Here is a 72,089-nt window from a genome sequence, read left to right on the forward strand (position 1 = left end):
CTGCTGCCTAGCCATTCAGTCCCTAGTCTGTAGCGGTGCATGGGATTCTTCCATCCTAAGTGCAGGACTCTGCACTTGTCCTTGTTGAACCTCATCAGACTTCTTTTGGCCCAATCCTTTAATTTGTCTAGGTCCCTCTGTATCCTATCCCTACACTCCAGCATATCTGCCACTCCTCCCCGTTTAGTGTCATCTGCAAACTTGCTGAGGGTGCAGTCCACGCCATTCTCCGGATCATTAATGAAGATATTGAACAAAACCGGCCCCAGGACTGACCCTTGATACCGGCTGCCAACTAGACATGGAGCCATTGATCACTACCCGTTGAGCCCAACAATCTAGCCAGCTTTCTATCCACCTTATAGTCCATTCATCCAGCCCATACTTCTTTAACTTGCTGGCAAGAATACTCTGGGAGACCGTGTCAAAAGCTTTGCTAAAGTCAAGAAATAACACATCCACTGCTTTCCCCTCATCCACAGAGCCAGTTATCTCGTCATAGAAGGCAATTAGATTAGTCAGGCATGACTTGCCCTTGGTGAATCCATGCTGACTGTTCCTGATCACTTTCCTCGCCTCTAAGTGCTTCAGAATTGATTCCTTGAGGACCTGCTCCATGATTTTTCCAGGGACTGAGGTGAGGCTGACTGGCCTGTAGTTCCCAGGATCCTCCTTCTTCCCTTTTTTAAAGATGGGCACTACATTAGCCTTTTTCCAGTCATCCAGGACCTCCCCCGATCACCATGAGTTTTCAGAGATAATGGCTAATGGCTCTGCAATCACATCCGCCAACTCCTTTAGCACTCTCAGATGCAGCGCATCTGGCCCCATGGACTTGTGCTCGTCCAGCTTTTCTAAATAGTCCTGAACCACTTCTTTCTCCACATAGGGCTGGTCACCTCCTCCCCATGCTGTGCTGCCAGTGCAGTAGTCTGGGAGCTGACCTTATTCGTGAAGACAGAGGCAAAAAAAGCATTGAGTACATTAGCTTTTTCCACACCCTCTGTTACAAGGTTGCCTCCCTCATTCAGTAAGGGGCCCACACTTTCCTTGACTTTCTTCTTGTTGCCAACATACCTGAAGAAACCCTTTTTGTTACTGTTCACATCTCTTGTTATCTGCAACTACAAGTGCGATTTGGCCTTCCTGATTTCACTCCTGCGTGCCTGAGCAATATTTTTATACTCCTCCCTGGTCATTTGTCCATCTTCCACTTCCTGTAAGCTTCTTTTTTGTGTTTAACGTGAGCAAGGATTTCACTGTTAAGCCAAGCTGGTCGCCTGCCATATTTACTATTCTTATTACATATCAACCAATGAAACTTAAACCTGACTTCTCAGTCAGGGTGAAGGTGGTTTTGTGATGAAAATCTGAGATGACAAGGAACAGGACTGAGACCATCCAATCATTTCAGAGAGACCATTCAACAGTCACCAGAAGGTATAGACCTCAACATGACTTAAACATTTCTGGCCTTAGTGCTTCCTATTCCACAGCGGTGTAAGGAAAGTGGAGAATAACCAGAAGATATGCACAAAAGCACCCCTACCCTTACCTCAGTCTTGCCACAATCCTCATGTATGACACCACAATAGGAACCCCACAAGGGAGCTGGGTTACATGATATGCCAGGGCCAACAGACCTGCACAGCTTGCCAAAATCCTGCTCATCCATAGTAAACCCATATAACTTGCACTGCTATAGAGCCTTCCACATGTGTGAGGTGGTTACATAATTTGCCCCTTAATGCACACATGTGAAACAAGACAATTTACCAGGAAAAAAAATAATGGAAAGAAAAGTTAATATATGTCACCAAGAAGTTGAAAGGTTGACTTGCAACATAAAAACTAGCCTAATTATGAATTTCTGAAAAAAGAGTATATAGACACAGGAGAAATCAGTTGAATTCAGAAGTCCAGAGCTAAATTTGCAATGTATTGGCTATGGAAGAACTACTCAGAAACCAGGGAGACGAATAAAATAATAATAATTATTATTATTTAGTAGGAGTAATACTGGCACTAATGCTGAAATATGGTGGTTGCCGTTAATAGGACATTTATGTGAATTTAGTACAACACAGCATCTGAGGTTCCACAATATTCTAAGAGTAGTACAACAATATGGTTTGCCAGATACACCTCTGAGGTAACTGTTCATGAATATTGGGGAAAAAATTCCAGAAGAGCCTCAGTGACACTGGACCCCAAGTTCCTTTGAAAGTCTTAGCCAATAACTTTTCACTTAGAAACACAGTAGACAAAATAAATGAATAAATAACAAAAAGGTTTGTATACAAATGATAGAAATGACATTTATCTCTTCCTTACTTCTGAGGCATGGTGGATTTGGGCTTGTGTATTCTGTTACAACAGAATTTTACAGGTTACTTTCATGGGTCAAATGGTTTGCTTCAACACCTTCCCAATACTTCAGTATTAAGGCATAAGTATAAATGGTGCTGATGACTAGTAGATACCAACAAACCATTTGACCCATTAAAGTAGACTGCAAAATGCTGTTGATATAAAATACAAAACCCCAAGCCCATCTTTGCCTGAGAAGGAAGGGAAAGACAAATGTCATTGCTATCATTTTTTACTCAAAAGGTGCTCAAAACTATAGCTACGGAGAGATAGATGACATTGATTTATTGAGTGGCTTAGTAGGATGAGCTGTAAACTACCAAAGGCAAAAAGAAATAGGATTCTGGAATAATTAATTATTAGTATATAGTTCTATAGATTGCCTCCAGATTCTCAACTCTAGTAATACCAATAAGAAAGACACTCAGCTGTTCAACTGGGATAGAAGAGAATTTTCATTTGGACATTAACAATGACTTGGCAGTGGTTGTGGCTTGCAAGATGTCGGTTTCTTTGGAGAAGGAGAGGCAGGAGAATGATAATATTGAGCCCTGAAGAAACTGCTCATGTGTCAAGGATCAGTGTGACCAAGGAAAAAGTTTCATGTTGGATTGCAGTTTTCTTGCCAGAAAGGTGCAAAGAAAAGAACTGCCTTTCTGGGAATCTGGACCAAATTAATCTTTGGTGTAACTCTGTTCAAAACAGTGGATTTATATCAGAGACTAATTTTACTCACTGTGTCTGCTTAGAGACAGCATATCTCTTTGTAAAGGTTTCATTGCAAAGTTCATCAAAACAGGGCATTAAGAAGCGCCAGCATGTCAATCAGTGGCATAGCTTCTAAAATCTTAAGGGTGTTGGAGCTAAATTAGTATCTGACACCCTTATTTTGAAACCTGTAACTGTCTTCAAATGGCCCTTTCCTCATCTAGTTGTCAGTTACAGCATATCACACTGAATAAACTAGTTCATGAACTCATTGGTTACTTGAGCGAATGTTTAGAAGGAAAATAATTGTACAGGTATTTTTAAGTGAAATCATTACAAGGGAAGAAGAAGAAGAAAAAAGTTAACTGAACACAGCTGACAATGTTTATCTGCTGATGGTATTATGTGGAATAAACTCATACCATCTTGCAAATGAACCAGTTTTATCTTCTTGTGTTTGGAAAATAATGATGTATTTTCTTTCTGTTTTCAACAAAAATGGAATATAATAGAATGGATCTTATGTCCTTACTTGTACACCTACTTCCTGGATTTCAGCTCAGTGCAAAAGCTATATGGCACATGTGCCTGGCTTCATGAAGTCGGATATAGGTCCACTGCCAGGTAAGGCAAGTGAAGAATAAAGTCTGAATAAATTCAAAGAGAAGGCTGATGGAAAAGAAATTTTGTATGAGGCAGATTATTTAATTATTTAGATTCCAGATGTGAATTTTGTAAGTGAAGGATTCTGGTCTGTAGATTCTCTACCTTTTCCTCATTCTGGAGGTCCATGTTAATAGGAACACACAACATCATATGCTTTATATTATGAAAGTCCATAATGCTGATCCTACACTAGGATCTTCCAGGATTTATATCATTTATTTGCACCACTCCTGAGTACTGACCAGCTGATTTACATAGTAGCACTACCTCATGAGAATATAAGCCCTATAGTGACAACCTGCAAGGGCAGAAATACAAGAGGCAGTGGAGGGAAATATCAGACCTTAGAATGGAGTGGGTTAGGTTTTCCCACATGCAAATCTAGCATTCTACTCATCAACAACAAAAAAAGACAAATTATTTTGGACTATTCAGTACTGTGCCTGCTTTGATAAATTCTTGGTACCTCATCATTGACCCTGAAGGTGGAATTCCTCCATACAATTGGAATCCACAGATTACCCAGTTTGCAGCCACAAAAAAAGATAAAAGAAACTGGACACAAATTAATAACATGTAGACTTATTCACAGAAACAAGCACATGGCTTTTGCCAGCATATAGTACTTTCTTTGCTCACTAAAGTTAAAAAAGGAATAGTCATTGAACGACCCCATAATGGAAGTAAGGAAGGCAAGAACTATAACAAAAAGCCACAAATGTCCTGCATAGTTATCTGGCTTCAGTCAAAAGGAAATATCTCAAGTAAGAAAAGATTGCCTTAAGTTATCACAATTCACCACATAAAAGGGTTTAAATTTACAGAGTGCAATCAGCTACCAGCTGTGTTTGTCTTTCATAACCATGTCGTTGAACTATTATTCATCTGATTGGCTTTCCGCCTAACTTGTGCATATATTGCTTATTCTGTAGTGAAATTCTAGCTTGTGGGTGATCATACCCAGTTAATTAGTTATAGTTGCTCACATTATATAGGTTCTACTTTTTAGAACAATGTGTAGAAGCCTCTATCTATGCCTATCTCTAAAGCTATGTCTTTAACTTAGTGGGGTGGGGGGAGAGAAAACCTTTTGTAGTGGTAAGCCCATTTTTTCATGCTTTGTGTGTATAAAAAGATCTTCTATACTTTCCACAGTATGCATCCGATGAAGTGAGCTGTAGCTCACGAAAGCTTATGCTCAAATAAATTGGTTAGTCTCTAAGGTGCCACAAGTACTCCTTTTCTTTTAACTTCACACTGATCTTCATTTTCTATTTTCACATGCACTATCAAAGCAAAATATATGACCGTTCTTACTCCAAGATTATTGACTCTCTAACCCTTTGTATTTGGTTTTAGTTGACTTAATGATCACAGACAATTAAGCAATTTTTTTATTGTTCACTATATTGCCTCCAATTTATACTTTTCAGGTACTAAGATTTTTCAGAAAGTAGATTCATAGATATTAAGGCTAGGAGGGATTATTATGATCATCTAGTCTATCCTCCTGGATAATATTGGCCATAGAATTTCTCTTGGTTCTGAGCCATGAAGGATTAATAAATAGCTCTAAATAAAAAAAGACGATTGGAACCTGTGATTTTTTGGTGCTAACATACAGTATGATTACCAAACTATGAATCACTACAGCCTATGATCAAGCCAGACCTGACAAAGGAGCACAGAACCATGTAGAATTTCTATGGTTTGGTTTTAGAGTAGGCAGCCACTGCATGGATCGCTGGTGATCTTAAACAGAACATTTAGTTTCTGTCTTTTGAAAAATCTTGAAGAAAATCTTGAGACCAACTGGTCCTCTTGGAAATAGTTGTAGCCAACAGATTATCCATGAACAAAAACTTCAGCTACAAGCAACCTGATGACAATTATTTTTAAACACCTTTTAATTGTTTTTCTATAAACTGACAGTTATAAAAAATGATTGATCTGCCCCCCAATAATCAATACTAGGCAATTTATCTGTGTTTTTCCATCCTGATTAAATTAAAGGGCACTGAAAAGATTAGGGAATATTTTTCCAAGTAATGACACTGATGCTGAGAACTTGTATATGCAGTGCACAATGCTTGTGGTTTTATACCCCGCCTGGATGAAGATGGTCTATGGAGGTCAAGCCAAGTCTTTAAAATGTCAGATGAGATCAGTGCTTTTATTACTGCTAAGAAGCCTGATGTGGTGGACAAGGAGTATAGTTACCTTACTGAATTTGAGAGAGACTGAAAATTTAGCTGCAAGGGAACAGGGTATTGTTTTTGTTTTCCATTGTTGCCATTGTGATCAGCTGTTCATAGCTTATTTTTCTGTTTCCAAGAGACTGCTAAAGTTACAGCCATATACTGAATGTTCTTGAATAGATCTGAATGTTTTGTTTTACTCTGTATCACCTGCTCAGACTAGCCATTATATAAATGCACGGTAAGGGATATGGGGTAACTTAAATACTAGCAGAAGGTTCCTTTATTTTAAGAATTATGATTTGGTTTAATCTGTACTAGATGAAGCAGAGTTTGGGTTTCATGTGGTTAGGCAGCTTACCTGTTCTGGCAACTCATTGAGTTCTGAGCCACTGGTGAGCCTGTGACTCAGGGCCTGCTCCATCGTTCTCCGAAGACTATGCAAGTATTTTTATTGATTTTTGACATGATTTGGATCAACCCCTCAGAGAAGGGATATTTTTCTTGTGAGAATCAATGAGCTAGATCTTCTTAGGAGCATTGCTGTTTAATTTGATTCATAATGTAGTTTTTTTAATGGTTTTTCCCCCCCTGCTCTGGAATCGTTGGTATCTGATAAAAGCTCTTGAATAAAGCCAGAATGATGCTAATTTGATTTTATTTCTCCTCATGTAATCCACACACCTTCTGGGTGTGGTACTCTGTCCCATCTAGTGGCACCGAGACCACTTAAAGAGAAAGAGTTAAATACATCTGCTCTACAGCCTTAGCTAAGAGGCAGTTGGCTTTTAGCTCAGGCTGTAGAGGTTCATGCACTAAGCTCCAGAGATCCCCTGTTCGATCCTGCCCGCTGACGACCAGGGTCTGTTGGTGTTACACCCACACATACCTTGCACACTGAATTCTCTCACTGTCCTAAGGGTAATATTAGCACTCCATTTCAATATGATTGAGAGGAAAACAGAACAATGAAGATTCTGGGCTGGGTGAAAAACTCCACTGAAATCACAGTGCAACGGGTGAAATGCTTCTTGTTGCTAATGCAGGACAGGGTATAGGCTGTTTCTCCTTCCAGATATTCAGCACATTCCAATGTTTTAACAAGGGAGTTCCCCAAATGCTATTTCCCCCCACTAATCTATCTCTCCCTTGCAGAGAGGAGCGCTGAAGGACGGGGCAATCTATTGATTTGTTTTTTCACTTGAAGAGAAAGGTCTTCTGATAACCATACCTGAGGAGGAAGGTAACAAAAGCAGGAAAACATGTTCGTCTGCAGTTTGCCACGATGATTTATACTTTTTTCTTGAGTGAGAAGTAGTATTCATAGCACAGCATTCAGCTAGTGTAATCTGAAATGGGGTTTGGGGATACTTACTATTATAGGGAATCCAGAGATATCCTCTGCCATTTGGTACAATCTTGTTCATTCCAGAATTGTAGTCCCCCTATAGAGTGTCTTTTGGGAGCCGATAGCCTGGTCACTTGGAACCTGCAGGGCACTGGATGTAATTAGAGTAAGAGTGAGTTAGGTATCTGATTGGGTTTGAAAGGTTAGTGGGGATCACTTGCACTTGTAGGGAGTCTGGTGAGCTAATGAGATAATTAGCTAACCAGCTGGCTAGCTCAGAGAAGAAAGCAAGCATTATAAAAGGCTGCGCCAGGGACACTGATGCTGAGAACTTGTATATGCAGTGCATAATGCCTGTGGTTTTATACCCTGCCTGGATGAAGATGGTCTATGGAGGTCATGCCAAGAAAGGGTGCCCTTTCTACCTGGAATGTAAATCAAGAAGTAATCATGAAGACACTTTGTGGAGGTAACCTGGTGGGGTGTGTGTGCTGTTTAATTGCCAGCAAAGGCTTCAAGGGCTGGAGGTGGAAACCCACTTGCAATCCCTAAAACAGGAGATTATGCGCCTAACTCCTTTTGTGCATCCAGCCCCCTGTTTGCAGTGACTCTGTCTTTGTCAGTGTTCCTGTAGTACAGCAGAGGGCCTTAGTTAGGGAACATTATACCCTACTTGTGCTTGATTTTCAAGTTATTTATGGAGAAAGTTGTGTAATGTCCCCTCTAGGTAAATAACATGCAATCAGTACTTATCACGATGGGTTACTTGTTGTGTAATGGAAGACTCTTCCAATATGTGGTCAGAGGCTCCACAAGGGAACAGAGTAAATGAAAAAGCAGGCAGCAAAAGTATGATTATGGAAACAATGCCAATTTGTAAATGAAAAGCTTGGAATTATTTTTTTCCAAGTCTGGTGCCCATGGGCATTTCTAAGTAGATTTGGGCAAGCCGGCCGATAAAGCGACAACACAGCCAAGCCAAGGGGCTGGCTATTCTCCATGAGACAAAAATAGAAGCCAAGCCATTGGAGCTGACTGAACAAATATGAAAAAAGGAAAATGTATACAGATAGATATAAAGCTCATGTGACCACAAGGAAGCCATGCCAAAGGATCATCTTCATTCACAGACACAAAGCCAAGCCAAAGGCAGGTACTCAACTAGAGGAAGAATGTTTTTTTCAGGCCAAGTTTGGACTTAACTTTTGTAAAGCTATTTAATTAAAATAAAGTAACAGGAACTGCAGAATCAACTTAAAATTAAGTCCCTTGACTAGATGCAGGGCAAATCAGCTCTTTATGGGAGTAAACAGAAAGATCTTACAGAGCATTGTATTAACCCACACACTATCTGGAAAGATGAGGATGTTAGAGAGACAGCATGAATGAAAGATGAGCCTTTGAAAGACCTGATAATTAAAAGAGACTATCTCAAACACAAACAGAAGATTATGACACTAGAAGAAACAACACTTCTACATGGACTCAATTACCAACCAAAGTTCTTGTATTTAAGTCATAAAATACAGAGGAAGAAAAAAAGGGTGAGTTATAAGCAGAACTGTTTTCTAAGCAGACTATTGTTCATAGATTTCCATAATGCAATAGCGGCTGGTTAGCCATGTCCTTTAAAAATTGTCATGGGGTAAATCAGAAACTAGAACTAAAATGCAGCCACTCTCTGAGACACACTTTGCTCTGTTTGGAAGTGGGCTGCTGTTTTAAAGAGTTCTGCTTACATTTACTCTGCAAAACCTACAGTGCAATTTAATTAGCATGTGATTGAAAAGTGTTGACGTCTTATGTTCTGCACGGCCAAATGAATTTCCTCATGCTGGGGAATATGCAAATTCCTTGAAGAATTGTTTATTCTACCAGAGAGACTTTTAAGTAATTTTGATTACAAGAATTAAAGTAGACAGCTAAGACAGTTATTTTGAGGATTTAACATAGTTTTGAGACCAAGAGTGTAAATAACTTTTTCAAGGACCTGAAGCAGCCTGTGAAAACAGCTGTACAGATTTATTTTTTTCACTTTATAGAACAGTTGAATTTAATTGCAGCTTCTGTCCCTTCTCATCCCTGGCAGCAGAAAATAAGATCAATAAGTATAAAAAACTTCCATTCCCCAGCACTGAATATCAACTTTAAAAAAATAATACAAGACTTTGGGCCTGATCGTCCTGTGCTTTACAAAAGTATAAAACCACTTATAGATTACAAGACTTGGAAGGATTATTCTGTTCATCTAGTCTGACCTTCTGTATAACATGGGCCATTGAGCTTCCTTTGCAGTGTTGTTGCAGCCAGGTTGGTTCCAGGATATGAGAGAGACAAGGTAGGTAAGGTAATATATATTGTTAGAACAACTTCTGTTGGTGGAAGGTACAAGCTGTTGAGCTACACAGAGCTGAGAAAAAGATCTGTGTGGCTTGAAAGCTTGTATCTTCCACCAACAGAAGTTGCTCCTGTAAAAGATATTACCTCACCTACCTTGTCTCTCTAATGAAAAATGGTTGCTGCTTTGATTGGTTTGTCTTGGGGAAAAAAAAAAGACAGTTACGTGTATTTTTAAACCATTTTCTTATTGGGACTGCTTCACATTTTGAATGAAGGCTCATTCACTTTTTTATCTGAACCGTATTGCCCCTTCCAAATCAACTTATATTTTATTTTAACTGGAGATGGGGTCCAGGTGAAAAATTCTGATTTGGATCAAGATTTTGAATTCGACAAAGTTTAGGGTTTTGGTTCAGACCATGAAGAAAAAGTCTGGGTTAGGATTAAGACCAGCATCCAAAAATTAGTTGCATTTGGATCCAGGATTTGGGGTCAAATGTACCTCCGTCAAATATGATTATTTAAAAATTTACATTTTTAGGAAAGGTGTTTTATGCTGATTAAGAAGGGACTTGGAGATGTTTTTCATAATGATTCCAAAGTGATTTAATTCTACCATCATTGCTACTGATGGACTGAAGCTTTGATTTAAGAAAAATAGGGTCAGGGTAATACCCTGTGCAACTCCAACTACATCAGGGATGAAATTGGCCCAGTGGTGTCTGAGCAGACCCAGTGAAACCTTCCAGTCAGTTACCAAAGGGGAGGGCAGGAGAGAGAGAGAGAGAGAGAGAGAACAGATGTTGCCTCATTATTCACTGGGAACTTGTTTATTTTTCCTAACATCAAACAATTATGGAGACTTCAGCTGTTGTTAAGGTGGCTTTAATTTAATTGACTATATAATTACATGGGAATGTTACTTTGGAGCAGGATTACTCTTTGAAAAATTAAGAAAATCTACATGGTGGCGGATGCATGTTTCACTTTCTATTACAGTAGCACATCTATATAAATGAGTAAAATTGCTTTGGAAACAATTGTAATACACCTGCATGTGTTTTCATGGATGTGACTGTGAGAGCAATACTGGCTACTTCTGCCCTCTGGGAATCCCACATATGCTATTGGATATAGTCATAAGCAGCCTGGAAGATCCTACCAGCCTGGAAGATACTCCTGTACTCCCTGTATGTCCTCACTGCAGTTGGAGCTAGTGTGCTAAAAATAGCTGTGTGGACATTGTGTGCTCACCTTACCCCCCTACGTTTGACAGCCTGAGCCACAACATCCACATGACTAATTGTACCATGCTGGCTTGAGCCTCGCTAGTATCAGTCTGTCTATCTTGGCCAGGAGGCTGGCTCCCAGCTGCAGTGTAGACGTGTCTAATAACTGATGCCCCATACACTGCCTCTGCACTTGTCTGTACTGGGGCCCTGATTCTCATTTACATTAAGGCCACTTTACACCACACTAGCAGTGTAACCATGCATTAATGTGGGTCCATATTACACCCATTTTAACATCTTTCTGTAAAGTGGCCTTAGTGTACGTGAGAATCAGGTGCTAAGTGTTAGACTGACAGAGGGACACTCCACCCACACTTACACCCCCTAACCTTAGATGTCTTACCCCATGCCAACACAGGGCAGTATTGCAGAGGTTTTCTCCTAAGTATTGGTGTCAGTAGACAGAGCCCCGTGGACAGATGGGGGGAACCTAATGTTCCCTAGGTCGTGGGTGGGTTGTCCTCATGCTCCCTACACACAATTTCGCACGGGGTCACCCTTCTCAAAAGAGAGGAGAAAACAAAGGGAGGAAATAATTATTTCAAGTGGGATTTAAACCTACCACTTTCCATGGGGATTGTCTGCTACTAGTTCACACTCACTGCTGGGCACCACCTAAGCATCTTGGGTGCCTAACCGATCTGATTTGCACCCACAGCATATGCATGAAATACCAGGAGAGAAGCAAAGAAGGAGGCTGTTGTGCTACCGTTCATGAAGACACTTTAGTAACATCACTGTTATTTTCAGGCTTCAAGACACTTATGCAGAAGAAAAAGCTACTGTATATGTATGTGATTAAACTCTTCTTTTGGATGTACTGGTTGACCTCAACTTTGCACAAGAGGGAACAAAATTTAAGCATGCCCCTGGGCAAAATTTCACCACTACTGAAATGAAGTCACAGTTATTTTTACTATGAGCGGGAAAGATCAATACAATAGTGCCCAGCTAAGATCTGGGCTAAGAACAGAACTCCTAAGAGAAGTTCTGTAACTATAAACATATTGCACTGGCATGTCCAAATTACTTTAAAATGCTTAGTATGCAAGGTGAAATTACAGACTGTGTCCGGGGGGATGAACTTGGTCCCGATGAAGCCAGTGGGATTCTTGCCATTAACTTCAAAGGGAGCAGTAAAGTATCCAATTGTTATAACACATCTGAAGATAATTAGTTGTTGGGGAGCAATTGCTGTTAAACAATGTGTTTAATGAAGTATCTATAACTGTTACCTTGATTTAAAAAATTTACCTCATCACCCTGTGAAAGAGAAACAGATTATGGTGTTGCCATGGTTTTGTTGTATATCTTATAATATACTGTGCTGCAAATCTGTTTGTTTTTCTCTCTGTTTGTTTGAGTTCATTGATGTAGGAAGTGGGGTGAAGGAAGAATGATTCTTTAAAAATGGCTGAAGACTGAACGTTGAGCTTCATTTTCATCCAAGGCTTGCAACATTTCTTTACACTGTACGAAACACATGGAACAGTCCTTATTTTGGAATGAATTAATCATAGCTGGTTGCAACTATATAATGAATTTGCAGAGAATTGAGTGTTTAACTCAGTGAGTCACTTTTCGATCTATACTTGCCCAATTGCAATGAGTACATTTAAGCATGTTCTCAATTAGTCTATTTGTCAGTTTAGCTATAGGTAATCATAATAGAAGAAAAGATGAAAAATCATTGAACAAATAACTTAAATGAGCACATAGTAAAATAAAATGTAAGCAAGACAAATGTTGAAGATGAAAACTACTGAAAAAATACTGTGTAAGTATTCAAATCACTATACAGGAATTTCTCACACAGGAATAATTCTTGCAAATGTGATTTCTGGGATGAACATCTCACAGTAAATCCTGATCCTTAACTACTTGTTGAAATCCAGACCACACAAGTTGTACATTCATTTTTATGATTTGGGGATTTGGCTTATTGCTGCCACATGCTGCACAATAAATGCACCCTATACAATTTCTGTTCTACATACGCAAAGAAGAGATAGGGTGGAGGGGAGAGAAATCAGTGGTGGGCTGAGTATCCTGGGGTTTAAATATATGCACAAATTTGGGTGGGAAAAGCCAACCATTTTTAGTTATTATTTTGGCCCAACAATGCAATAGCCAAAAGTGACAGATTTATGCATGAGGATGGAGGAGACACATTCACTGACTGGGCACATCAGTCATACAATAGTTGGCAAACCAAATGTTGAAACAGGCATATCACTCTCAGATTCCAGCTATCCTACCTCTGTCTATGTTTCTGTCAGACCTCACAAGCAAATCAGGCCTGGGACTAGGTAAGGAGGTCCAAGGCAAACCAAAGACACAGGAAGTGGTGTTGATGAATCAGTTCATGCCTCTCTTTCTTCAGAGTTAGTGCAAAACCATATGGCCCTCATATGATGTCAGGGTGACACTCTAACGGCAGTTGTGCTGGTTCTGGGACGAGACATAAAACCAGACTCTTGACCCTTTGACTTCATTAAAGATCCCATAGTACTTTTCACAAATTTTGGGAGCATCTGCTCTGATGTCCTAGGTGAACTCTGGCTGAGGATTATGACTTTTTGACAGTCCTGCAACTAGAGCAGGGTGAGTCATTCATATTGAATAACTTATTGGACCATTTTTATCATTTTGCTTCTATTCAGAAATTGCCCAAGAACAGATCATGATATTATCAGATCTCTTCAAAATTCCAAACTTTTGGCTGAATAATATCATGAAGAGAGAAAGAGAGAGAAAGAAAAGGAAGAAAATAAACCCTTTTGTTCTGTAGTTTATTAGAGCACCTATTTCTATTACAGGGAGCCGCAACTGGGGCTGGGATTCTATGTGCACAAGCACATAATAAGAACAGTGCCTGCCCTGAGGAGCTTACAATTGATTGGCAGAAAACAAAGGGTGAGAGAAAGAAGGAATTATCATCCCCATTTTACAGATAGGGAACCAAGGAACAAAGAAATTAAGGGTCTTGAATTCAAAGTTAATGGGATTTTGACTACTGAAAATATTTAGTCTCTGTGTGCCTCAGTTCCCCATGTGTACAATGGAGTAATAGCACATCCCTACCTCACAGGGGAGTTGTGAGGATAAATACATCAAAGACTGAAGCACTGAGATACTGCAGTAAGAGGCCATATAAGAAACTAAGAAAGATAGCGTTGTCTCCAAGTGTCTTATTTGATGGAATTAACATTGTTCATCCCAAGAAACATTCCTAATCTTAAATAATTGCTCCTCTCTTAGGCACAAATGAGAGTGCTGTATGGAGTGCCATTCTCACAGGAGACAAACATAATTCTTCAAGGAAGCACACTGAGCAGCAATCTTGCTCTTCCCTCAACAAGGAGCAGAGAGTGGTTGATAACAGAGACCATATACTGGACAAGTAAAGACTATTATTGTTAATTATTTATGCCTCACCCAAAGTGTACTTGGGATAAAATCCTGGCCCTAATGAAACAATGGGAGTTTTCTGACTGAATTCAAGAAGGGCAAAATTTCACCCTCGGTGTGCTATAGTTAGTCAGTCAGAGGAATCAATTCTACTTTCAAATACCTGAATCTTTCATAGAACTTGCTAGCTCTTGTTTATTGTTTATTCAAAGTGATAAAATCTTGCACTTATATGTTGTCCAGTTAGTTGAAATGGCACAATGCTGACCTTCTATCTTCAAAATGGTCTCCCCACAAAACTGAGCAACTGAAAAGCCTCTTGCAACCTGATATGTTACTAACCTAGGCTTTTTCACTATGGATGGACAATTAAATTTGGAGAGCATATCTCACCCCAAGTCTCTGCCCAGAGGTCAAGCTAAACCCAAGCCAAACCTTTTTGGAGGGTTGGAAAATTTCTGTTGACTTTTGTATTTAACAAAATTAACAATAATAATATCCCCATACTGTACTTCTGCTTCTGGTTTCCAGCTGGAACTGAAAGTTGAAATGCCTAAATATCATAAGACTGTCTGTCCGCAAGCAAGAATGTTCAGAAATCTCATAAGAAAATAAGGGAATTTTCCAGCCTACTATTGCAGATACAAGAATTTGGAATAAACATCCAAATACCAGGATACTTACCCAGACTTCTAAGGACTGTTTTCTCATAGTTAGCCCTGCATAATTCCCTGCATAAATTTGCATGTGCTTAATTTAGGCACATAGATACACTGATATGTTCACTCAGATCAGAGTTTTGCATGGAAGCTTGTTGAGGGATTTCCTATGTAGCTATACATGTGCAAATACTTGATCTTTATGAATGTGCCATGTATTTGAATGCACAGGCCAGGCATGCACAAAGGTATGTGTGTGCCTAGGTTTGGAAATCTGGCCCTAAAGAATTTCACCCATTGCTACTTTTTACCATTAATTATTTCCTTACTAGAGAACAAACAGTTTAATTGATTAATGTTCAATCAAATTTACAACAAATTTATCACATATCCCCTTCGCACATGTTTTTTCCCTTCCCCTCACCATTTGGCTTTACAAGCTCTATAGCCAGGGTGATCTTTAATGAAGATGCTTCAGCCTCCACTTTAATCTTAACTATGTTAAACCCCAGGAAAACTAAATAACAAAGAAGAAGAGTGTTGGATTCCAAGAGCATTAACACGAATGCTAAGAACTAAGTAAAGTAAGAAACAAGCTGAGCCCAATGAAAACAGCAATTACTTTAACCAATAATAAAAGTAAAACAGTGTGTGGGAGTGAATGGAAGCATTGCTGAAATCATAATTACCATCCAGGGAAATGGAAAAACAACAACAACAACTTAGGATGGTTTACCTCTAAGTAAATAGAATGCTTTTCCTTGGATATTTGGGTTTCTGCTGACATCTATGGTGTAATCTAAATGACCAAATAAGCAAGATCAACAATAAAAAAAGACCATTTACTTGAGTCAAACATATTTCAGGAACTGGTATTTAACAATGGGTTAATAAAAGATTCTGTGAACAGATGGGATCTTGTAAAACAGCAGTGGGTTATTCTAGTAGGAATAACTTGTTTGGAAAAACGGTTTAGCTGGTTTTGAAGGATATGATGTAAAAAATCTGCATAGCATCAGCAGTGCTTTCTGGTATATTCCAAATTCTAGCTTCAGTTACATACATGCAGCCCTAATTGAAGTTAATGGGTCAGATTGTGACCTCAGTTACACCAGTGTAAACCAAAGTAATGCCAGTGGACCCATACTCTTATTTTTGATTCATAGTGTTCCCAAATGCAAGTCTGAGAGCAGTTGATGTGATGACTGTTTCCAACTTCACTTTTGCTAGATGATTTCCCTCTTCTCTTCAATCCTCAACCACATATTCAAGTGGAGTCAACACTTACCCTTCATTTATTGGTACTGCACATTTGCCCCAGATTTGCCCTCTATGCCATTCTTTTTTACAACCACCTTTTTTGTGGGAATACATGGCATCCTCAGAGAGCTGATGCATTTCAAATAAGGATGGGAAGCAATCAGGATTAAAGTTCTTTATTCAAGTAAGCTCACCCAACTGCCTTCCATCTTGTTTTTCTCCTCCCTTATTCTGACCCCCTTCCTTAAGCTCCCTATACTGCTTTCAAGATGTAGTACATCTATTCTAGTGTCTTTATCTTCAAGAGGCTGGTGCTAATGATTCTCCATGGATTAGCTAGTTGGAAGTCAACATCCTGACGCCAAATAGGGGGCATAAGAAAACAATAAACAATGTAAGACATATCTTTTAGTAGGAAACATTTCCCCCTCCAATCTGTTTCAAGAGTCAGCATTTCTGATTAAAATAGCTGATAACAAGAAAAGGGAGATAGAGTAAAATCCAGAGATATGTGGGGATCTGAAAATGAGGAATGTTCCTTGCAAAGAGGAATGTGCAAGAGGTATTATATGGGACTGGACAGTAAAGCAAATGAAGCTCTTCCCTTGCAACTACTCAGAGATTAGCACAACTTCCATGGCAACCTCACCCTTATAAAATATCTTACATTATTATTATTAGTTATATTTCACTAGCACATAAATGTGCCAATCAGGATCAGGTGTCCAATGTGCCAGGTGCTGGCAGACCGTAGGAGACAGTCCCTGTTCTAATAATGGTTTGAAAAATTGCAGCATACAGGTTTGTTACTACAGTGTTTTTGGCAACTATTGTAGAATTCTGCATTTCCTTTTCTACACAAAGCCAGTAGCAAAACTTGGTCTGTAACATGCCAGGTTGTAATGTCACATATCTAGTGGAACCGTGTAGGGGGATGAAGCTGGTTCCTTTTCTCCCATTGGTCTTGCTTGCATCTACAGTATGTATCATTTAATCACAATAAACTTGATTCTCATCTCAGGTACATGCACATAAATCATGAGTAACCCTCCTGCAGTCAATGGAATTCCTGAATTCATGTGAATTAGGCCCAATATTTGAACCTTCTGGAATACTTGAGACAAAATCTCATTATAGAATGTTACATCTGATATAATGTATACAATGTCCAACCACTTCTTTTATTTAGAAATAACCATTTTTAAAGGGAAAAGCACGTTTTAAAGTTTGGATTGCCCTCCTTATTTTGTGTATTTATGGCATCATAAGATTGACTCAGCTACCTTCCATTACAGCTAAACTTCTGCATGCAAGGCATTGGAATCTCCTTCAGGCATACAAATCTGCCATTAACAGTAGCCCATGACACTTTCTTCCTAGTGATTTGAGTTTAAACTAAGACTGAAAAATCTAGAGAGAGCCCCCTTTTGGTTTAAATTCTCAAGCCTATATTGTGTTTCTGTCATCAGAATGATTCTAAGAGGGACTAATTAAAAGTCCAATGAATGTGTGAGGGTTAAACTCAGGCTCTGCTCATTAACAGTCATTCATCTAAGAATATTTTGAGACAATTCTTTTCTGTGATGGAAAGGAAAGGAATAAGACAAGACATTGGTTTAAGAACATATTTTATTCGACAAATACAGATTTCTGTTCTATTACTGGCTCTATGCTGATGACAATATCTAATTTAATGAGAAGATTCTGCCCTCTTTCCCTGTGTTTCTTCTTGCAAAATAACAAAACAAAAGAAAACAAAAAAATCACTAATGAACAACCCCTTCCCCCGAGAAATAAGGAAAATCAGAACCATTTTGTTAATTGTCTTTTTCCTGCTGTTTCCATGGTAATACTGGCTACTAGACTTCTCTGCAGAGTGACAGTCCAACAATTCACACACTACACCCTTTCAGGCACAATGAATGGCTGTGAAAGAGGCAGAACAGGCACTATTCAGGAAACATGTGATATCTACTCAATGCACTACCTTTCATCCACATTTTCCAAATTGCAGTTAATTTAATTCTAAACAAATGGCTAAGGGGTACAAATGAGGATTAGAAGGAAAAGAACATCTTGAGTTCTAATGGGGACGGTTTGTGTGAAGAACAATATAGCACTTTCTTCTGATGCCAAGACTGCTGGATTGAAAGATGCACTTTCCCTCTTCTTCTGAGGCCTTCATTTAGACTCTATATCAACAGTGAAAAAAACGTGGCAGAAAATTCTTTGGGTGTGCACAGTTTATATAGATTTTGTCTTTCCATTTGGAAACATATTTGATACATTAAGGAATAATTTTAATTTTCTTCAAACTAAGAATAAACCTCCTACATTTTTCAATCAGCAATTACTTACAAGATAACTTGCCTGGCTAGATCTCCTTTTTGGTCAGTTAGGAGTTTGTTCTCTGTCTCACAAGTTATTGTTTGCTCCTATAGAAATAGCAATGGGAAATACTATCTGGTCACCTTGAGTGGTTGAGAAATAACAACAGACCTCCTTGAGAACAGCAAAGCCGAGAAGGAAATTATTATTCTCATTAGATTCAATGACAGTAAGTCCTTTTGCTCATGTGACTGTTTTTATTTTGATAGATAAAGAACAGTGGCTTTACCCAAAACTGATCAAGAAAAGATCTTGAATGTTGTCATATTCAGTCAAAATCAGCTGACACATTTTAATAGATTTGGTAATTTTGTGGATGAAATCACAAGGGATAGTAGTGCATAAAATCTACAATGGATCACTTCATTTTCTATACTAAAGTGCACTATATACTAGGAAACCTGAACAAGTTTTAGAACATAAAAAAAAAAATGAAAAAAGGAATAGCAATTTAGCTTTAAGACTGTGTTTGTTTAGGCACTTTTAATTTCTTTTTTGACACCAAATGCAACTATGATTCTTTAGAAAGAATAATTCTTAGTTGTAACAACTTCATTGCACCTCTAGAATTTCCTGATCAATATAGTCAAAATAGCACTCCAGATATGAACAGAAGGCAGACTGTTAGTGTTCTGCTTTTAAAGTTCTTCTTAATTCTGTCTATATGAACATTTGAGCTGTAACCACTGCTGGCCACTTGTCAGCCATTTCTCCACAAGAAGCAACATGCATTCCATCAATGTAAATAAAGAACAATCCAGAGAGAGATGAACAAAGAGGTAAAAATTATTACAGAAGTGATCAAATTTTAGGAGGCCAAAAATGTCATACTCAACTAACTACAATAATAATGGTTTGATTTTCAGATGTGCTGATCACCTGTCATTCCCCAACACCCTGACTGCTTCCCCCAGTCAGAGCGCCCTGGACTTCACATGTGCTTTTTATGGTTATAGCAGCTTGTCCGTTTGCTGTACTCTGAAGGACTGGGGCCTATAGCTAACCATTTGTAAGTGACTAACTACAGATATAGAGTAGGTGCTTAATATAGCTACTCCTGACTATTTTTGTCATAGTCCTCTGTGTTTGTAAACTGATATTGGTGTGCTTTCTTACCAGGATGCTATGCATAAACAGAATTGATTCATAAGAATTGATTTGGAGGGCAACAAAAATGATTACGGGACTGGAACACATGACTTATGAGGAGAGGCTGAGGGAACTGGGCTTGTTTAGTCTGCGGAAGAGAAGAATGAGGGGGGATTTGATAGCTGCTTTCAACTACCTGAAAGGGGGTTCCAAAGAGGATGGATCTTGACTGTTATCAGTGGTAGCAGATGACAGAACAAGGAGTAATGGTCTCAAGTTGCAGTGGGGGAGGTTTAGGTTGGATATTAGGAAAAACTTTTTCACTAGGACGGTGGTGAAGCACTGGAATGCGTTACCTAGGGAGGTGGTGGAATCTCCTTCCTTAGAGGTTTTTAAGGTCAGGCTTGAGAAAGCCCTGGCTGGGATGATTTAGTTGGGGATTGGTCCTGCTTTGAGCAAGGGGTTGGACTAGATGACCTCCTGAGGTCCCTTCCAACCCTGATATTCTATGATTCTATTAAATCAATTACCAAAATAAATTAATAAATGACATGTAGACCTACCAGTATATCACATCATTGCTGACAACAAATGCCAACACAGTGCTAAAGTGTACTCTGAGCACTGCCTTATCACAGTGATCCAAACCCTTGTCACCTTTGAGGACAATTATTTGAGGACCACTCAGAAACTTCACATGGGGCATAATGGGTCAGCCTGCTTGTTCAGAGGTCCATTGCCTACTCCTCTGTTTTGTTGTCTATTTGGCTTCAGTTGATTAATGGGTGCAATTCAAGAGTTTTGCCCAAGTTCAGAAAAGCATCTTTATTCAGGGCAGCACTTAAACGTGTGCTTAGATGAAAGAACACCCGGAATATGGATGGGCCTAAGCATGTGCTTAATGGCTTTACTGAATCAGGATCTTAGGTATTAACATATTTAACTCAGCGTGGACAAGTATCTCCAGAGGGATTGGTGAAAAGGATAGCACTATTATTGCCATCAGAAGTCAATATTTGCCAAAGGATTACACACTTTTATCACAGTTATTTCCTATTCTCAGTACAGAGGAAACCACTGGAACGGCTGGCAAATGCTTACTTTTTAATGGTAATAACCCCACAGCCTTAAATAAATATGTCTCTAGAGTGCACTTCTATATCTTTTATACCATGGGTTTATTTAGGCTATGTCTATACTGCAAGTGCTACAGCTACACAGCTATAGCACAGCTGCTACACACGTGTAGTGTGGACACTTGCTATAGCAACAAAAAGATTTTTTTCCAAAGCAGTAGTAAATCCACCCCCCAAGAGGCAGTCACTAAGTTCACAGCAGAATTCTTCCATCAGTCTAGCAGTGTCTGTACCAAGGTTTAGGTTGGGCTTAATTATGACTCTCAAGGATGTGCATTTTTCACATCCCTATGCAACACAGCTAGGTTGACCTAAGGTTAGGTGTAGACCACACCTTGGATAGCAGGTCTGGGCAAATCCTTGAAAGTGTGTGTGTGTGTCATGGAGGGAGGAGAATGCTACAATTATTTCCCTCAGTCTAGATCTCCATCTATTTCCTCCTCTTGTATTTAGGTCCAAACAAATGCACAACCTAAAGGTAAAATTCAGACAAACTTGCTGAATTTCATCCATTAAAGCCAAAGAGAAGCCAGGAATGTGACACAGTTTCAAAGGAAAATGCTAAACTGGCCTCTGTTCTCTTGAAACTGGGTTAAGGCTTGTTCAAAAGTTAACCTTTCAGATGAGTTTAGGCTATCTAACTTTTCAACAAATTTTGAGTTTGTAACGAAATCTGAAAGCAGGCAAATATCATGAGTCTTTTGAGTATCATAAAAATATCACATATCATAAGAGGTTTGTGAACCTCTTATGCCTTTTTTACCTTAATGTTGAAATCACCCATATAAATTCACACATCGCATCAGCAATAAAACAAATAAGTGACAGAATTCGCCACACCTCCAATGAGGCATTGAGTTCTTTTTAGCTCTGATTTTTTTGGGATCATGCCCCAAAAAGATTCATCAGGCATCTTAATTGTTTGACAAGCAGCCTCAATATTTGCTTCCCATTTGCACTGTGGCTCCTTTACTCTTAACGGAATGACAGACAAACTTCACCCTCGACAAGTCATATCCACATTAATGTGCAGATCAGTAGTTAGGGATATTGTTACTGCAACCACCACGTCCACTAGAGACTGAACACGCCATTCACATGAGAGATAATCAGCTATTTCCACAGCTGGTCTAAATTGGCATAGCTCCATTTGTCTTCAGTGGAGCTATACTGATTTACACCAGCTGAGGATCTGACCCCCAGTATCCACTAGCTAAGGCGAGTTGAATCCAGTGGTTCTTTCCAAACTCCTATTCTACATTTCGTATATATGGGCCACTAGCCCATCCTGATGCAAAATTACTTGTACATTTCTGTCCCCATTATTAAACTGTCTCATCTCTTTTTACGAACCACTATTCTGAATCTTGCCATTGATAAATAGCTCTAATTTATTTCTAAATACAGAAGCATTTTGTGGAGTGACAATGATTCACATTGCTTATGCGTCATTTTATTATTGGCATTGAGATCATAAAGAAAGGGCAGTATTCATAAAGAAATTATGCTCATTTCTCTACCCTTTTTAGGCACAGATCTACAGATTTGGGATTTGCTTAATGCCAGATCTTCCATCATTCTCAGAAGTGTTTTTTTTTCCTGATTGACCTAAGCCTCATCCTGATTCTAATATAAAACAGCTGAAAAACTTTAGCGCTGAAGAAAAAAATATATAGAATAAGGCAAAAGACACTGTCGCTAGGCACATATTTTCTGCACGTAAAATGGATATATGGTTCCCCTGGCCTCTTGAAAGCCAGGCCAAGGTCTGACCTCAGTGCTTTTCTCTAAGAACAGATGCGTAGCTATGAGTTCACTTGTCATTTAAGAGACAGACCTTGATTTTTTTCCCTTCCTTCTCCCTAATGTGTCCCTTAAAAACAAAATGTGTCCATATGTTCTGGACAATGATGTTTCCTCTTATTTCATTTTATAATACTATTGAATGTGTGGGGTTGAATCCACAACAGGAACCTAGCACACTGTAAGATTTTGGAGTAATTGCAGAGGATTGCAGTTCACAGCTGGGGCATTACTTATGGACTGTTTCTAAAATTATTTGTCATATAGAAGCTCCCGGCCTGGGAGGGTCAGTTCAAGGCCCTCCACATCACATCACATCAAGTCTGAGGAAGGGCTAAGGGATATTTTTATTTTTGCAGGGGAGATGTCAGCTGACTGAACATTTGTGCAGGGGCATCTGCACATTCCCTTTGCAACACAAGACTATCCCCTGTGCCATCCTACATGGAAGGTCATGTTGCGGGTGGCTAGGAATTGATCAAGATGGGGCTGCTTTTAAGTAGATCCATTGTGCTCCACTTGACTTCATGCAGGTGGAATGAATTTCACTAGTAGTGCCCGAAGTGTGCTAGGTTCTTTATGTGCGAAACTTGAACAGACTTTTTTCCCCACTTTTCTCATGAACCTTCTGTGACTCTGAGTCAAACAAGCAGTGCTGCACCCATGGCAGGGCCCAATCCATCAATTTAGCACCCATGAAAGCTGTGTGAAATATTTGCAATTAAATCAGAAACCATATACACAAAGTCTTCTGGTTTCAGGTTTCCTTATACATTCAAAACTCCGGTGATGGTTATGAAGCTTTGCTAATATTCATGAACCTTTTGAGCCAAGTGGGATCAGTTTGAAGAAAACCTAGATTGATGTATGTAAAATTTATAGTTTTGACAAGAAAACAAGTGATATTCATTAGATCTGACTAATTTTCGTGTTACAAATTTGGGTTAGTTAGAACTTGGATCTCAAATTGACACTTGAAGTAAAGAGTGTGTCATAGAGAGAGTAAAAGTAGGAAAATGTTTGCATAAACCCTACAAAGTGAATCTGCTGAGTTTAGCATAGCTGTTGCATGAATTGAGAAAGGGAAATTGAAGCCGTAATAGTAAATGCAACTTCTGATGCAGATTTGTAAATGGTTAAAAACAAAAACCAAACCAAACCAAACCTTCCAACCTTGAAGGCAACGAGTAGATGTGATGGAGTAGAAGGGAGGATGTATTGGAAAGAAAAAGGCAACTGTCTTGAAGAGAGGCAAGGAAGCCTGGAGAAAAAACTATTCTAACAACACAATTTGTTAAACCCATGCAACTAGTGGGAAAGCAGTAAAGTGGATGCAAAGCTGAGCCAAAAATGATAGGTTGGTAAGTTTGTTTTTATATCACAGACCTCTTAATAAAACTTTCCATTAAAGTATTAGCCACACGTATGCCAGGGGCCAAATTTAACTTGGGAGAAATCAAAGAAGCTACATCAAGCATGAAACTGGCCCCATATATCATTGCAGAAAGAAGGAAACTCTTGTGGTTAAAGTACAGGTCGTGGCATAGATGTGTGAATGGCTATATGACCACATAAAATAGTCTGAGTCTGAGTTAGCACGGAAGTGATTAAATCTTGACTATAGAAAAGATGAGTTATAACATCTAACTCATTCCTCTGCCAATGCAGCATATACAGTAATCTTCAGAATGAGAAGGACATTACTATCTATCGGGAAGTCTTGTTTTATCTAATTTTGAACTTATTCTGAGGTAATGGGTTGACTTGAATTTATGGATAGATTTTACAAAATCGAAATCTTGTAACAATGGGTGAGTTGAAGAACTAGAGTGAGCAGTATCTATTGACAAATTCACTTAAAACCTCTTTGTGGCCCATTTGGCATCCTTTTGACTGAGGGAAGACTTGCACAATAAAGTTAGCACATCATCAGGCTGGGGCTCATTTGAACATGAGTAGCAAGGAGGAGAGCGCTCCACCAGAGCTGGGTAGAATTTTTTTTTCTAAATTTCAACAAGCAAGACAGAAAAATAGAGTGAATTTTGGGGCATTCCCCCCCCCACCCCCCGGAAATCTCAGCCAACTCCACCCTCAGTTTCTGAATATTTCTATCTGTTCCGATTTTTTTAAGCTATCCAATAATGGTGGTACCTGAGGAGCAGCTGGTTGATGGAATCACACCACCTGGTGATATCACAGCAGGTTACAGAGATCAATTAATGTTGACTCCATATGAGCAGACACCCATTGGTTTCAATGGAGCTCGCTGAGGGCACAGGGCTCCACCTGCCTGTCATCAATTACAGGATTTGGGCCTAATATATATAATGCATTATCCATTAGTCACAATAAAAAAATATCAGTTTTTAATGCACTAACTTTTTAGGAATTCCTTGTTCAATAAGCTGGATCTTTGCATCATGAACTACATAAAGAAGAATCTAAGCCAAAATGTTTGCTGCTGGATCCAACTTCTCCCATCATCCAAGGGTGTTACAGATTTACAGATGAGCATAAAGGAGTTTAGTATTTGGAGAGAAGTCTTGGAGGATACTGAGAACTGCAGACAAATGATTATCTGTGTCTGGTAAACTGTTTTTCTCTCTCTAACAAACTGCTTAGTAGAAGACTTCTGTTAAAGAATACTAGTGATGGACCTTAGCTATCAAGGTAGGGTTTCTAGATCAGAGGCTTACAATCAACCCATTACAGAGCTTGGGGTCATCTTCAGCATTCAGATTCAGATTTCAACCCTTAATTTTAAGGCACTTACAGATAGGATTTTGGTTCAGGCCAAAGTCTAATTTGCTGTGTAACATATACTATCTTCTTCACTGATCCACTTCAATAATAATACTTTTTTCTTTTATGTTTTGCATTAATTTAAGAGTCATCCAAAGGATTATTAGCACTAGCCTCTGCATACATACTATATGGGCTTTCTTACAGTGCTCTGCTAGGTCTGTACCACGATTCCTATTCTTGACTGTCTGATTTTGTGAGGAAAAGAAGTGGGGGCTAAAATGACAACTCTTCCTTTTCTGTCTATATAGTTTAAAGCTGTATCACCCGAGGCAAAAATATCTAACACACTAATCTACCATGCCACCAAGCTCCCACTTCCTGGCAAGTAGCTATTGTACAACATTCAATGAATGACTATTTATTCCAAGAATAATGTATTTTTATGGTATCAGACACTGGACAAATTGTGGCCTCTTAGCCCCATGCAGCTTCACTGAACTCCATAGGATGGTGTGGCTATCACCAAGAATAGAATCTGGCCTGGTGTGTTTTATCACATGTTTAGTTATTCTCTCACTGGAGAATATTCAGATTTTAAGTTACCCAGTAATTTTGTTTCCAGAGTCAGATGTAAGAGATTTCAGGCAGAGCGATATTATGCTTGGACTTGGAGAAATTCCCCTCAAGTGGACAGTGATAGAGTGACACCAAGTGGATGTAATGAGAGGTACTTCAGTTTAACACAGAAAGCAAGAAGTAACCAAAATATGCCCAAGCAAAGCTTTGAGTGTCTTCTCGAGTTGTTTTACCTCTAGCCTAATGTACTTTTACTGCTACTTACCAGGATTTTCCTTTACTGGTTCATTTGTTCAGGTAATACTATTAGGCCACTATTCACTAAATATCAACACACAACAGATTTAAATTCCTCAAACAAGTCGTTTTAGAACTTGGCTTGGTTAGCAAATCTTGTACATAGCTCACATGAAGAATGATCAAGTGTGCAAGGAAATTCGGTGTAAGAAAGTGCCATTTAATGGACAGGTAATAGGCAGATGGGAAATAGTCCTGTTTGTTTAAACCAGGATTAAATAAAGCATCAATAGTTTTTCCTAGATCCTCTAATTTTTTGTTTGTTTTTGTTATTTGTTTTATGTATTGTTGTAACATTTTGTGCTGCATTGTTAGCAAAAAATTGAACCTAGAAAGAGAATATATAGTCTCTATTTTTTCTTTAAAGGAGTCATTTCCCTCCAAGTTTCAAAAGAAGCAAATACAGAAGGGTGAATAGTGAGCTCAGTCTTCAGCTGTATATTCAGTGCAGCTAAGGCAGAAGGTTGCAGGGGGAAAGGGGAGAGAAGGTTGTGCTATATCACTTTTCCAGTTCCCTGATTCAGGACAGCTGGTGGGCCAAAGAGGCCCTGGTATAACTTACTGCAGTAACAGTGTTGCTCTCAGCTATGACACATGCAGCCAGTAGCTTCAACAACTGAGGATGGGGTGGTACAGTGTATATTCTGCTCCGCTCCCTCCCATCTCTGACACTCTGCCTGCACCGAGTCATGGGGTGGATGGTGTAGAGTTGGCTTTGTGCTCCCCTGAGGAGCTTTCTGTGAGAGCAGTGCAAAGCACCTGGGACCCAAGCCGGAGCCCAATTTGTTTAAAATTCTCCTGAAGCTACTTAGATTAAAATAGTGGCTTAAAATGTCCAGAAGCTGCTGTTGTATATTGGTGCTGGTTTATTTTCCTGGAGGCTATGGCTGTCCCCATTATTACTAAATAATGCAAGGATATTAATTGAGAAATCTAACACTTAGCTCTTACATAGCGTGTCATTGTTTTTCTGCAGTCAGCCTAGTTTTTGTTAGAAGAAAGAATTGCTGCTTGCACCATTCTTTACAGGTTAACACAGTAGCTTATGCACAGCTTGGTTCCTCAGTAGGATGTAGTTGCTGTAAATTTATTTTTGCAGATTTAAAGGAAAAAAAGCCAGTGAAAATAAATGTACTAAATTTCATCAGCTTTATTATATTTCATTCACAAATGACTTTAAACACTCCTCACCAGCTGATACATATCTCCACAACAAACATGCTACTTTTATGGATGCTGTCACAGTAATTCAGATGCCTGTAAAAATAGTCTGCATTGTGGACTGCAGACTTCTTTGATCACATAGATCCAAATGCCGGATCAAAGCCATATTTTGTACGTTCTTTGCTTGCTTACTAACACTCTCCCCAGAAGTAAGGCTGGTGGAGATAAAAGGTCCATCAAATCTATTTTTCAGTGAAAAATTGGATTTTTGGTTATATGTTTTTTGCAAAAAACTATCTGCACTCTGTAAAAAAAAAAAAAAAAAAAAAAAAGGACTTTTCACTGAAAATAAAAAAAGTTTTTAAAAAAATCAGTTTCCAAGTGAAACATTTTCAGACAAAAACCAAAAATGTTTTTTAATTTTGTTTGGCAAAAAGTCAATTTTTTCCATGGCACCTCTTTCCCTCCCACTTCTCCACTTTCTCACCATCTCTAGCCAGAAGCTTCAGTCCGGGGTGACTGCATTTAAGTGATGAACAAGGTGATTCATATATAGCAGGTAGTTTTGATATTCTAAGCCTGCTTCTGGGATGCATGGAAGGAAGGAATAGAAAACTTTGTCATCTTTTAACATCTTTTAAGTCCTGGGAGGCCCTCAGATACTACAGCAATAAGGGCCCATACAGAGGGTTGTTAACAGTCAAGATTTCATCTTCAATCCTATGATATTTAGTGTTTCTCTTAAAGCCTTGGCTACTGGAATCATCTTATTCTGTGAGAATCTCAGCCAGGGGTAGTCAATAGGTGGACGCTGTTTTTTTGTTATTTTTCTCTGGAGTCTGGACCTTGACTATACCTTGACCAAGAAATTTGGACACAGACAAAAAATAATTGGCTTCCCCTTCATTTAAAAAAATGAGACAAACCCTCAAGTTTCTAGCCTTCATGGTTATGAGAAAAGCTTGAAAATGTGACTGAAGTGCATTCTAATGGCTCAAAAACCAAAAGGCAAATAAAAAGTTCCCAAAAGTTATTTTAAAAAATAATCTAATGTTTTATAAGCTCATATCCTGATTTTATTGGGCCTGCCTCTTGTCTGATGCTTGGGGTTGGCAATACTACATATAAATAGTTGTACAGTGACAGAGAGTTCAATTTGTTAAACTAATAAAGGGCCATGGGATCATTCTGGATTCAAGACACTATATAAGTGTAAATTATCAACATGACCTGAAAGATAGTGACAACAAAACTCAAGGTTGCGTGTGGAAATTAGATTTCATTCCTGCTGATATTGCTAACTTTTTATTATTGTAGAAATAATAATACAAAAAAGAATGCAATGTTTTCCTTCCTAAAGTAACTAAACAGGACATTTATTTTTCTTAACTGTATTCTTTTTAATGAGAAATATTTGTACAAGACAACAACATTAAGGTAAGTCCAGCAGAAATATTTTGTATATGATTTTTTCCCCCTAGCTTGAAGGCAACGATGAATTTCAAGACTCTAACCAATGTTTCTGAGAGAGCTGTTTCTAGTTAGATAGACTGGATAACTTATTCTGGATTTTCTGCCTCCCCCTAGACAGTCAGTGGGACTAAAGCCCATCACCATTCCACTGTGTTGGGGCACATTGTTATCCAGCTCCATAGTAACATGCCAAGTACGTTAAACAATTTGACAAATCATTTCCGGCATGAGCAGCACAGAAAAAATGCCATTGTTTATTATTGTCTGCTCTGTATTCATAGCATTAAAACAAGAGAATCTTCAGACTGTGCAAAGGCAAAATGTAGTCACTCTGCGTGTCAGACATTTTATGTTTCTCCCAGCTCTCAAAGAAACCTGTACTGCTCACAGAAATATATGGAGAGCTCTAGGGTAGAACATACTTGTTATTTGTGGCATCTGTTACTTGTGACCATATTTGCTATGGTCAGCCAGCCATGCCTGTACTGAGATTGAAGCTCACTAAGTGATCCCAAAGACATAAATATACATTCTGCTTTTGTCACTTAGCCCAAATATTTAGGCAAAAACACTATACTACACGCTATGGCACTATAGGAAGCCACAAATGCTGCCCTATTAAAATACCTGGTACAGCAGCTGATGCAAGTTCTACTGCATTGCACTATATAGCTCCATCCTGGGGTGACCATAGCTATAGGACATCCAACTAAACCTCCAAACAGTGAACATTGTTTAAAAAGAAGTATCCAGGGAGGGTTGACAGAATTCCTGTCAAAGGGGCACAAGTTGGTCAAAGAAAATATTTTCAAAGAAAAGTCTTTTGTTTCCTGGTCCCTGAGCCCAGAACTATGCAGGGAAACATGATGTTTGCCATCCATTACCCTGATCACTTTGCTTGTAAGTTGCACCTCTCCCCTTCTCCCACACTTTGTAATGTCTGTTTTGACCATGAAGGCCTTTGAGGCAGGGACCAGGTCTTACTGTGTGTTTGTACAAATCTTAGCCCAATGGAGCCTCCTAGCCATTACTGTAAGACAAATAATCAATGGTGATAGTCACAGCAATTGACCTCTCAGGGCTGTGAGACACAAAACTTGAAGAGTTTTAATTTTCCCATTGGGGTGCAGAGGAATCTTTTATTATTCCTGTGTTTGCAGGTGAAATGTCGTATACTTTGCAATCAAAATCGAAGCGCATAAAATACACAATTATGGTGGGCTCCTCAATAGAAAATAAATTGAACTGTATTCACCACTGTCCAGAGCAATGAAAGCTAAGTCTTTAAAGGAAGGTCCACAAGCAGCATATAGCCCCTCAAGAACAAGGGGTGAAACTGTGTCAGCAAAAGGCCTTTTTTACCACTGAAGTCTTAGCAGATTCTTTACTGGCCCTGTGTGCAAGGGTGAGCTTCACTCTGTAGCTGATCCCCTGGACAGTTTTCGTCTTGACAGGAAAACTATTCTTGTATTCATGCTGACTGAGTGAAATGTCCCTGTTTTGAGCTGTAAGCACAATTAATTGTCAGGAAAGTAGTGTGTGTAAGGATAGCTTTAGAGATTTATAATGTTTGGAACACACATTTCCTCTAATAGCATGAGTCCTGGTTTACCGTTCATGGCCATATGAGGCAGAGAATCATAAAAATCATAAGGAAATATTTACTGGAAAAGCTGGGTGCCTAGTGAAAAAACACTGAGGTTAACAATCTTGCAACTTTAGTAACTCCTTAATCACATGAAGCATGTGCAAAGTGTGCAACTTCCAGCCAGAAAACATAAAAATGTTCACTTAAATTGCTCTGTGCAATTTTAACTAATAGGACCTGTATTCCAGATGGGCAAACCTCAAACGGTTCAGAGTTTGGATTCAGTTCCAATAAGCACACATGAACATTTGAGTGATTATCTCCTTTCGCGTCTGCGAAATTGTGCTGGAATTATGACAAAAACAAGCTCTCTTCTCCTGTGATACTTCAGCATTTCTAGATGTGGCTGAAACTTGCACATTTAAAGACATATTTTAGAAACAAAGCCAAACAAACAAACAAAAACAGATGGTAAAAAGGGAGAATCACATTTTTAAGCTTCAAATTAAATAAAGTGTTGTTATAGGCTTAGTATGCTTTCATGTCTAGGAAAATTAAATTATAAGCTAAGCTTTTAAAAAAAAAATGGCAGAAAAAACCCCCTATGTAACATGCACAATTTTAATTTTTGAGGGAAAACCCCCTAATTTGATGACAGAAATATTTCGGATTGTCCACATTTTTTCCATTACGTTGTCAATTTTTGTATTAACTAAGGGAATAAGTTAAATGAGTTGTCAAGGATGGCAGGCCCTTCAAAAAGAACCCCCCTTGACTGTTCTCTAACAGTGAAAGGCTATGCTTCAATACTGCAGGTGGCTATTGGATTCTTACTTCTTTCCTCCGATCTACCCATCCCTGCTAGTATTGTCTGCAATAACAACATTATAATGGAAGTGAGTTGATAGCTGCATACTTAAGGTTGCAATGTGAATTTTAATTTTTCTAAGAAATTACTATTTTAAGGAAAAAATTACCATTCTTTATATTGTTTATAAACAATATGGCACCATCAGGGAAACATTCAAATATAGTACTTACACTCCTGAGTGAAACTCTTTCTATATGAGACAAGCAGCCTAGTATTTGGCCAAATAACCTTGAAAATATCTCTTTACATTTTCATACGGACTATATTTCATTTGGTTCTTGGAAGTTAAAAGATAGGATCTAACAGTGGTCCCACTGAAGCCAGTAGGGTTGGGTGCAGGGTCACTGAACATCAGGCTTTTACTGATCACAAACCATTCTGCAGAAAGCTTAGTTGCATTGAGATTTGTTTAATGTGCAGAAACAGCCAAACATATTTAGATTTGTCAGGAGATATTGAACTTTATGTAACCCGTAAAATAACATTTACAACTGGGATACTACTGTTAAAGATTATAGTGATTCCTCACCAGATCCCCATCGTTAAGGTTTGAGATTTGATGGCATAAAGCTGTTCCAAACTGAAACTTGACATGCAAACTTCCAGGCTAAGAGCAGGGTTATTTTTTCTATAGTCTCCCCCCCCCCTTTGAAAAATAGAAAAGGATTTGTAAGGTAGACACATGATAGATGCAAACAAGCAGACTTACTGTGCTGGTTAGGGATTACTATTCTTATTTTATGTGTGACTTAATGACTCCAGGGAGAATGATTATCAGGAAGATACCAGCACTGAGGATAAATGTCTGTGTGCCAGATTCTGATGTTGGTTGTGCCTAGACAACTTCTAGTTAAATCAACAGGAGTTTCATGCTGTTAGACAAGGGAAGAATTTGGCCTTATCAAATTTGGTGGGAGTTCAGATCCAAAAAGCTGTAAAATCAGAGTAACTGTAACCAATGCGGCTAATTTTATGACAGTAATTTTCAGATTCCTGTTGGGAGAGAAGAGAGTTATTTTACTTTATAAGATTCAAGGCTCCAAGAGTTTTGTTTCCCTGCAATGGGCCCTGACTGGAAATGAAGTGGTTTGTCACCTTATTACAGTTTCCTTTGGGAACAGTTTAACGTACATAAAGAGAAATGGAAGATAAAGGAAAATGGGCTGGTGGCAATCAGAAACACTTAAGAACCATTAACCATGGACCTACTGATAATCAGGATTAGAGTCGTGATGCATGACTGAGCAAATTCATCAACCAGAATTACAAATATCAGAAGGGAGGCTTTTATAGCTTCCCATTTAAGGAACAGGGGAGGGCTGCCAGTGGCAGACAAAGACAGCAATAGAAAGTAAAATCAAGAGAAACAGTCTCTGGAAAAAAATAACTACCTATGAAAACATCAACACTCTTACTGCTATCACCACAATCTGCTATTAGAATACTTTATTATTTCTATTACCAAAGAGCCTAGAAGCCTGAATCGTGGACCAAGGCCCTGTTGTGCAAGGCATTGTACTAACAGAACAAAAAGATAACCTTGCCCCAAAGTGCTTACAACCTAAGTGTAAGACAAGAGACAACAGATGAATACAGGAAGGTGTGGGAGTGCAAGGAAACAGTGAGATGATGTTTTTCAGTGTGAGAGGTAGTGATCTCAGAGAGGGGTGATGTGATCAAAGCTATGGGCTAGGGAAATGTTCTTTGTAGCGGCATTCTGCCTGGGTACAATCAGGGCAAAACTGATTTGTTCAGGCCAGAGAGAAGGCTGTTGCAGTGAAATGATGACAGCCTGAATGAGAGTGGGGATGGATAGGAAAGGCCACATCTTCGAGATATCTTGCAGAATTTTTCTGCAGACTTTAGATACATCCTGAATGTGAGGACCTAGAGAGAGGGCCGAGTCAAAGATGACACCCAGGTTATGGGCCAGAGTTACAGGCAGGGTGGTGGTGTTTTCCACAGGGGTTAAGATAGTATGTGTGAGAGGAAGGACTAAGAGCCCTGTTTTAGCCATGTTGACCTTGAGCTAATGGTTAGATTTCCATTAGGAGACATCAGTGAGACAGGCTGAAATTTTAGTTTGGAGCACAGAGGTTTATCGGTGAGTTGTTAGCATAGAGCTGGTCGTTGAATATGTATCTGTGGATGAGATTACCCAGAGATAAGGTGTAGAGGGAGAAGAGAAGGGGACCAGGGACAGAGTCCTGTGGAATCCCCACAGAAAGTTGGAGGGGGGAAGAGGAGAATCCTGTGAAGGATATGCTGAAAGAGCAATTAGAAAGATAGAAAGAAAACAAGGAGAGGAAAATTCACAGAAGCTAAGGGAGGACAAGATTTTCAAGAAGAAGATGGTGCCTAAGACAGCTGACAGGTGAGGAGAATGGAGTTCTGGTTCTGAGCGTTGGCTAGGAAGAGGTCATTTGAGACTTTGGCCAGAGCAGTTTCACTGCAATACAAGGGGTAGAAGTTGCATTGGGGAGGATCTAGGATGGAACTGGAGGAGTAGAACTCCAGACAGTATGTTCTAGAAGCATAGAAATGAAAGGGTGATGTGGTGGCAAGTGGCATCAAGGGAGGCTGTGGTGAGAACCATTGGCTGAGAAGCAGATGGACAAGACTGCACAAAAGAGTAGAGTTTAAAAAATGCTGTGAAAGTATGGAGTGTGGACAGAGCCGTCCCATCCATAGGGCAGACCAGGGCAACTACCCTGGGCCCCGTGCTTTGGGGGGCCCCGTGCTTCACAAGGATGTGGGGAGGGGCCAGAGTGGCCCAGGAGGCTAGTGGGGGCCCTGGTGCCAGCAGCAGGGGTTGGGCCCAAACCCCCAACTCACTGGCCCAGGCGTTTATTTCTTTTTCTTGCTCGCAGCACCCTGAGTTCAGTGTCAGTCTCTGCATCGCTTCAGGCTCCTAGCACCCCCCAAACACTAGTACCAGGGCAGGCTGACCCAGCCTCTGCCCTTCCACCTCGGATGGAACTTTCCCTTTTGCGGCGGGACCCTCCACCAACACAGGGGGCCCCCTCACCCCTGGCACAGGTGAGCGCCAGCCAGTAGTCTCCATCATCCCTCACCCATTGCCCAGCACCGGTGTCCCCCCAGTGCCCCACCTCCCACTTCCCCTGACCTTTTTCCCCTCTCCCAGCACTGGGTGGGGTCCTCCAATGCCACCTCCAGGTCAGGACCAGTTCCCTGGTACTTGTAGTAGCTCCTTGCCACACAGCTTAAAATGGCTACTCTGCTTCTAAATAATGATATATGGGCAAAGTGGAAGGAGGGGGAACAAAAAACAAAACAACAACAACATATATTTAAACATAAAGGGTGGGGGCAGAGTAAAAATACAATACAGATACTCAGAATTGATGAGATGCAGGTAAATCGTTTTGCTCAGTTAGAATGTTTCAGGCATGCTATTCTATGGGACCATTAAGGATGGATGAACCTTACAAAAATTGTGTTCAGGTTAGATTTGTATATGTTTCCAAAGTCTGGAGTCCAGACAATCCAACATTCTGAGTTTTCAGAATTGGTCTATAAACTAGTCTCATGAGATTTCTGGCAGATCAACTCTGCCAAATCTAGGGATAGTGAAATACTGGAAACGAAAACATACTTTTCTAGATAGTATAAAACTGTTGTGACAAAGGGTTATGTAGCAGTGGGGAACTTGCTGGACCCCTTTGCAGTTTATTTTCAGGCTTTCTAGCTTTTGGAGCATTCATAAATTGTATAATTTTGGTAAAGAAAGTGCATAATTGTTTCCGGGTTTCAGACTGTCATTAAATCACACTTTAACCTTAACTCATTTATAATAAAGTTTCTGTTTAAAACTTCTCCAGTTTTTTAACAGGACCCAGAAGTTTAACATTATCAAAACAAAACTAATTTGGAGGCTCAATGACACGCCAACGTTCAAGGCCAATTGAGAGACATGATGAACCAACAAAATATTCAGAAGGGCAATGCCATAGAAATTGGTTGAAATACCGTGAGACAGGTGTAAGTCAGCTAGTGCAAGTCAGAATAGCTGCACTGAAGCAAATTAAATGACAATGATTTACCAACTGAAGATCTAGTCTTATAACTTTAAAATACCCCTTTGTATTTCTTCCAAACCTCAAAGGAAATACATCTCTACCCCGATATAACGTGGTCCTCGGGAGCCAAAAAATCTTACCGCATTATAGGTGAACCACGTTATATCAAACTTGCTTTGGCCTTGAGAATTTTCGTTATTAATAGTCACTTCCCGCCCCCTGACTGACCCCTCAGAACTCCTGACCCATCCAACCCTCCCCACTCCTTGTCCCCTGACAACCCCTCCAGAGACCCCTTGCCCCAACCACCCCTCCCAAGACCCCCCCCCGCTCCTTGTCCCCTGACCACCCCCCTCCAGAGACCTCCCCCGTCCCTAATCAACCCCAGGACCCAACCCCCTACCCAACCCCCCTTCTCCCCGTCCCCTGACGGCCCCACCCCCAGAACCTCCGAATCATCCAACCCCCCCTTGCTCCCTGTCCCCTGACCGCCCCCCGCGACCCTCTGCCCCTTATCCAACCCCTCGGCCCCAGCCCGTCACCCTTAACAAGCCGCTCAGAGCAGTGTGTCAGAGCCAGACACACTGATCTGCCAGAGCGTGCAGCTCCGCCCCCCAGAGCACTGCTTTACTGCGTTATATCCGAATTTGTGTTATATCGGGTTGCGTTATATCGGGGTAGAGGTGTATAAGTCATCCACCCGGAGGTGAAATGTGGCTTATAAACATTGAAATGGAGATTGGTTTGTTTTGGGGGACATTAGGCTGGGGAATTGTTAAAATTTGGAGTTGTATGGGGAAGGTAGCTTTGGTTCAGATCCACAAAAGTATTTAAGCACCTAAGTATGGGGTTAAGGCCTAAGTCTCATTTTTAGGCATTACTGTGTCCACAAACCCATTTTTGACTGCTAACCCTGTAGAGACCTGAAGAAGAGCTCTGTGTAGCTTGAAAGTTTGTCTCTTTCACCAACAGAAGTTGGTTCAGTAAAAGATGTTACCTCACCAACATGGCTACAAACACTACAATCTAATCCTGAAGGTACCTAAGCTTCTACCTCTGCACAGGTGCACTGCTGCCTCTCTCTCGGCTTCTGTATGGCTATCTCCTGCCTAAGCCACAGAGCAATCCATGCACTGGAGGGAAAATGAGTGCTCCTCTGGCTAACTCATGTGCAGCTCCTGATCTGGGAGGTGACCTCTGAGCGTTCCCAGAACCATACAAAACAGTCAGGGAGGAGGAGGCAGAAGAACAGCCAGCTCCCTTATAACTTTTAGCCCAGTAGTTAGGGTACTCACATGGGAACTGAGAAACCCGCAGTTCAACTTCCTCAGCACCCATGTCCCTACAAGAGCACTGGTCAGAGAGACTGACTTTCTGTGTTCCCAGGGGGTGCTTGACCCCCGCTCTGCCCTAGGCCCCACCCTCACTCCACCCCTTACTCCAAGCCCCCACCCTGCCTCTTCCTGTTCCTGCTCCTCCCCTTCCCCCCAGTGCCTCCTGCACACTGCTGAACAGCTGATCATGGTGGGTGGAAAGTTCTGGGAGGGAGGGGGAGGAGCTGATTGGCGAGGCTGCCAGCGGGCGGGAGGGCTGGGGGGAGGAGAGGTAGAAGCTGATCCGCGGGGCTGTCAATGGGTGCTGAGCACTCATTTTTGTTCCATGGGTACTTCAGCCCCAGAGCACCCACGGACATGGCACTCATGTTGCTGGTATAACTGTGGTTCTATAGATCCACAGCTTTGTGTCAAGCTTGACGTCATTATGTCCCCCCTAAAGGAGCTGAAACATGGGACAGCTGCTGCTATACCAGTTTTCTCCTCTTTCGAGCATCTTCCAGCACTATGTATGATGCTGCCTAAATGTATAACAGTTATCACATGCACATGGTGCCATCTGGATAGGTTAAAAATTGAGCTGATCATAATATAGAGCTGGATGCTTCTTGATGGCAATGGCCAGAGACTTAGTTTTATCAGGATTAATAACCAGACCAAAATGTGCTGCTTCTTGCCAGATCAGATCAGTCATCAGCTGCACAAATCTCCAAACTAAGCGAACAAGACAATGTCAGATGTATTTGAGATCTCAAAGCAGAATGGTGTTCAGCTGATGCTTACCCATCAACCAGTCAAGGCTGATACTGAAGAACTGTAGTGACAGCATGCAGCCTTGTTGAAGTCCCATGGAGACAGGAAACCAGGCAGTGTATCTGCCATTGACGGGAACACAGATTTCTGTTCCAATATAGAGCTCTTCTGTCAATGACATTATCTTCCCAGGCATGTCAGGTCACCTCTTCAGATTGCACAGATTTGCTGGCCGCACTGAATCAAAGACCTGACAAAAGCGTATTAAAAGTGTTGGGCACAATTTATTAAATTTAGCCATCCTTTTGAAAAGCTGTCTCAAGGTAAGGAGCTGGTGGACCATGGAATGACCAGGTCTAAAGCCACACTATTCCTACCTCTGGACTATGGAATATCCTGATGTACGTCTCCCTCAATCTCTCCCACCGAAGTTGTCCCATTTTAATAAAATAATTGAATAGTTAAATATTAATTGGACCAGAGAAAGAGTGAGAATCACTTTATAGTCTAGTGGTTACAGCACTCACATGAAAGGTAGTAGATTATTTGTTCAGATTACTTCTCCTTATTGGACAGAGGGGGGTCTTGAACACGATCTCCTATATCCAAGGTGAGTTTGCTAACCACTGGGCTAAAAGGAAGGTGGTCTTCTCCTCCGCCTCTCTGCCAGCTATTTTGTGTTGCTGGAGGCATTCTCAAAGGCTACATAGTGGATTGGGCCCCACACAGGAATTAGGTGAAGGAACATCTATCTTCCACCAGGTTATGGATCACAATCAAAATAGCCACCTCACTGTGACCTAGACTTAGGGTCTCTTCATGAGACGGGTCGGGTTTAGGACACATCCCTTCTGACAGCATCTCCCATTGTTAGGCAGCTCCCCACACAGAGTGCTGGACTTTATGGATCACAATCTGAAGGCACCTATATTTCCTGCTCAGCTGTAGTGGGATGGGAGCCTAGGCACCTAACTCAGGCTTTGTGGGTTGAAGTGTTGTTCCTGTGATGTTCTAGGCACCTAATTTCCTTTGTGGATCCAGGTCATCATCCTTAACTATGGATCCACTAACGATGTTCTATCATTCATAGCAGAGGTGCAAATACAATTTAGGAATTCTAGGTTCCCATCCGTTTGTTGGGTCCAACACAGAATGTAGCCCCATGACAGGCCTTCTTCTCCTGCAGGAAATTTTAACTTCCTGAATGAAGAAAAAAAAAAAAAGGCAAACCAAACCCTACAAACCACAATATTCCTCCTCGTTGAAATTTAACCTGAAAGGGACATTGCAATTCCCCCACATTTCATCTCAAAAATAAATTATCCTGAATGTGAGAAAAAATGGTGAGAATGCTCACATTCATTTTCACAGAAAATTTCCCATCGATGTCATCTAGTTCTGCTAAAAAGTTCTCATTTTTAATTCTATGTGACATCTGACAAATCTAAAGAATGGTTTGAAAATCAAGACCCCAGCACAGCCAGAGCTCATAAGAATCATCTGACCTTTCTCCTGCTCAAGACCTCTTGGTACCCTCTGTGAATTTCCCAAAGAATGGGACCAATTATATAAATTAACAGGTAATTTGACAAGCTAAACACCTACCTAATATATGAAACCTTTCAATTAGGAAAAAAATATAGTTTTACAATTCAATCATATTCCAAAAGCAAATACACAAATTGGATTCAGTTTTTACTTAATAAACTACCTCCTTTTTCCTCTCCCCTTCCTATCACCCACCAGAATTTTTTAAAAGAATTCTTCGTTATTCACAAATTAGGTGACGGCAATAAAGTGGTCAAAGTAATCTGAACTTTTATTAAAAAAAAAAAAAGAACAGAAAGAGAATCCCGTTTTTCTCACAAATCTACAGTGTGATATGTAAACAAATCAGATATCTAAACAAACCAGCAGCTATGCAAACCAGGTCCAGCACTCCCTCATATTTTGAGTTGCTTCCTTTTTTTTTAATCCAAGCTTAAATTAAAGACAATGACGTCGACCCAAAATCAAATTCATGTTGATGGTCTTACTGTATGCAGTCTATTGCATAGGCAGGACAATGAGGTTGGAGACAGAGGCTTGGGTACAGATTGCCTTTGTGATCTTGGGCAAATCACTTGGTTACTTTTTGTCTTGGTTGACATTTGCCATGTTGGGGAGTAATAATTCTTGTTTATATGATCTGTTAGGAAAAATGTTGATTTATTTTTAATTATTAATTATTATTTTCAGATGTGCTGGTAGAGACCAGCAAGTATCTAGATTAGACAGATTCAAAAACAGTAGTGTTTAATGCATGATGAAGATGAGACAGCCCTTCACGCACCCTCAGCCAGTCATTTGTTAGGAAGTTGAATTCACAGGTCTCTTCCACCATTTTCTCTGTCAAAAAATAAAACCATAGGACCAGATCGTCAGCTGGAGTTAATCTATGTAGCTCCATTGACTGCAGTTTACATCAATTTACACCAGCTGAAGATATGGCACATAAATGTTTAGTTTATGAAAAATCCTTTTATTTTATTTCAGGCTGTTTCATAAGACTTTCAAGTTTTGAGTTAGATCAGCCGTCCAAAGCCACTCAATACTCATTACCTCAAGTTTCACCTTCCAGTTCTACAAGGGTGGACTTTGAAATTTAAAAGTGTTAGCCAGGTACAAAACTATAAAATGTTTTGGTTTTATTTGTAAAGGAATGGTACCTCCCAACAAATGAACCATGTCTTGACATTAACATTTTTAGGTGTTTCAGTTGCTCTGACACATTTGCTAGCTTCAAATCTCCATGGCACAAACTTTGCCAAGCTTTAAAATATACTCAAACTGCTGTATAATTCTTTAAATCTATATGTGGTGCAAGTTGAAAAAAAGTCATATTTATTGCAAGAATAGATCAGAAGTAGCGACTTGCTTCCCATGCCTTAGTCATATGAAATTTCATCTCAGGTAATATTAAACTACCTGCTGCTAACTAAATGCAACAAACAGATATCTGCAATAGTTATAAGCATTAGAAAAATATAGCAATTGAATTTCCTGCTGTCTAGTGAATATATTGCAAGAGGCTTCAGGCTGCCCAGATGCAATCAGGATTAGTAAGCGTAACTAAAGGAAAGAATGTGGTCTACTGGGGAGAGGAATGGGTCTGAAAGTCAAGGCTCCTCCACCAACAATTAGGGCTAGATTCAGCCCTGGGTTATAAAACTTTCTATTAGAAGTACCTTAGAGCATAAGACCCTTGATGATGGGAAGTTGACCTAGCAGGGAGCTGTAGTGACATGAGGAATCCTATTTCACTACAGGATCTCCGCTCACCAGAACCTTCTGAAGAATGGGTGGCACTGGCCAGAGAGTGTGGCTAGGGAAGTTGGGGAATGTGCTGATTCAGTCTAGCCACCTTCTCCCAACCGACATGTATTATAGACCACAGCGCAACGTTGCCGTCCCTTAGAGGGACCCTGGAGAAAAAATGCTGGTTCAAACACAAGCTGCTCCCCATCGGGATGACTGCCTCATGGAACCCGCTGGCCCTTGATGGCTCAGGCAGTTCAATAATAGTTAACAGTGGCACAAGGTTTAATTAGCTAATGTTTATAAAGCACCTTGTGATCCTCAGTGAAAAAGGTGCAACTCTCAGTAAGTGCAACATGGTTTTATTGCTTTTTAAAGCACAGGTTGAGCCTCTCTTCCTCTTTCTGGTTCAGTGCATGTGCCACCAGTACCAAACCGCATGCTAAGAAAGCAAACTGTAATCTGACCAAGGCAACTTGGCCCTTCCCTCAGCTGGCCATGATGCTACAATGGACTATAAGAACCCAGTCAGACTGCGTAATCGAGATATAGGTTCTCGAGGCAAGTAATTGTTTCTGCCCGCCTTCTCTTTTGCCGGGGCCATGCTGCAATCTGAGACAAATAGTTGCACTGTGTCTGCTCACTGCATGAGACGAGGTGAGCTGGGGAATGGTGGCTGCCAGGATCCAGACTGATGGCGTGTTGAAACCCCAGAGCAAGATATGCTGGCAGCAAAGTGCTCCTCTATGGGTAATCCTACATAATATGCTTTCCAGATTTCTGGGCCATCATCCAGCTTTTCACTCCTATGTAAGCAAACAACACTCCCTCATGAGGAGGGAGAGGGGCCCTTGCACTTGCTGCTGATGGCTGCTTTCATAAATGTGTTTAACATATGTATGTTTAGGAAGCAGCCATAGGGAAGCAATCTGACTACCATCTTTTCACATACATTTTCCTCCTGCCTTGGTCAAGGGTTGGAGTGAAGCCAGCATGAAGACAACACGATATATCACTTTCAGGCATGACAGTCACCGCACCTATGCAGGCATATGGTCATACAGCATACTGTACCACAGAGAGTGCTCCTCCTATGTTAACCATGCTGTCGGGGGAAATCATCATCATGTTTCCATTTCTACGCTAGTGTCATTGTTGCAGAGCTACAGATAGCTTTAATATACTTATCTTGGATGTCTCTGGAGATTGGAATTTTCTGAGCCTTGTGAGTTGCTCAGCTATTGGAATTGTTCTGGCCACCGGAATGCTGACTTGGTCCCCATGATATCAATGACAAAACACCCCAGTCTCAGAAAGCCCAGATTATACTCATGCCTCTCTGGAAGACTGTGCATAAGAGAATATACTGCACTGACCGCTGCAATGTCATGATGAAAGTACCATGACTTTGGAGGAAGGAGATGGCTGTTACTCTGAGAAAGATATTCTCTTGGGAATTTTGACATCATTGGGGCCAGGATTTCAATCTGAGCTCTTGAGTTCCTTTTCTAGGATAAAGGCCATGTCCTTCCTCCAAAGTCATGGTAGTTTCAGGAATTTCATCATGCCATTGCAGTGGTCAGTGTTGTACATTCCCTTATGCACAGTCTTCCTGAGACCCAAGGATATAATGGGGTTTTTAAGCACCTGAAAAGAATGTTTGGCCTTGATCTTTAGACTGCAGGAGTCATTGAAAAGATCATTTTCCTCTAGACTTTGAATACAATCTTAGACTTGATCAATCAACATACAGCTAACAATTTTTTGGACAGGCAATTTCCTAGAATTTTTTTGCATTAACAAGGATGTACTAAAGTGGCAGACATCATTCATTTCTAATGTGTAACTTTATTAACACTGAATATTTCAGTCCCTCAGGCAAGCATCTCCACAATGGACAACTTGTCTCAGCTTGCTGGCTGCAGCTAGGCTCGTTTATCCTACTCCATTACCAACATTGATTGCATTTTGTTGGAAAACTGCCTCTAAGAAAAAGGTCACTGGAATATGTGAGTAGAAAGTAAAGACTCAAAACCAACTATAAAGTTGGAAACCTGACCTCCAGTCATCTCACATGGCCATCAAAACTCTTTTGAAGTAGTTTAGCCAGGAAATGGTGACAAGACTAAAACAGTGTTTTATTCATAGCAGTGACGGAGACATATTAACCATATGGGGAAAATAGAGAATTAAATAGGGGAATAAAATGTTGTGCTAACATTGTGTAAGAGGCTCATAAAGAGGCTACATGATGCAATAATAATACTGTATGTGCACAATAGCAGTGTTAAGAGTTGTAAAATGCATTGGGCCAGTTTACAGATCCGGGGGTCACATTTTTCTATTGTTTACAATGGTATAAGTCTTAAGCAAATTCAAATGGAATTACTCCAGATTTACACCAGCGTAGCGGAGCAGAATCCAGGCCAATATTGTATATTAGTGTTGTGGGACTATTACAGCAGAAATTGTAGGGACAGGTGAACTAAATAATTATGTTTCTGTCGGGCCCAAATTTTGTTTATATTGAGCCAGCCAAATACAGACCAATGTTTCTTGCCAATATTTGAGTACTTGGATCCCAGTGCCCATAGTCTGTGTTTGCCAGAAGCTGGGAATGGGTGACATGGGATGGATCACTTGATGATTACCTGTTCTATTCATTCCCTCTAGGGTGTCTGGCATTGGCCCCCGTTGGAGGGCAGGATACTGGACTAGATGGACCACTGGTCTGACCCAGTATGGCTGTTCTTATATACTTGCTTCTGTTATCAGCTCTAGGTCAGACAGATTTAGAAGAAAGCTGATAATATGTTCCTAGCTTTGCCTGGCAAGCCAGGTGTTCTCCTTCCTCCTAACCACATGTGATAAGGGCTAAGAAGATCCCTCCTCCTAGTATATTCCCACTCAGGCTTCAGTAACACAGGGGAGAAAACAAATTCTAGACAAATTCCTCCTACTCCCTTTAATTTGCCATCTCTTGGCCTCAGTGGATTTTCCCCATCTTTCTGAAGGTCTGTGAGTCAAATTGTGCCTAGCTTGTCCTCATTACCAGGTTTGGGACAGGAACTAAAGACTTTTCTTTGTCTCCTTTCTATAGATATCCGGTGAGAGATGACTAGCAATCCCTTTCCTTTCAAGTCTTCCAAGAAGATCTTACTCAGTGATTGATTGACCCCTGAAAAGGCCAGGGAAGGAAGATCTAGATGGCAGTGAAAACAGGAAAACCCATGAAAGGTGTCAAGTATCAGAGGGTAGCCATGTTAGTCTGTATCCACAAAAACAATGAGGAGTCCGGTGGCACCTTAAAGACTAACAGATTTATTTGGGCATAAGCTTTCATGGGTAAAAAAAAGCATATGCACGAAAGTTTATGCCCAAATAAATTTGTTAGCCCTCGTCTATGTTACAGGGTTAGGTCGAATTTAAAATGGATGCATCCACACAACCAACCCCGTTCTGTCGACTTAAAGGACTCCTAAAATCGACTTCTGTACTCCTCCGGCAAGGGGAGTAGTGCTAAAATCGACCTTGCTGGGTCAAATTTGGGGTAGTGCGGATGCAAATCGATGGTATTGGCCTCCGGGAGCTATCCCAGAGTGCTCCAATGTGACCACTCTGGACAGCACTTTGAACTCCGATGCACTAGCCAGGTACACAGGAAAAGGCCTGGGAACTTTTGAATTTCATTTCCTATTTGGTCAGCGTGGCGAGCTCAGCAGCACAGGTGACCATGCAGTCCCCCCAGAATTGCAAAGGAGCTCCAGCATGGAGCGAAAGGGAGACACTGGATCTGATCGCTGTATGGGGAGAAGCATCTGTGCAGGCAAAACTCTGAGCAAAAAGAAGAAATGTGAATATATTTGCCAAAATCTCACAGGGTATGATGGAGAGAGGCTACAACAGGGACACACAGCAGTGCCGTGTGAAAGTTAAGCAGCTCAGGCAAGCCTACCAAAAGACAAAGGAGGCAAACGGTCGCTCTGGGTCAGAGCCCCATACATGCCGCTTCTATGATCAGCTGCATGGCATTCTGGAGGGGACCCTACCACTACCCCACCACTTTCCGTGGACACCTGCAAGGGGGGAGTCTCACACAACACGGAGGAGGATTTTCTGGAGGAGGAAGAGGAGAATGTGCAGCAGACAAGTGGTGAATCTGTTCTCCCCAGCAGCTAGGATCTTTTCATTACCCTGGACCCAATACCCTCCGAAGTCAGGGTCCTCCACCCTGAAGCCAGAAAAGGCAGCTCTGGTGAGTGCACATTTGTAACTACAGTACAGGGTTTAAAAGCAATAGTGTTTAATGTTTGATTTGCCCTGAAGAATTGGGATGCATTCGTGGCCAGTACAGGTACTGGAAAAGTCTGTTCACATGTCTGGGGATGGAGCGGGAATCCTCCAGGGACATCTCCATGAAGCTCTCCTGGAGGTACTCTGAAAGCCTTTGCAGAAGGTTTCTGGGGAGGGCTGCCTTATTTCGTCCTCCACAGTAGGACACTTTACCATGCCAAGCCAGTAGCAAGTAGTCTGGAATCATTGCAGCACAAAGCATGGCAGCGAATGGCCCTGGGTTTTCGTCGCATTCAAGCAACATTCAGTCTATATCTTTCCGTGTTAGCCTCAGGAGAGTCATATCATTCATGGTCGCCTGGTTGAAATAGGGGAATTTTTGTAAGGGAACAGTAAAAGGACCCCGTTCATGCTGGGCTGTTTGCACTTGGCTAAAAGGGATCATCCTGGAGAATAGCCATGCGGCGGGGAGAGGGGAGAAGGGATCATCCCAGAGAATAGCCATGTGGTGGGGTGGGGGGAGGTGTGTGCTGCACATCCACCCAAAAACCGCAGCCCCTCCTTTTAAATGTGAAACCCAACCCATTGCTTGCTATGGGAAAGGATGGCACTGCAGTTTGAAACCGTTCCACATGTTATGCATAATAAGCCAACCCCACATACCCTGTGCCTTACCATGGCTGCCTGGAAACCGAATTCTGTTACCCAGCCATATATGATGTATCACCATACCAGCAGGCGCTCAATATAAAAGGCAAAATGCGACCTTGTACCTAAAGCACATGTGCTGTCTGCTGTGAATTGCTTGATTCCCTGTGAAAGAGTATCCCTTTTGTTCTCAGAAATGTATCATCTTAAATTTTACTGTCCCTTTTTATCTCCCCCCCCAGGTGCAAATGTTTCTACGCTCCCTCTATCATCTCCGTCCCTGAGGTTATCACAGATCAGAAGGTGAAAAAAACACTCGTGATTACATGTTTTCCGAGCACATGCAGTGCTCCTGCACTGATAGGGCACAGCTTAATGCATGGAGGCATTCAGTATTAGAGGCCAGGAAAACATTAAGTGAGCGAAAAGGCAGAGGCAGGAGCACGAAGAGCGGAGGCTAATGGGGGAGCAAACGGACATGATAAAGTGTCTGGTGGAGCTGCAGGAAAGCCAACAGGAGCCCAAACCCCCACTGCATCCATTCTATAACTGCCTGACCTCCTCCCCAAGTTCCATATCCTCCTCACCCAGATGCTCCAGAATACTGGGGGTGGGGGGGGAGGCTCCGGGCACCCAGTCACTGCACTCCAGGGGATGGCCCAAGCAACAGAAGGCTGTCATTCAAACAGTTTGATTTGTAATATGGTTACAAAAAGCAACGTGGCCTTGTCCTTCTCTCCTCCCCCACCTCACCCCGGCTACTTTGTCAGTTCACTTTTTTTTTTAAAATTAATAAAGAAAGAATGCATGGTTTCAAAACAATAGTTACTTTATTTTGAAGGGGAGAGGGAGGGTGGTTTGGTTACAGGGAATTAAAATCAACCAAAGTGGGCGGGTTTGCATCAAAGAAAAACACACACAACGGTCACACCGTAGCCTGGCCAGTCATGAAACTGGTTTTCAAAGCCTCTCTGATGCACAGCACGCCTAGCTGTTCTCCTCTAATCACCCTGGTGTCTGGCTCCTCAAAATCGGATACTGGGCGATTTGCCTCAACCTCCCACCCCGCCATAAACATCTCACCCTTACTCTCACAGATGTTATTGAGCACACAGCAAGCAGCAATAACAATGGGAATGTTGGTTGCGCTGAGGTCTGACCTAGTCAACAAACAACACCAGCAAGCTTTTAAACTTCCAAAGGCACATTCTACCACCATTCTGCACTTGCTCAGCCTATAGTTGAATTGCTCCTTACCCCTGTGTAAGACAGCCATGGGAGCAAGGGGTAGGCTGGGTCCCCAAGGATAACTATTCGCTTTTCAACATCCTCAACAGTAAATTTTGTGGTCTAGGAAGTAAGTCCCTTCTTGCAGCTGCTCAAACAGCCCAGAGTTTCTAAATATGCAAGTGTCACGCACCTTTCCCGGCCATCCCACGCTGATGTCGGTGAAATGTCCCTTGTGATCCACCAGTGCTTGCAGCCTGAAGAAACACCCCTTGCAGTTTATGTACTGGTTGGCAAGATGGTCCGGTGCCAAGATGTGGATATGCGTTCCGTCTATTGCCCCACCACAGTTAGGGAACCCCATTGCAGCAAAGCCATCCATGACCTGCACATTCCCGAGAGTCACAACCCTTGATAACAGAATGTCAATGATTGCATTGGCTACTTGGATCACAGCAGCTCCCCCAGTAGACTTGCCCTCTTCAAATTGACTCCCGACTGACCAGTAGCAGTCAGGCATTGCAAGCTTCCACAGGACTATCGCCACATGCTTCTCACCTGTCAGGGCAGCTCTCATCTTGGTATTCCTGCACTTCAGGGTTGGGGAAAGCAACTCACAGAGTTCCAGGAAAGTGGCCTTACACATGCGAAAGTTTCACAGCCACTGTGAATCATCCTATACCTGCAACACTATGTGGTCCCACCAGTCTATGCCTGTTTGCCTGGCCCAGAATTGGTGTTCCACTGTATCAACCAGCCCCACTGCCACCATGATGTCCCAATTGCCACAGCCCATGCTTTCAGGAATATCTGTGCCCATGTCCTCATCAAAATCCTCCTTGTGCTGGCGTCTCTTAGCCCAGTTCTGCATATACTCCAAGATAATGTGCGAGGTGTTTACAATGCTCACAACAGCAGCGGTGATGGTGAGCTGAGTGGGCTCCATGCTTGCCGTGCAGGAGAGCAGAGTTGCAGCGGAAGCGGTGGATGATGACGGTTAGCAGCACCCAGGAGGACCAGAATGGATCCCCCAAGCTGCAGGAGAGCAGTGTTGCAGCGGAATGGGTGGATGATGATAGTGAGCAGACCTACTGCACCATCTGCTGACAGCAGCACCCAGACACAACAGCCGCAGTGATGCTGAGGTGAGCAGGCACAATGCTTGCTGTGGTATGGCGTCTGCATGGAAAAAAGTGCGAAACAATTGTATGCCGTTGCTTTCACAGAGGGAGGAGCAACTGACGACAAGTAGCCAAAACCACCTGCAACAATGTTTTTGCCGCAGCAGGCATTGGGAGCTTAACCGAGAATTCCAGTGGGCGGCAGAGACTGTGGGAACTGTGGGATAGCTACCCACCATTCACCGCTCTGTAAGTCGATGCTAGTCCTGGTAGTGAGGATGCACTCTGCCAATTTAATGAGCTTAGTGTGGACATACGCAATTGACTGTATAAAATCGATTTCTAAAAATCAACTTCTATAAAATCGACCTAATTTCGTAGTGTAGACATACCCTTATAGTCTTTAAGGTGCTACCAGACTCCTTGTTCTATGAAAGGTGGAAATTCACAGAATATTTTGATTCAGCTGTCAAATTATCTGAAGAGTAAGAACCCACGGATAAGACTGTTTATGGGAGTCTGACCAAATAGATACTCTTCCTTTGGTCAATAAAAACTAAAACCTGAAAGAAGTCTCATCACCTCTAAAGTGCTTTTTTATATGGTTACTCTGGAGTGGAGAAGTGAGTGGGTGAGAAGAGTAGGAAAGGAAGGAAGAATATTCAAGGACAAAAGTTTTTAGATACTTTTGCTACTCGTTCTTTCTAAAAAAAAAAAATAATGAAAGTATTTTTACTATACACACACACACACACACACACTATTTTTTTAAAATGGTTCTTAAAGTTAGGCTCCTACATCAACATTTAGTCACCCAAATCAATGGAAGTTAATGTTAAATTGCTGGACCCTTAGAAAATCAGGTACCAGAACCTATTTTTGAAAATATCACTACTAAGAAGTATATCTATTCCTTTTATTTAAATGTGATGAAATTGTTATGGCCATGTTTATCAAGAGTTTGAATATAATTATTGAATTGCACCATCAATGAGAGCATGCTGATCTCCCATCAATTTAAACATTATACTGCAGTATAATAAATATGCTTGTGTGTGTGCTGGTAGAATCAACAAAACAAGTTGCAAGAGTGTGGGCTTTTCACTTCTGTTTTCTAGATCACAATATGTTTATGGCAATACTGAAAATATTCACCAGGCACTCAGACGTTGATAAGAAATTTGAATGAAATATCAGGATATTTTATTTTGTGAAAATTCTACTCGGCTGGCCAAAGTTCATCCACAGTCCTGGAGAATCTGTTTGCATTTGTTGTTTGATGACTTGGCTACACTATATAAACTTGATATCATTGTGTTGACTTACAGAGTAGGTGATTTAGATGGAGTATGGAATCCTACAACATCAAACCACTTTTGGTTGCCATAGAGAAATCCATCTTGCTGTTATCAACTTAATATTAGTGTACAGTATGCTTATTTAATCATATTTGTGCTGCTCTTAAAATACTTTTCTGAAGGAAGATATGATTTAATATATCCCTATCAAAACCCAACCGGAGGAGAATGAAAAGAAATAATCACTCTTAAAAATCAATATGCCGTCATGGGAACATAAATCTGACTTTTTCTACAACTAAGCCGGTGAAGTCATTCATAACACATTTTAGCCTGAGCTGCAGGCCACTTCCTCTAGGAAACATTCTGTCTTAATCTATAAGGTATTCACAACGTTTCCAGCAGAATTTTGGTCCATTTTGCTTATGTGGTGTTTTGAAAACTTAAAATTGTAAGATGTCACTTTAAATTTCAGATTTATTTCGTGGTCCTGCTTGCACAGGTTAGGGGTCTCTGTAGGGAATTGTGTGATCTGGACCTAGCACTATTCACTCGGTCAGAGCCTAGAGTAAGGTGGGGTGAGCTGTGTGTCTCTCTGTTTTAGAGAGCAGCTTGCTTTGTCAGTCTCTGTCTTTAGGTTCTTGTGTGGTGTTCTGAATTAAGAAACAAAGTAATGTTATGTTGCAACCTTCCTGCAAGAGTATAGTATGTTTTTATCTATTTTATCTGACTTTGCTTAGTTTACACTGTGAAACTTAACAGTTTGCACCTCCCCAGTGCTTGAATTGTTGCAGACAGGCCCTCCCCACCCTGGCGGTCTCAGTAGCAGCACCCAGGCCTGCAGAGCAGTGAGGTGTCTGTGTCTCTCAACACCTAGCTGCCTAAACAGCAGTAGTGACCACTTCAATCCCATCTACCCAAATGATAACAACCAACGCCTCTCCCCACTCCTGAGCATCATGAAGTGGTGAAGCTGCCCCAGCTACTCATGGACTCCTACTCCTTTTGGGTGGAAAAGGCCTGTTTTGCAGCCTCCTTGTCATGGGGCAGATCATTTTGTTGCAGACTCTCTACTACATGTGGGTTCCAGGCTGTGTATGACGACATCACAATTATATCATTACATGACTCCAAATCCATGGGTCTTAGGCAAGGGCCTGTTGTGCTCAGTGGTTCATGTGCTCCTGTCTAGCAGTAATGCCCTTTTAAGGTATTTGCTAACATACTCATGGAAATTCATTCCCAGTGAAATAGTTAGCCATGACTATGAATACTTTGTGTTCCCTTTGACTCCTCTGGTTGACAAGGGATTCAGTACCTTCAAGAAGATGTTAAGCACCTTTCTGGACTAGACACAATGTTACTTTGCCTATAATCCTCTGGCTCCCATTTAATGAATGGAAGTCACAGAGCTAAATTGATGCTCAGACATTTCTATCCTTACCTAATGCCTATTTTTCTGATAGTTAAAAACCACTATTTGAAGCCCCAAAGTAATAAATAATAAGAATCAGAATGAAATAAAATCAAGAAAAAATTCTTAGGTAGCATTAAGGGTAATGTCTGGTTATCTTAACCAGAGTAAATTTCACAGTGTATGCAAAATAATACACCACAGTTAGTTCATATTCAGAATTAATCCCCATTAGGGAAAACATACAGCAATGGGCAGTTCTTTAAGAATATAAGAGAGATTTTCCATATTCATAAAACTGTCTATTTTCACTCTGCTTGTTAACCTAGAATCCTGATCTTGGAATAACACTCCAAGGTGCAGTATAGTAATACCCTCTGACTGATTTGCAAAGTAACAAAGGAAAATTTATGCAACCTGAAGGCACTTGTTCGTATGTTGTTTCAGTGGCCTTGCGCCAAACTCTTAAGTAATTTCTTTGTAAATGCAAACTCTACTCATGAGACTATTGTTTTCTTTACTGAATTTTTTCAGTTCCACTTAATTCAAAAGTTCTTTAATAACTAGAAAACCCTACCACTACCATCCTGCTATACTCTCCACCTATAATATTCTTATATGGATATATAGCCTGTTCAAAGTTCAGTGGTAACCACAAAGATTATACCAAAGATAAATGCTACAGAGTGGTAAATTATGATTTTTGATCACAAAAGTATAGGCATTAAAGATGCAATTAGATCATCGAGTTCACTTTTCAGCAAACGTATGTACCTTAGCTATGGTGTGAGGCACCTATGAGTTTCTAAAGTTATCGGAAAAAATCAAGTGTCCCTTCATGCAAAGATGGATCAGTAACCTCTCAAGTACCAGCCACAATATGTAGGCACACTGTACATGGAATAAAGGAAGATGCCCTGAATTCCTTATTCCTCTCCCTGAAGTTGTTGGAAACACCTTGGTGGGTTTACAATTCTGCTGGATGTGATGCACTGGGGCTGGAAGGATGGCTGATTTCTATGATACTATTCCTAGGGCACTACCAAATTCAGAGTCCATTTTGGTCAATTTCAGGGTCATAAGATTATAAAAATAGTAAATTTCATTATTTCAGCTATTTAAATCTGAAATTTCACAGAGCTGTAATTTTAGGAGTCCTGATCCATAAAGGAGTTGTGGAGTGGGAGGTCGCAAGGTTATTGTAGGGATGGTTGCGGTATTGCTACCCTGACTTCTGCGCTGCTGCTGGCGGCGGCGCTGCCTTCAGAGCTGAGCAGCTGGAGAGCGGCGGCTGCTGGCCGGGATCCCAGCTCTGAAGGCAGAGCTGCCACCAGCAAAAGCACAGAAGCAAGCATGGCATGCTAGGGTATGGTATTACCACCCTTACTTCTGCGCTGCTGCTTGCTGACCTGGGCCCTCAGTCAGCAGCCGCCACTTTCCGGCCACCCAGCTCTGAAGGCAGCAGCGCAGAAGTAATGGTAGCATGGTATGGTATTGCCACCTTTATTTCTGCATTGCTGCGGCTGAGGCACTGCCTTCAGAGCTGGGTGCCCGGCTACCAGCCGCCGCTCTCAGGCCACGTAGATCTGAAGGCAGCACAGAAGTAAAGGTGGCAATACTGCGACCCACCCCCCAAAATAACCCTGTGACCCCCCTGCAACTCCCTTTTGGGTCGGGACCCCCAATTTCAGAAATGCTGGTCTCCGCTGTGAAATCTATATAGTGTTGAGTAAGATCACACAAAAGACCAGATTTCGTGGTCCGTGACGCATTTTTCATGGCTGAGAATTTAGTAGGGCCCTGACTATTCCCCTAAGAAGCCACGGATATTTGCTGGGTACCATACTGTTGATAAGATTATAAAGAACAATTGAATGTGTGGGTGTTGGGGGCCTTCCTCTCTTAGGGGTCTGAAAATCCCAGTTTAGTGTACAGGACTGCAACATGGCACTTTTCACTGACACTAACTTCACTTCAGGAATGTTTTAAAAATGGGTTGAATAACCAGGAAAACTGAGACCACAACTCAGCTGAATACTCAGCTCGTACCCTACTAAAAATCAAACTAAAGTACACTGCTGTTGTGGTTGCAGCCTTAGTTCTCCCTGTTACAAAAATGTGTACGGAAAATGCAAGGGAACTTTGACGATTCCTTTAAGATTTATTGATGTATTTACTTAGTTAGGTAGTTACTAAGGGTTGCTCTGATTTTCCCCAAAAGATAAGTTGACCTGAGCAGAAGCACTGAATTCAACTGGCCTAACATGTGGCTTAATGGAAAGTCCAGTTCTATTTATAATAGCAATAGCTGTGATTTGTGATATCAACTAATTTCCTCAAAATAATAACTCATTTGCCAACAGCTGAAGGAAATTTACGAGTATGCTCATTTAGTCTGTGCTGCTTCCAGGACTTGGAAAAGTTAATGCTGGCTAACAATCAGAAAGTTCATGCACTGATTGAACAAGACAAGCTGTGGGAGTTACAGTGTCTAGACCCTTGTTTAAATATGCACCTTAAAAAAAAAAATCTGATACAAAACTGGAATGAAACAGGGATCCTGGTGGGAATACTGGATGAGATTAGGCCCTGTGCACTAAAGGCAACTGCACACTCAGCAGAGAAAGTGAACACAAACTGTTACCTCCAGGACCCCTGACGGGGGTGGGGGCAATCATCCAGGTGGGCTGCAGGGCTCTTAGGCACCCACACCCTCTCCAGGCTGCACAATTTGGGGGCCTGTGCTTTGGCGGGCCCCAGGGGCTGGTGGCACCCGGCGCAACTGGCCAGAGCGGGAGTTCCTGGAAGTGACGGATTCGTCACTTCCGCGCTGCCCCTGCGCCGCCCCCCCCCCAGCGACTGCCCTCACCCTGGGGCTTGGAATTTCTGTTGGCGGGCCTGGTTACATCGCTCTCAGTGGGACCACTGCTTTAAAAAACAGAACAGCCAGCTGCAAGCCCCTCTGCTGGGAGTAGGACACAATTTAATGAGCTTTTAAATGCACATCCTCATTTTTATTAGCTTAGAGAGAGAAAGCCACAGATGTTTAGGGAAGAGAGTAAAACCAATGAATTCTTTTAAGAAGTGGAAAAAATTCTCTGCTCTAGGAGCTTGCACCTTGACTGCACCCATAAGACTCACTACAGTAACTAAGCTAAGTCTGAAAGTGAATCATGAGTACTACTTTTAACTGCAGCCTGAAATTCAATAACTGGAGGCACCAAATTATTTCCAGTGGGATAAAATAATATACAAAAAGCAGCTGCAGGGAAGGAATTCCCAACCCCAAACTAAATCTAGAGCACAAAAAGGGAAAGTGTAATCTCAACTTGCTGGAATCTTAAATAACAGTCAGAAATTGGTTCACAAACTATAGTTGAACCACTAAGTAATAGTGACCAGAATATAATTAAGTTTGACAGGCTTGGGCAGAGGAATTGTACCAAAAACTAGCATGATACTAAACTATGGAGAAGAGAATCGGGAGCTAGTGAAAAAAACCCTAGAATCAAAAACGAGGAATTAATATCCTTAGACTTGGTACAAAGACAATTTAGGCATATTTTAATAGAGCCACAGAAAGCATGCATGCCCCTGAGCAAAAAAGCCAGGAGGAAGGCCAGGGGACAGTATGGTTAAATAGCATTTTTCAGGAGGTTAGTCAAGTCAAACAGCAGATATGCTTCAGAATCTGGAACTCTAGCCTGACAAAGGTAATAAAAAGGAGCTTAAATATTGGCAGGTAAAATGTACGATAAAAAATTAAGAGGCCAAAAATGGGCTATGAAGAGCAAATAGCCTAAGTCGTGAAGATAAATTCTTTAAGAATATCAGAAGAAGGAAGCTGGTAGTAGAGTTGGTGGGGTTGCTGGAGCACCAGAAAGTGAAGGCAGCAATTAAGGGGTATAACAACATTGCAGGGGACTCTAATTACTTCATGTCTTCATGACAGAGGATGTCAGGGACATACGTGCTCTTTATTTAGCTGATAAACATAGTTTATAGGGGAAGCTTGGAAAAAGTGTTTTGTTGTGGGTTTTATTGTGTGTGAATTTTGTTGTTAACAAATGAGGGAACATGGTGTACCCTAAATGCTGTTTGGAGCTCACAGCTACTGCTGCTAGTACAGGGAAACATCACTCTGTGTAGTGCTTGTGTAAGCCACACACCTTTTGTGTATGGTGTTCTGTCCCATCTAGTGGGACCAAAACCACTGAGAGAGAGAGAAAAAATGAGTCTGCTCTACAGCCTTAGCTAACAGCCAGTTGGCTTTTAGCTCATGCTGTAGAGGCTCATGCACTAAGCTCTAGAGGTCCCCGATTCGATTCTGCCTGCCGACAACTGGGGTCTGTCGGCGTTACACTTGCAAACTTGATCAGGTTTCCTTCTTCCATGTTCATTTACCTCAGTACGCTTTTTAATACTGTATTTATTGCAGACTTCAGAACATCTATTCTCTGCAAGACTGTAGGGAACATTAGGCCTTCCTGCCTGACTGCTCACGTAGGGCACTGAGTGAAGTGTCCTTAGAGTTTGCAGTGCTCTTGTCAAACATTTCTCCAGTCCTCTTCCCTATCAAGGGCAATCCAGCTCCCAGCTTCTGAAACCCTCCCAGTGGCTTCAATCTTACCAACTGCTTACTTGTCTCCATGTGTTCCAAGAGGAGCACAGCACCCCGGGCAATGGAGTTTCCACCATTGATCTGGAGCTTGCGGAGGTTAAGAAATTCATTCCCCAAAACTGAAAAGCAAAATAAGTAACGGTGGGCTAGAGTCCTCAGCTCAGCTCAAGACCCTATTAGGAACTGTACAAATACATAGTAAGAGAATCCTGCTCCAAAGAACCTACAGTCTAAATAATAATAAAAAAAAAAAAAAACAGACACAAGGTGGAAGAACGAACGGGGGTAGGGTGGAGGAAGTGAAGAGGGGATATCCAAGGTCACACAATTGGTCAGTGGCAGAACTGGGAATAGAATTCAAGCTTCCTGCCTCCTGTTCATGGACTTCAAGGCCAGACAGGACCATTTGATCATCTAGTCTGACCTCCTGTATAATACAGGCCTCTATTCACGAGACTACACTACCTCTCAAGATTGCACCACTTGTATAATCATTTTGGTCCAAGGAGGATAGTATGGCCCGTCAGGAAGCTTGTGCTTTGCTTTTAGCACCATCCCGGATGGACGTCATGATGTCTCAGTATCACTTGCAGACTTGCTGCCCCTCCACTGATTTTTTTTTTTTTTTTTTAAAGCAGAACTCCCATCTAACGCTGAGCACGCTCCACATGCTCAAGTGTACACTGTGGTCTTCCTGCAAGCATTCTGGCTGACAGTTTCTTGCAATCTTTAGAGCCAGCCAAAGAAAGAAAATAGAGAAGAGCTCAGAAAGATTTTTATTTATTGTGTCAAAACAGCTGCCCCAAAACTACCAACTTCCCTCCCCCCAAAAGTTGAAACTTCAGGTAGGTTTCCTCTTTCCCCCATGTAACCCTCTGATATTTGATTTGAATGGTAGTTACCTTTACAAATTGCCTTTTGTGAGATTTTATTTCCATATTTTAATATGCAATAATGAGGGAAAGGAGATGTTATGCACAGCAATTGCCTCTCCTTCCCCTCTCCTGAGTGCAACAGTCAAGCACATTTCCTGCCATCTGTTTAACTCTATCTCCTGATGCTTGTAATGAACCTGGCAGCATCAGGCAGATGGAGAAAACTGGCAGGCATAGTTGTTGACTTGTAACTGCAGCCCTAATTTGTTAGACTTGCCAGGTGAGTCCCAAGTGGTCATACACTTCACAGTGACAGAGGGTTATTAAAAGAGCTCAGGTGAAGAAATTTCTTTCCAGCATATGGGTCTGAGTTGAAGGCTTGGTTATGCTGCACTGCTAATACTCCGACAAAGCTTGACAGTGCTGTGAGCAGAATGCAGGGCCATGTTTGCTGACCTTGTTTAGGTGGTAAGTCTAAATCTGCCTCATAGTGAGCTGAGGTTCATTATCCGTGAATGCCATCTGCCCTAGATCATATTTATCACCACTTAAGACATAACTAAAGAAGAACAAACAAACTTGACTGGACTTTTGCCCATTGACCAAAAGGCCACTTGACTGGTAAGAGAGGGCTAAGCAGATATCCCACTGAAAGGGTCTTTATCAAAATAGAAACTTGCTGAGCAGAGTTTGGATCATAAGTGGGAATATCGGGCTTGTTTTACTGAATTCATGTCTTTTTCCTGATATGGCCTAAGCCAGGCAAGATGAGATAAGAGAAACAATTTTACTGGTTACCACCACAAAAAAAAAAAAAAAAAAAAAAAAAAAGGAAAGAAAGAAACGTTAGCCTTAAGATCATCTAAGCAATTGGCCCAAAGGTAGTGATTTTTCTGTTTCTATTAAAGGATTATTTTTCCCCTTTAAAATATATTAGCATATTATGGACTGACAGTCAATCCTATATGATCTACTTAAACCAGAATTAGAAAATAGTCCTACTAAAAGGGAGGGCAGAAAAATTCTGCCAAATTAATACTGGCTTTCTAGAACCGGGAGACTAATCTCAGATATATCAGCAAACTGATCATAGTAAAATCTTATTTTTAAAGTACTTTCTACATATCATACATATTGTCAAGAAGTATAGGCCAAATTTCCAAGAGGTCTCTAAAATGGTGCCTGAAGCTTTTGGTGGCTAAAAACATGTTTCACCCTGCAAAATAGGTAAGCACACAGTCTGCAAGCACATATGCCTGTTGTGCACTTATTTCTGGTTTCTACACACTCAAATGCTACTAATGCAAAATCTGCAGGTTCAGTTATAGAAGCCTGCTTGAAGCCATGAGTTTAATGCAAAATTTTCAACATACACAGCTACAGAAGAGAAATCTTTCAGGAAAACCAGATTTTGCATTTGTAAATATGAATTATTTTAGCAATTACCCTCCTCCAGTCAGGGGACACAGCACAGCAGCACAGCATGGGGAGGAGGTGACCAGCCCTCTGTGGAGAAAGAAGTGGTTCCGTACTATTTAGAAAAGCTGGACAAGCACAAGTCCATGGGGCCGGATGTGCTGCATCCGAGAGTGCTAAAGGAATTGGCGGATGTGATTGTAGAGACATTGGCCATTATCTTTGAAAACTCATGGCGATCGGGGGAGGTCTCGGACGACTGGGAAAAGGCTAATGTAGTGCCCATCTTTAAAAAGGGAAGGAGGATGATCCTGGGAACTACAGCCAGTCAGCCTCACCTCAGTCCCTGGAAAAATCATGGAGCAGGTCCTCAAGGAATCAATTCTGAAGCACTTAGAGGAGAGGAAAGTGACCAGGAACAGTCAGCATGGATTCACCAAGGGCAAGTCATGCCTGACTAATCTAATTGCCTTCTATGACAAGATAACTGGCTCTGTGGATGAGGGGAAAGCAGTGGACATGTTATTCCTTGATTTTAGCAAAGCTTTTGACAAAGTGTCCCACAGTATTCTTGCCAGCAAGTTAAAGAAGTATGGGCTGGATGAATGGACTATAAGGTGGATAGAAAGCTGGCTAGATTGTCAGGCTCAACGGGTAGTGATCCATGGCTCCACATCTAGTTGGCAGCTGGTATCAAGCAGAGTGCCCCAAGGGTCGGTCCTGGGGCCGGTTTTGTTCAATATCTTCATAAATGATCTGGAGGATGGTGTGGATTGCACCCTTAGCAAGTTTGCAGATGACACTAAACTGGAGGAAAGATAGATATGCTGGAGGGTAGGGATAGGATACAGAGGGACAAATTAGACAAATTAGAGAATTGGGCCAAAAGAAATCTGATGAGGTTCAACAAGGACAAGTGCAGAGTCCTGCACTTAGGATGGAATAATCCAATGCACCGCTACAGATGAGGGACCAAATGGCTAGGCAGCAGTTTTGCAGAAGAGGACCTAGGGGATACAGTGGACGAGAAGCTGGATATGAGTCAACAGTGTTCCCTTGTTGCCAAGAAGGCCAATGGCATTTTGGGATGTATCAGTAGGGGCATTGCCAACAGATCGAGGGACGTGATCGTTCCCCTCTATTCGACATTGGTGAGGCCTCATCTGGAGTACTGTGTATAGTGGTGTGGGGCCCAAAACAAGAAGGATGTGGAAAAACTGGAAAGCATCCAGCGGAGGGGAACAAAAATGATTAGGGGACTGGAACACATGACTTATGAGAAGAGGCTGAGGGAACTGGGATTATTTAGTCTGTGGAAGAGAAGAATGAGGGGGGATTTGATAGCTGTTTTCAACTACCTGACAGAGGGTTCCAAAGAGGATGGATCTAGACTATTCTCAGTGATAGCAGATGACAAGACAAGGAGTAACGGTCTCAAGTTGCAGTGGGGGAGGTTTAGGTTGGATATTAGGAAAACCTTTTTCCACTAGGAGGGTGGTGAAGCACTGGAATGCGTTACCTAGGGAGATGGTGGAATCTCCTTCCTTTGAAGTGTTTAAGATCAGGCTTGCCAAAGCCCTGGCTGGGATGATTTAGTTGGGGATTGCTCCTGCTTTGAGCCGGGGGTTGGACTAGATGATCTCCTGAGGTCCCTTCCAACCGTGATATTCTATGATTCTATGAACACAAAGATGTCCTGTGACCTATGTGTGCCATCAAAACAGCACCAATTTTACCTGTCCAGTACTTTCAGTGAACTACTTGTGAATAAGCTACATATTAAGAGTTATTTTAAGAAATTATTTAGCAAATGACTGAATGAACCTGAGAAAATTGTGATCTCTATGGAAACAATTAATCAGTGGAAGAGGCAGCAAATTTCCTCACACTTATTTACTGTGAATTTTTGGCCCAAGTTTCATTCTTTCCCTTGTCCTCGTTTGTTTGTCATCTCCTGTCATGTCATATTATGTGTTATTCAGACTGCATGCTCCTCTGGGTAGGTACTTGTCATTTTTTTTTCTAAAAAGCCTAAGGGCATAAACTGATCTTCTGCAGACCTTACCCACATATATTTATTTACAAACTTGGCACTAGACTGAATACTACTGCAGATATATGTATGCAATTTCTTTATCTTGAATAGAAGATGAATTTTTTTTTTAATTTGAAGGTTGAATTAGGGGACTGGGTTGGGATTGCAGGTCTTCAGTTAAATAATCAGGCAGGATACAGTAGCTGATCGACCAAATGGCAAATCCTGTGTTCCCACGGAAGGCTTCCTTATGACATATCCAATGTTCACAGCAGTGTGTTATTTATTATTTGTATTACTATAATACCTCGGAGTGTCGTGGACCAGGACTCCATTGTGCTAGGTGCTGTACAAACACACAACAAAAAGATGTTCCCTGCCCCAATGTGCTTACAATCTAAGTACATAATGGCATTAGAGAGCTCCAGTTTCTCACTTTTATACCAAGTAAGCCCCCAGATGTATCATTTTAAAAGCATAAGCCAGAATAACAGCTGGAAATACAAATTACCATATTTCCCAGTAAACATTAAGGAAATCCCAAAATTCACAAAGCTGTACATGTGGCACATTGAGTGCAAAGTGAAATGTTAGAACTTTAGTTTTATCCATGTGGGAACACTAGTGAAATCCTAAATAAGGCTCTAATCTTGCAAACACTTATGTGTATATTTCACTTAACTGTCATTAGCCCTACCACTCTATGGTTCGGTAAGTAGAGCGCTAGCTGGGGATTATAAGAATTCCAGGTTCAAGTTCCTATTCTTCCTGATTCAAAGTATTGGGCTGAAAAAGCAGGCAGTGTACACCTTCCCAACTTGAAAAGCTCAGATTTTGACCAAAAAATGTTTTGACAATTCTATTTTCACAAATGAAGAATGTTCAAAGCAGAATGAAAACAAATTGTGAAACTTCAGAAGTTGCTATGCAGTGGTCCTCTGGTAGACCTAGTCTGGGCCTTAATGCATAAACAAAGCAAGCAGAAGACACCTTTTGATGTTCAAACACCCGATACTTGCATAAATCTAATACTATTGCTTAATATCAATAGAAAAACATCTCAAATCCTTTCTGCCAGATGATAAACTAACATATAGAACTCAGCCATTATTATCTTGTCAAATAACCCATCACACTCAGAAATATGGGAAATCTGCACACACCCTTCCTAGGTGCTCCTACACAGACAGAACTTCTCCATTCACACGCTTTCCAAGACTATGTAATAATAAAGACATCTTTACTAGGGAACAGTCATAACCCTTAAAAAACACAGCAACAGAACAGATATGTAAATAAAGATTTAATTACCTGCCATCCAGTAACTTTTCAGAAGTCTGTCTAACTCTCTTCCCACCTGCCAGTGAGAATATCTCCCAGGTGATTGTCCCTTGACTTCATCACCTCACCCATCCATCAAACCCCATCCATGGTTTGGGCCAGCAAGCAGAAGTAGTTCAAGTTTCTCTTTGAAGGTCTGTCTCTGCTCCAAGGAATCTGCTTGCCTAATCCTTCCTGGAAGCACTAACCCAGTTTATTAATTCACATTTATTAAAGAGCTGGGTAGGCATGGCCCTATTGGAGTTCATTCAGTTTTTCTGCTGATCTCTGCATTGTCTCTCTCTGTGAAGTTCTCTGGGCCATCTCTCACAGCAAAGACCTAACTCTCTCACCACAAAGTCCCCATGGAAGGGGAATCCAGAGAACTAAGGATCAGGAAGGGGCATTTTGTGCGTGGGGGTGTCTGTTACAGACCACCAAATAAAACAAGAGAACAGGATGAGTTACTCTTTAAGCACGTGTCAGTAATGTGTAAAAAGAAAAACTTTTGTTATGGGGTACTTTAATTCGGGAGACATGCTGGAGGTCTCATGCTGCCATTAGTAAAACATCATTAGAGTTCCTAAAAATGATAACAATTTTCTAACCCAAAAGATATTTCACCCAACACAAGGTAACTGTATGTTGGACCTCATAATGGATAAAAAAATTAATTAATCACTGGACTGGAAGTTGGTGGTTCCCTATGGATTGATGTCATGACCTGATTACATTCAATATGGGCAAACAGAAGACAGTCAGAACTGGTAACATGCCCAATTGGTGCTTCAGAAGGAATATATTCCTACAACTAGGAAGAATTAGGAGCGAAACTGATTGTGAAGAAAGACAGAAAAATCTCAATTAAAATTGGGAGTTTTTTAAAAAAGTGTTTATTAGGTGGCCCAAAAGGCCATGATTCCACAATCAAGAGAGGGCAACTTTGACTAAAAGTGCGACCTGATTAAGTGACGAAGTGAAGCCAGCAATTAGTAATAAAAAAAAGCAATGTATAACCAGGGAAAGGTCTAACTCCACTTGGCTTTTGGCATTTCTCACTTTATCCACCACATTCTGACCTTCAGGCTGTAGCTTACTTTGCTGATCAATTTTAGTCAGTGATCTAGAAGTAAATTTAAAATCATAGCTGATAAAATTTGTTGATGGTACAAAGATTGATGGAGTGGTAAATAATTATGAGGATAGGGCAAGTAATACAGAGCAATCTGGATTGGTTGGTAAGCGGGGCACAGTCAAACAAAATGCATTTAGATACAACTGAATGCAAAATTTATATATCAAAGAACAAGGAATGAAGAACATGCCTACAGCATGTGGGACTGTATCCTGGCAAGCAGTGACTGAAAATAATTAGGCTTTATAGTGAACAAGCAACTGAACATGAGCTTCCAGTGCAAAGCTGTGACAATAAGGGCGGATGTGTTCCTTGGCTGTATAAATAGAGTAGTGAGTAGGAATAGGGAGATGATTTGACCTCTCTATAGCATTGTTGAGAGCGATACTGGAATACTACATCCAGTTCTGGTGTGCATATTTTAAAAAGGACATTGAAAAACTGAAGATTGTGCATAACATAAGTCAATAGCTGGAACCTGAAAGCAGACAAATTCAATTTAGACACATTTTTAAGCGAGGGTGATTAAATGTTGGAACAATCTACCAAAGGAAGTTGTGGATACTCCACCTCTTGATGTCACCAGATCAACACTGGATGCCTTTCTGAGAGCTGAACTCTGACAGAGGACCCCAGTCCTGGGAGCTGATTGGCGGAACGTTGGCCTCCACCTTGCTCCAGACTGTGTGCCTTGTGCTTTGCTCCTGCTCCCACTCCCCTGGCTTGATGTCTTGACCTGGCCTGACTCTGGTTACCAATCTGTGGTTCTGATCTCAAGTTTGTCTCCTGCTTCTGATCTCCTGGTCACCTGACTCTTGGTTTTGCCCTCTGGCCTGTCTCAGACTCTGACCTGGCCTGACTTCCAACACCTGCTTTGACCCCTAAGTCGGACCACCCTTGTCCTGGTCATGACACTATAACAATACCTTTCCCATTTCATGACTAGAGAGCTCTTTCCCCGCTGGAGCTTCTGGCTTACATCTATTTTCAGAGTCACCTAGGGATTAAGGCTCTGAAGTTGCAAACACTTAAGCACGGAAGTCTGCTTAACTCATGTGAGATGTCCCATGTACTTCAGTGGGACTTCCAATGTGTAAAGTAAAGTAAATATAAATGTTTGCAGTATTGGGGTCTGGGCCATGCAACTTCAATTATCCTTCCTAAAACTGGGTTGCTGAAACTCTTGCGCCACCCTTTGAAAACAAAGGGTGAGTTATCTAAAATGAAGAACCATGGTTTAAGCACTAACCTTTACAAAATGTGCTCTCTACTTCAAGAATCACTTTTGTTTATTTTTGCTTCTATTTGTAGTGCTATGTGAATGTTTATTAATAATAACAAAGGTGTTGGGTAGGTCTACCATTTTCATAGATTTTTTTAAAAAATTGGACAAGATGATTTGTCTATTTGTATGATGTAGTGTTTAAGCTAGTTTGGTAACTAGTAGCAGGTTAAAAGTCAATATGTGGAAGTGAGGCTGTTCCCAACAACTCAGATACATGTGATTGTGGTGAAACCCAAACCCTGGAACATCTGTTGGTCTGCTTGCTCCTGGAGAAACTGTGCACCATGGAAAATCTTGCCTGGACTATGGCCCTGGTCATATCATGTGCCCAACAGTGGAAAAAACCTATGATTATGATGGAAGGACTTTAGAAGCAGCAGCTAGTAGAAATGTTGCCTTCAGCAGAAAGAGCACATTAGTTGCTCATTGCCTTAGTTATGGACACACAGCCCCCACGAAATCCAATGGGAGTTGCAGTGACGTATCTAAGTGCTGTAATTTGACATTGAGGGGAACACTTTAAGCACAGTCTCTCTCAGTTCTGGTATGGACACAGCTTGTTTTGTAGGGCAGCTCATCATGTGTTTTAACCATTCTCATAATAGTGGTTACACTTTGGAATCTCCACAATGCTTCCATGCCTTCCTAGTTTATCATGGCTTTTAAGAACATGTTAAGACATTTTTGGGGGTGAGGAGGAGAGAGAGAGAGAGAGATTGATTTTAAAGGTTTTAGCCAAGGAACTTTTGTGTTTTGCAGAAAATACATTTTGAAGTAGCTTCAGGAAAATGAATGCATTGTTTCTGTGAATCAACCCAGGCTATCGAAGCGATCTCTGATAGTTTCTAGGACCCTTTTCCTTTCTAGCACCATCCCTGACCTTTCTCCATTACAATAGACTTGTATTTAACCTGGAGACAAGAGCAAGAACAACTTGACCCAGTCCAACTCAAAGTTAGAGACTTAGACCATAATAAGATATATTATATACAATCCAGCCTAAGACCACAAACATTAAAACAAAATTCACAGTAATCTTTAAATTGAATGAAGACTCTTTATTAGTTTAAGTTTGACAAAAGACTGATCAAGCTCCAGGTACATTTATTCCTAGCCTTACCATAAAGATTCATCTGTGATCTTTTCACTGAGTGTTGTGGTCTGAAACTCTCCTCAGTTTGCTATACATTATCCCTCTTGACTTGTCATTAGCAGGTTGAAACATCTTCTATTTAGTGATGTGATTAACTACTCCAGAGAGAGAGCAAGCAGTTTGCCATCTCTCTCTCGGTCTACTGAGACAGCTATAATGGGCATGTGCACCTATAGCATAATAACCACCAGCAGCTAGCTCACATTGTTCCCTGCTAATGATCCATATAATTCTGCATTTAATCCAGCTTCTGTGGTCTAGGCAGAAGGAAGAGGGCTACAGTGAAACTGGATAGGGTAACCCAGCAAGCTGAGTGTCTCCAATAAGCATTTAATTTAGATTTAACAAGGCAGTTACTGTTAAATCCCAATTGATTGCTAAAGAGCACCTACTGATGTTAATAAGCATAATAAACAGCTATAACCGGCATAAATTAATTCAAGCATTACAATACAGAAGCATTAAAATGGGTAATCATTATGCTCTTTCGTTTATATTAATGGGCACACACAACCATGTCAAATGGTTTAACTGTTCACTGATATAGCAATAGTAAATTAATTTGAAAGAATTGCAACACAGCAAACACAGCTTAATTGCCATTTAATACGTATGGTAATTTCTATTTAATTTGGCTACTATGTCCCATTGCAAGAGAGGAAAACTAGAGTATATCAAGAGTGTTAGCAGAAAAATTATGGTGCAATATGGCTGTAATTGAAGGAAAGCTCTACAGACTAGTTTCCTCTATGGTTTTAAGTAGACTTTCCCCCTCCCCCCCAGCGTCACTCACAATCCCATCCACCCATAAAGTGAGCCACAAAACACCACTGAATGAGCTGACATGGCAGGAGTTAGCATAAACTAATATTTTAAGGGGGGGGGGGAAAGAGAGAAAGGACTGTTCTTTACAAACTAGGATTAAAGAATCCACAGCATGTCAATATCTGACAAATCACCCACAACCATCTTGAAAATAAGTCATATTAAAAGGTGATATGGATCAGGTATTTTCTCCAATCTTTTATACAGGCATATTGTATTAAAAACCCCAGTTTCCGTCACCCACCGGAAAGAGGATAATACATTTAGTATGGGTGAACAGGCTCAGGTAAAACAAGAACTGATTAGAGACTTCACTTAATATTCCAACTGATTAGGGTGTCTAAAGAATTTGTTTATAGAGTGAAACCCTACCCCCACTGAAGTCAATGGGAAGTTTACCATTGCACAGTCTCCAGTGGAACCAAGATTTCCCCTTTGGTGTTTATATTCAGGAGCCTCTGCAAGATCTGGATTTCAATTAGCATCTGAGTCCATATGTTGGGGTATTTAACTCTGAATGCTGCAGCCTCATTCTGACAGGAATCTCCCTTCAAATAGCACTCAGTTTTTAGGCATCCTACCAGCGTACCTCAGACATGCAGGCAATCATATAGTGAGACATGAAGGGTCGAACACATTCCTGGATATTCATTTCAGTTCAACTTTCTTCACTTTCACCCAGCACCTGAAATAGTGTACTATTCAAAAGTGATTTTTACTATAAAAACTCCTGGCCTCTCGGAGCTGCCCAAGTCCCTACCCATCCTGCCTAGAGCATACAGATAGCATTCAATCTCAGCCTTTTCTTGGTATTTGCAGTGTTTCCTTTGTAACGAAAGATGTGCATGGGCTCAAGCAATTAGGTGCAGGGGCTCCAACAAGTTTTTTTACTTTCATAACTGATGGGGCAAGCCCAGAGAACAAGCTGAGAAATGCCAAAGCTCAGCCCCAGCAAGTCCGACGATGTTATCTATAGCTTCCTCACTATCAGTACCATTTCCCTCAAAATATCCCTGTCTCCTAGTTCTCCACCTCCAAAGGCACACTTGATCTCCCTTATATTCCAGGTGGAGTTCATGATCTGCACATGCCACAGTGAATCAGCAGAACATCAGCTGTTCCTGGCTTTTGCTGGCAGCCGCTCTGCCTTCAGAGCTGGGCATCTGGAGAGTGGCAGCTGCTGGCCTGGAGCCCAGCTCTGAGGGCAGATCTGCCGCCAGCAGCAGTGTAGAAGTAAGGATGGCCACCTTTACTTCTGCACTGCTGCTGGCGGGGCGCTGCCTTCAGAGCTGGGTGCCCAGCCACCAGTCACCACTCTCTGGCCACTCAGCTCTGAAGGCAGCACAGAAGTAAGGGTGGCAATACCACAGCTCCCCAAAAATAACCTTGTGACCCCCCCCCCCCGCAACTCCCTTTTGGGTCAGAACCCCCAATTTGAAATGCTGAGAAAGGTTAAGAAATGCTGGTCTCCCCTGTGAAATCTGTACTGTATAGAGTTACGCACACAAAAGACCAGATTCCACAGTGGGAAACCCGATTTCATGGTCCATGATACGTTTTTCCATGACTGTGAATTTGGAAGGGCCCTAGTTATAGGGTATTGTGGTGCAGAGATCTGAGACTCTCCTGTTGAAGTTGTTCCACTTCATATAAATAATTAGTCATTAGAGCAGAGACTTGTACTCGGGTCCCTAGCTCCTTCTCAGTGGGTGCCCTAAAAATCACATGGTTATACAGTTATTCTGACTCACTTTCCCTGAGCCAATGACTATGAATTGTCATTGTGACTTACTATGAACTGCCATTATGACTTTAATGACAGTGGGATAGGGACCTAAATGCAGACCAATGTCTAAATCCAGACCTGGCTTTCCAAAACATTCAGGGAGGTTTGGATATATTGATTCAATTAGGACAAATCACTATGTATTATAACGCTTTAAGAGTCAGTGAGCTAAAGACACAGACTCCATGGGACAAGCATGCAGCATACTAGCCAGAAAAGAGAAAACCAAAGCATATTGTATAAGAGTTCATGAAGTTATCAGCTGAATGTAAGGATTCAGTGCAAACAAAGATGGGGGGGGGGGCGGGGGAGGGAGGAAATGTGATACTGGGATAAAAGAAGCCAGTAGTAGGATGACAAAAATCAGGGAAGTACAATACATAGCAAACCAGTAAAGAACAGACACTAATTGCTCTTCCCAAATGCTTTGCTGAATCTGGTTCACCATTTTGCAGGGCCATATTTAGAAATAGCACAAGGTAGAGCAGGGTGAAATTTTTCAGATAAACTTGGGGTGGGGGTGGGGGGGCAAAAAAATGCATATTTGGTTTGACCAAAACATTTAGCAGATTTTTGTTGAATGTGCCAGGTTTTTTCAGTTGAGAAAACAAGGAAAAAAATCTGAAAAGTCAAAACATTTTTATTTTGACATTTTCAGACTGAAATGTTTCAATTTTTTGATTCAAAATGACTTTCATGTTCAATGAAATTTGTGTGTCGCTCTGGAGTAAATGTTTTGTTTGACCAAAAACAACCTTTTTTTATTTTACTTTTTTGTCGTCGTCCCCCAATTTAAAACAATTGTCTTGTTTCTTAAAATGATTTCTTTTCCTTTATTTTGGTTCAGCCATCCAATGGTAAATTCAGTTATTCATATAGCACTAGTGCCAGGCCATGGGGATGATTCCACGGTTGTATGATATAGGAGCAATCGAGACAGGCTAATCTCATTGGCGAATCAAAGAGGGTTAGATAGTGTGGAACAAATTAAAGCCCTGCAATTCACTGAAACCCATAGAGATCTGCACAGGCACAATAAGCTGCAGGATCAGGACCAAAGTATCATCATGTGAAAAAAGATTTAAAAAAGGGAATGTAATGCAGAAATTTAGAGTAAATTAGCATTTCAGAAACATTGTAGCCTCAACATTTAAGGAATTATTTTGGTGAATAAGATCCTGTGTGCAAACAGAAAAATAGGGAAATACTAATTAAGGGGCCCAAGGAAGGGACTCCCCAGCTACTAGCACTGAAATGTGTATCCTCCTCTGGACACAAGCAAACACTTTGGCCCAATTTTCAAACACGGGTGCCTTGCAATTAGGTCTGTACTTCCTTATTTATTTAGGGTTCTTTGATATGTGTGTCTAACTTTGGGTAGCCAAAGTTAGAAAACTGAGCACAAAGAGCAAACATTTTTATCTTCAGAACACAAAAGATAGCTCCAAAAGAAATTTTCAAAGCATTTTCCTGAGAATTTTATCATTAAATTCCCATACAAAGACCTCTCCGCCCCTCTGTAAATTACAGGGTTTGAACATTATTAAGAAGACAGCTAAGTATTCTAGGGAGAGAAAAAAAGAATATGACAGTATAATGATTAAGCAGGTGAGAAGGATTGAGTATTGACTAGAAGGAGCAGATTTTGGGGCAAATCCATGACCTCGTCTCTATAGTCCACTTCCACCAATCTCAGAAAAGATTGGAGAGCTGGGTGAGCCACAAACCAGCTGGAGGACTAAATTACATCTTTCTGATGTGTTTTGCACCAGCTCATCAAAAAGGATGAATGGAACAATAAGTTCACTGAGATAAATGTTCAAAAGATGCAGGTTAAAGCATTTCTTATTTCCATCTACTACTTTGAAGCTGGCGAGTATGTTTTGAAAAATTCTTTGCCCCCTAGACCACCTGGCATTTACACCTGATTGCTGTTCCATTGCTGGCTGCTAGCAATTTGCAAGGTGCTCAAGAGACTGGAACTTGCTGAGTGAAGCTGTTTTAGGGAAAATCTTTAAAAAAAAAAGTCATCTGATAACATGTTTTAACAATCAGAAAGTTGTAAGCCCTCTGAGCTTTGTCCCAACATTCATATTTCCCTCAAATAAAATTCATTGGGGATTCTCTCTTAGGCAGCCCGGTGAGATAGAAGATTGAATCTGTATACTGAAGTGATGTGTTTATAAAATCACTCAGTTTGGGGGCCAACTCATCTGCTTGTTTTGTACAGGGGAATTGGGAAGCTGGAACTGTCATTATGTTGTCAATTTTTATCTTAAAGTAAAATATATCTTGAGTCCCAGTGCAAGAACCAGCATACTAACTCTCACAGGGCTATTTCTACAGCAAAGCCCATCTTCTGTGAGCTGAGCTGGGATTGATAGTTAAACATGCAGAAAATTATAGCTTCTAATATGAGCCTTAAAGTTAACAAGTGATTTTAGAAAAAATCATTTCCATTAGTGGTCTAGTTTATAAAAAAAATAAGAATTATGCACACACAATATATATACAGTGACAAAGTAGCCAGTGTTGGTATGGTGGGTCCCATGCTTTTCTTGGCAGGGGGGAGGAGGGACTAGGACAACACCCTTTGCCCCTGCTCTTAGGTCACCAAGGGCCTCATTAGTGGCCTGGGAACGTGGTAGAGGAGGGAAGCAGGGAAGGGGCATGGGTTTGCTTCTCACTCTGAGCCCCAGCCCCTCTCAACCTCTGTAGATTTCTTACCCTCTTCCCCCTGGGTAGGGTTACCCTCAATCCTTGACTCTGGAGGAGGCAGTCTCCCTTCCTACAGTATTTCAAGTCTCAGCAACATACCTCCAAACTCTAGTTCTCTCTCCTTCACCACTTCACACAGTCTGCCTGAAGGTGGGTGGGAGGTTATTAGGTTCCTGACAGGGCCTTAATTGGCTACAGGTGCTCCAATTAACCTGTAGAAACCTTCCCTAGTCTGCAGGGAACCACACCTTAATTAGCCTAGGATTTATATATCTTGCCTCCCCCACTGCTCCTTGGCCCTGCTGTAACACCATATATATATTTTTCTTTGTAGTGAAATCAAAACCAAACCTGCAATACAGTAGAGGGTCACTTGTAGACATTTCCCTTTCCTTTTGAATCCGTCTGTAAACATCAAGCCATGATGTTCCTTTATGTTTGGATATAGTTAGCATATTAAAATGAATGTACCCTATATAGACCTTTTTGTATATTCAAACAGAGTTCCTCCCCTTTTAAATGAATTATGCTGTGGCCAAAACAGTGTAATACTGGCAATCACATTAGTGTGAGCAATGAGAGTGTTCATCACATCAATAAACATTTGGCCTATATTATGGAGATTATTCATAGCTCTTCTGTAGTTGGACAAACTAGTTCTGTGCTACTGAAGACTTTTGCTTCTTTTCTTCTTCTCCTCCTTCCAAATGATCTTTAAAGTCATTAGTAGTTGTTGTAAGAGCTAATGAGAGCTCTGGGTTCATTTAATAGGTTGATCACTACATCTTAGGTGTCTAAGAACTCAGGGGAAAAAACAGAAAATGAGTTTGGGGTTAAATCTTGGCCCTATTGAAGTCCATGGAAGTTTTGCCATTGACCTGAAAGGAGACAGATATACTTAATGTACTATGAAACAAACTGAAATCTATCTATCTATCTATCTATCTACTTTAGTTAAAACTAGGGTTGTCGATTAATCACAGTTAACTCATGCGATTATCTCAAAAAAATTAATCACAATTAATCACAGTTTTAATCATACAATTAAGCAGTAGAATACCAAGTGAAATTTATTAAATATTTTGGATGTTTTTCTACATTTTCATATATATTGATTTCAATTACAACACAGAATACAAAAATAAAAGGAGTACTTGTGGCACCTTAGAGACTAACCAATTTATTTGAGCATAACATCGATGAAGTGAGCTGTAGCTCACGAAAGCTTATGCTCAAATAAATTGGTTAGTCTCTAAGGTGCCACAAGTACTCCTTTTCTTTTTGCGAATACAGACTAACACGGCTGCTACTCTGAAACAGAGTACAAAGTGTATATTTTTTTTATTGCAAATATTTGCACTGTAAAAATGATAAACAAAAGAAATAGTATTTTTCAATTCACCTCATACAAGTATTGTAGTACAATCTCTTTGTTGTGAAAGTGCAACTTACAAATGTAAGTTTTATTTTGTTACATAACTGCACTCAAAAACAAAACAATGTAAAATGCATGTCCTCTGGAATGGTGGTTGAAGCATGAAGGGCCATATGAATTTTTAGCACATCTGGCATGCAAATATTTGCAACACTGGCTACAACAGTGCCATGAGAACGCCTATTCTCACTTGCAGTTGACATTGTAAAGAAGAAGTGGGCAGCATTATCTCCAACAAATGTAAACAAACTTGTTTGTCTGAACGATTGGCTGAACAAGAAATAGGACTGAGTGGACTTGCAGGCTCTAAAATTTTACATTGTTTTATTTTTGAATGCAGTTTTTTGGTACATAATTCTACATTTGTAAGTTCAACTTTCATGATAAAGAGATTGCACTACAGTGCTTGTATTAGGTGAATTGAAAAACACTATTTCTTTGTTTTTTTACAGCGTAAATATTTGTAATAAAAAATAAATATAAAGTGAGCACCGTACACTTTGTATTCTGTGTTGTAATTGAAATCAATATATTTGATAATGTAGAAAATATCCAAAATTATTTAAATAAATGGTATTCTATTATTGTTTAACAGTGCAATTAATTGTGATCAATTTTTTTTATCGTGTGATTAAGCATGATTAATTTTTTTAATCGCTTGACAGCCCTAGTTAAAAT

This window comes from Natator depressus, chromosome 2 (assembly GCF_965152275.1).
Source record: "Natator depressus isolate rNatDep1 chromosome 2, rNatDep2.hap1, whole genome shotgun sequence".
NCBI lineage: Eukaryota > Metazoa > Chordata > Testudines > Cheloniidae > Natator > Natator depressus.